General features: G+C 45.1%; 4 protein-coding genes across 17 annotated transcripts in view; 2 read left to right on the top strand and 2 right to left on the bottom strand.

Moving 5' to 3' along the window:
• Positions 1-3673: 3673 nt before the first annotated feature.
• LOC116271235 (olfactory receptor 2C1-like) lies at positions 3674-5414 on the top strand. Its single transcript, XM_031657960.1, has one exon. The coding sequence runs from the start codon at positions 3897-3899 to the stop codon at positions 4824-4826; it is 930 nt and encodes a 309-aa protein (XP_031513820.1). The 5' UTR covers positions 3674-3896; the 3' UTR covers positions 4827-5414.
• Positions 5415-12441: 7027 nt separating this feature from the next.
• On the top strand, positions 12442-50266 carry ZNF174 (zinc finger protein 174). Of its 7 annotated transcripts, none has more exons than XR_004179671.1 (4): positions 12442-12775; positions 15332-15458; positions 21293-21381; positions 49225-49321. XR_004179671.1 is itself a non-coding variant. In XM_031657958.1 (4 exons), the coding sequence occupies exons 2-4, from the start codon at positions 43297-43299 to the stop codon at positions 49821-49823; spliced, it is 1224 nt and encodes a 407-aa protein (XP_031513818.1). In that variant the 5' UTR covers positions 42450-42562; positions 43025-43296; the 3' UTR covers positions 49824-50266. The 7 variants fall into 7 exon arrangements, 2 of the variants coding, with proteins under 2 accessions (XP_031513818.1, XP_031513819.1); XR_004179670.1 differs by lacking the exon at positions 49225-49321 and adding an exon at positions 31973-32121 and having other exon boundaries at positions 12443-12775; XR_004179669.1 differs by lacking the exon at positions 49225-49321 and adding an exon at positions 28105-28944 and having other exon boundaries at positions 12445-12775.
• ZSCAN32 (zinc finger and SCAN domain containing 32) lies at positions 24963-42354 on the bottom strand. Of its 8 annotated transcripts, none has more exons than XM_031657950.1 (7): positions 42239-42354; positions 38325-38878; positions 34786-34951; positions 31424-31518; positions 31018-31141; positions 26804-27286; positions 24963-26059 (listed from the first exon to the last, which is right to left on the bottom strand). In XM_031657950.1, the coding sequence occupies exons 2-7, from the start codon at positions 38688-38690 to the stop codon at positions 25200-25202; spliced, it is 2094 nt and encodes a 697-aa protein (XP_031513810.1). In that variant the 5' UTR covers positions 38691-38878; positions 42239-42354; the 3' UTR covers positions 24963-25199. The 8 variants fall into 8 exon arrangements, with proteins under 8 accessions (XP_031513810.1, XP_031513811.1, XP_031513809.1 ...); XM_031657951.1 differs by lacking the exon at positions 42239-42354 and adding an exon at positions 41682-42167; XM_031657949.1 differs by lacking the exon at positions 42239-42354 and having other exon boundaries at positions 38325-40124.
• Positions 50267-69541: 19275 nt separating the features above from the next.
• Positions 69542-70362, bottom strand: part of ZNF597 (zinc finger protein 597) — an 11440-nt gene continuing 10619 nt past the window's right edge. The window contains exon 4 of the mRNA XM_031657957.1: positions 69542-70362. This exon is cut by the window's right edge and continues 4292 nt beyond it. The gene's annotated coding sequence lies outside the window, so the exon portion shown is untranslated.

Genomic DNA, 70362 nt, shown 5'->3' with positions numbered 1-70362 from the left:
TAAGGCCACCTGCCTTCCACACCCCCCACATCGTATAGTGTTTTAGGAACTAAGTTTGATAATGTCACAACACCTTGAAAAGAATAAAATCATATAATTAGCAATTATTTAAGAAATACTGTCATTTTTATTACTAGTTCAATTACTAATCTGTGTTTGGGGAGGGAGTTCAGGTGAAAGACTGAGTCGATTCTTCAGGGACAGCTTTTTCCTGTGTTCTGGCCACACTGGCGCTTTGTGCTAATTGCTTCTGCAGGGGTGGAGATCTACCCTTGGGCTCTACAGAGTTAGCCAGAGCAAGCCAGGCTTCCAAATGCGACCCAATGTTTCTCCAGGGCCAGAAGAGCCCCGAGGTTAAAAGCTGTGGCCCCAGTTCGCGGGCAGGAGGAGCGCAGCACAGCCTCCTTCTTGGTCCCATGCCTGCCCTCTCTCCTTGATTCACTAAGCATGGAGACAGCGGATGGATGTGGGGGAATCTCGAGGCCAAAGGTACATTTCCATAAACAATCCCTAGACTGATTATTAGAGAATCCAGGATATAGGAGAGAGAGGCAAAGGGGGAAAAAAAGATGGGAAAAGGAAAATAGCAGATAGAGAAGGAGAGAGAAAACGGACAGTGTTAAATAGCTTTTTAAAGGCACTGATTTTGGGAGCCAGGTGTGGTGGTGCATGCCTGTAATCCCAGCTACTAGGGAGGCTGAGGCAGGAGAATAGCTTGAACCCAGCAGGTGGAGGTCACAGTGAGCCAAGACATCTTATTACTGTGATGTCTCTTAGCAGTAATAATTTCCATAAATTTACTATTAACTATGTATTTTTCTTTTCTTTTTTTTTTTTTTTTTTTTGAGACGGAGTCTCGCTCTGCCGCCCAGGCTGGAGTGCAGTGGCCGGATCTCAGCTCACTGCAAGCTCCGCCTCCCGGGTTCACGCCATTCTCCTGCCTCAGCCTCCTGAGTAGTTGGGACTACAGGCGCCCGCCACCGCGCCCGGCTAGTTTTTTGTATTTTTTAGTAGAGACGGGGTTTCACCGTGTTAGCCAGGATGGTCTCGATCTCCTGACCTCGTGATCCGCCCGTCTCGGCCTCCCAAAGTGCTGGGATTACAGGCTTGAGCCACCGCGCCCGGCCTTAACTATGTATTTTTTTCTTTCATTCATCGTTAATTGACTTAAGATTCAAACTCCCCCATTTCTTATTCTTGAGTTCTAAGATTTGGGGAGGAGGAAAATCCCTGTTCACTTTGTCTAATACCAGCTCCCCCCCAGACCAAACAACTTTGGAAGAAGATGAGCACTGTCTTTCTGTCTGTTTCTCTTTCTTTCTTTTTTTTTTTTTTCTTTTCTGAGGTGGAGTTTCACTCTCGTCGCCCAGGCTGGAGTGCAATGGCGTGATCTCAGCTGACTGCAACCTCTGCCTCCTGGGTTCAAGTGATTCTCCTGCCTCAGCCTCCTGAGTAGCTGGGATTTCCATCATGTACTACCCCGCCCAGATAATTTTTGTATTTTTAGTAGAGACGGGTTTCACCATGTTGGCCAGGTTGGTCTCGAACTCCCAACCTCAAGTGATCTGCCTGCCTTGGCCTCCCAAAGTGCTGGGATTACAGGTGTGAGCCACTGTGCCCAGCCCTGTCTGTTTCTTTTCCCTAAAGGGACACAAGGGAATGAGCACTTGAACTGGCAGGAAGTAGTCGAATGGATTTCAGGAAGAACTTCTGAAAAGAAAGATAAGCTGATTATTAGGTTAGTAACTCAGTTCCTCAGCTCTCTTAAGTCCTAGATGAAAAGAATAAGTAGGCCTGGCTCAGGGAGGCAGAGGTTGCAGTGAGCTGAGATTGCACCACTACACTCCAGCCTGGGCAACAGAGCTAGACTCTGTCTAAAAAAATTAAAAAGAAAAGAAAAAGAAAGACTGTACCTGGTCTCATGAGATGTTAAGAATTATTTGATGATTGGCCGGGCGCAGTGGCTCACACCTGAAATCCCAGCACTTTGGGAGGCCAAGGCGGGTGGATCATGAGGTCAGGAGATCGAGACCACCCTGGCTAACACGGTGAAACCCCGTCTCTACTAAAAATACAAAAAAATTAGACGGGCATGGTGGCGGGCGCCTGTAGTCCCAGCTACTCGGGAGGCTGAGGCAGGAGAATGGCATGAACCCAGGAGGCAGAGCTTGCTGTGAGCCGAGATCGCACCACTGCACTCCAGCCTGGGTGACAGAAGGAGACTCCATCTCAAAAAAAAAAAAAGAGTTATTTGATGAGTTAGAGGTGGGCATAGTAGTTATATACCTGAAAAGATAGGGATCTCCTCTGTAAATCTTGTAATTTCCCTTACTAATTACCCATTAACTAATTTAACCCCTTTTTGCATAACCTCTGTTTGTATATTTTGCCTTTTCCACCTAAACTTATTTAAGCTTAAGCGAAGTTTTGTTTGCTCTACATTGACCTCCTCTTAAATTGTATATTCCCAGCTTCTATATTTGGAGCATAAGTCAATATTTAATCTTTCCATTATTTCTGCGATTTTATAGATTCATCATGTTATTCCTCAAACGTCATCTTTCTAGATCTAGCACTGAGGTAAAACTCAGAGGGGAGGGATGTAGAAGAGAGCAGAGGAAATTTAACAGAGATTTCTGGGGAGCTTTTCCAAATGCAATGTGTCTGCCTCCCCCTTCCCTGAGCGTATGAAAACCTTGGCTGGCGAAATGTGTTGTTGCTGTTGTTTTCAAGAGATAGGGTCTCCCTCTGTCACTCAGGCATTGGAGTACAGTGGCTCACTGCAGCCTTGAACACTGGAGCTCAAGCGATCCTCCCACCTCAGCCTCTGAAAATGCTGGGATTACAGGTGTGAGCCACCATGCCTGACTGAAATTTGTCTTTTGAGAATTTTCACATCTAATTCTAATGGTCAACTCTCTCTATCCTGTCATAGCCATTGTTCTCAACTGAAGAGCCCCTCAGTTCTTGGGGTCTTTTGGTTCTGTCATCATGAGGTATTTCCTTCATTTCCATGTTAGCTCATGCCTGACATTCTGATAGAATCAACTTTTCCATTCGTTGTGTAACCAACATTAGATGGGGATTACAACAAAAGTTTGCAATCTAGGCCAGGCACAGTGGCTCACACCTGTAATCCCAGCACTTTGGGAGGCTGAGGTGGGCAGATCACAAGGTCAGGAGTTCAAGACCACCCTGGGCAACATGGTGAAACCCTGTCGCTACTAAAAGTACAAAAATTAGCCAGGCATGGTGGCTCATGCCTGTAGTCCCAGCTACTCAGGAGGCTGAGGCAGGAGAATTGCTTGCACCCGGGAGGTGGAAGTTGCAATGAGCCGAGATTGCACTCCAGCTTGGGTAACAGAGTGAGACTCTGTCTCAAAAAAAAAAAAAAAAAAAAAAAAAAGAAAAGAAAAAAAGAAAAAAAAGCTTGCTATCTTAAAAAGTAAGTTGGAGTCCAGGTGCAGTGGTTCACGGCTGTAATCCCAGCACTTTCGGAGGCTGAGGCAGATGGATCACTTGAGCCCAAGAGTTGGAGACAAGCCTGGACAACATGGCAAAACCCCATCTCTACAAAAGATACAAAAATTTTCTGGATGTGGTGGCACACACCTGTGGTCACAGTTACTTGGGAGGCTGAGACAAGAGGATTGCTTGAGCCAGGAAGATGGAGGTTGCAGTGAGCTGAGATTGTGCCACTGCACTCCAACCTAGGTGACAGAGAGAGACTCTGTCTCAAAAAACAAAAAATAGGTTGTTACTTAACTATGGATCCCAGATAACTATTAGACCATTCCTGATGCAAATCCACCTCAGCCAACAGCTTCTTCTTGACTTGCTTTTCTCCCAGCAGTTTGCTCTGAATGAATTTGTCAAGTGACTGAAGGCAACCAGTGATGGACGGGGCCAATGACAGCTCCTTGAAGGGCTTTGTTCTGATGGGCATATCTGACCATCCCCAGCTGGAGATGATCTTTTTCATAGCCATCGTTTTCTCCTATTTGCTGACCCTACTTGGGAACTCAATCATCATCTTGCTTTCCTGCCTGGATGCCTGGCTCCACACACCCATGTACTTCTTCCTCAGCAACCTCTCCTCCTTGGACCTTGCTTTCACTACTAGCTCAGTCCCCCAAATGCTGATCAATTTATGGGGACCAGACAAGACCATCAGCTATGGTGGCTGTGTGACCCAGCTCTATGTCTTCCTTTGGCTGGGGGCCACCGAGTGCATCCTGCTCGTGGTGATGGCATTTGACCACTATGTGGCAGTGTGTCGGCCCCTCCGCTACACCACCATCATGAACCCCCAGCTCTGCTGGCTGCTGGCTGTGATTGCCTGGCTGGGTGGCTTGGACAACTCTGTGATCCAGTCAACATTCACTCTGCAGCTCCCATTGTGTGGGCACTGGAGGGTGGAGAGCTTCCTCTGTGAGGTGCCTGCCATGATCAAACTGGCCTGTGGCGACACGAGCCTCAACGAGGCTGTGCTCAATGGTGTCTGCACCTTCTTCACTGCAGTCCCACTAAGCATCATCCTGATCTCCTACTGCCTCACTGCTCAGGCAGTGCTGAAAATCCACTCTGCAGAGGGGAGGCGAAAGGCCTTCAATACATGCCTCTCCCACCTGCTGGTGGTGTTCCTCTTCTATGGCTCAGCCAGCTATGGCTATCTGCTTCGGGACAAGAACAGCAACCAGTACCAGAGCAAGTTCATTTCCCTGTTCTACTCAGTGGTCACGCCCATGGTGAATCCTCTCATCTACATGCTGCGGAACGTGGAAGTGAAGGGCGCACTGAGAAGGTTGCTGGGGAAAGGAAGATAAGTTGGCTGAGAGAACACTCCTTCGTTATTTATTGCCTCTTCATCTCTACATGCGTTTCTCATTAACTCTCTCTGGCCAGGTGAACATGAAGAATACTAATTCCGGTAAAACCAAGGCATGTTCCTGACAACCCTAAGCTGACGGCCCTAAGCTGTCAGGAACATGGTTAGTGTTATTTGTAATGTTCTACACTTATTCACCAAAAATCCTACTGTGGACTACCAATAGCAGGGCAGACATGTTGTTGAGGGCTCAGAGGTTACTGACCTGTTACAGACCTGTCTCACTGTCTCTGTCTCTGTTGCCCACATGTTATTTATTATGCCTTATATTTCTGCAGAATTCTGTACTTTTCTAAGCAAAGTACCCCCACTTGCAGTATCTTATATAATGTTACTATCATTCCATAAAATCAAGCGATGTACTATTAACTTCATATGAAGACCCAAACAATTCATCTTTTTACCCTATTTGTCATCATCTTTGCCTATCTCTCTTTATCTCTTCTTCACTTTTTTTAAGAGTTGGAGTCTTGCTCTGTTGCCCAGGCTGAAGTAGAGTGGCATGATCATAGCTCACTGCAGGCTTCAACTCCTAGGCTCAAGCAATCCTTCCATCTCCTGAGTAGCTGGGACTATAGGCACATGCTACCACACCTAACTAATTTTTATTTTTATTTTTGTAGAGATGGGGTCTCACTATGTTAACAGCCCAGGCTGGTCTAGAATTCTTGGCCTCAAGTAATCTTCCTGCCTTAGCCTCCCAAAGTGCTGGGCTTATGGGTGTGATCTACCTCACCTGGCCTGTCTCTTCTTAATAATGCAGTATACCACCGGGTGCGGTGGCTCACACCTGTAATCCCAGCACTTTGGGAGGCCAAGGTGGGCGGATCACCTGAGGTCAGGAGTTCAGGACCAGCCTGACCAACACGGAGAAACACTGTCTCCACTAAAAATACAAAATTAGCTGGGCATGGTGGCACATGCCTATAATCCCAGCTACTTGGGAGGCTGAGGCAGGAGAATCACTTGAACTTGGGAGGCACAGGTTGTGGTGAGCTGAGATCGTGCCATTGCACTCCAGCCTGGGCGACAAGAGTGAAACTGCATCTCAATAATGATAACAACAATAATAATAACAATAATGCAGTATATCTCTCCATGCTTTCCATCCATATATCTCTCCATCATCTTGTTTACCCTCTCCCTTATGCCTACATTCCAATTTCTCTTCTACTAATCTATTATTTAATAAGAAAAGATTAAGCCAGGCATGGTGGCTCACGCCTGTAATCCCAGCAGTTTGGGAGGTCGAGGCAGGTGGATCACGAGGTCAGCAGTTCGAGACCAGCCTGACCAACACGGTGAAACCCTGTCTTTACTAAAAATACAAAAAAATTAGCTGGGCATGGTGGCGGGTGCCTGTAATCCCAGCAACTTGGGAGGCTGAGGCAGGAGAATCACTTGAAACTGGAAAGTGGAGGTTGCCGTGAGCCAAGATTGCGCCACTGCACTCTAGCCTGGGCAATAAGAGCAAAACTCCATCTCAAAAACAAACAAACAAACAAAACCAAAAGAAAAGATTAAAAAGGTCATTTGCAGCTGGGCACAGTGGCTCATGCCTGTCATCTCAGCACTTTGGGAGGCTGAGGTGGGCGGATCACCTGAGGTCAGGAGTTTGAGACCAGCCTGGCCAACATGGTGAAACCCCATTTCTACCAAAAATACAAAAATTAGCCGGGTATGATGGCACACACCTGCAGTCCCAGCTATTCAGGAGGCTAAGGCAGGAGACTTGCTTGAACCTGGGAGGTGGAGGTTGCAGTGAGCAGAGGTTGCAGTGAGCTGAGCTTGCACCAGTGCACTTCAGCTTGGGTGATAAGAGCAAGACTCCATCTCCAAAAACAAAAACAAAACAAAATAAAAAGGTCATTTGCCTTTTGATTCTAGCCAAAGAGGGTCCTTTGCTACTGTCTTATTGAAATCATCCCACCCAAAAGTCCCAGCCATCAGATGTCCTACCAGCATTTGGGTATGCTAGTCTGGTCAGTGGATAATGGAATGTCCTAAGATTCTTTATGCAAATTTAAGACCCCAGGAAAGATCATCCATCTATAAAGTATGTTCTCTGCCTCAAGATCTAGTCTTGCAACCCTGCAGTTCCTAAAATTCAGCGATCAGTTCAGCATACAATAACTCATCTTTCAGGAACTCACATGTTGGGATCAGAATGCCAATATGTGATTCTGCACATTCCTACAATTGCCAAAGGGATCCCCACCTGCTACCACAGTTCATTTACTATTTTCCCAGACAGAGAAACCAGGTTAATATAAGAAAGTTGCATGACAACTACGTTACCATAGAAAAGGAAATCAATAGGTTTTAGAACTAGTTCAAAAGGGCCTTTGGCTTTGTGTCCCCATAATTTCAAAACACATGTCTTATACATAGTAGATACTCAATAAATGTTTAGCAAATATAATTAATAAGCTCATGAGTCCTCCTTTATCTTGCTAAGAACTAAATTTGTCAAATGGACTGTTTTCATGTTTTCCACTTTGGGGTCATCCCATCCCTTGGACAGCATTGAACAAACAATGATAAATGTTCCCTTTTCCACATTCCCATAATTCCTTCCAAAGACATCTAATCATACTGTCCTGTCGTGAATTTGTTTTTCCAATAGCAGATCAAAGCCATTGTGTCAGTTCCTCATACAGCAATACTCAAATACATCTCCAGAAGTAGACAACTGCTAACATTATCTTGGTGAATTTATTAAAGTCCAGAGTCTTGCAGACTCAACACTACTTTTTTTTCTTTCTTTCTTTCTTTTTTTTTTTTTTTGAGACAGAGCCTTGCTTGGTTGCCCAGGCTGGAGTGCAGTGGCAAGCTCAGCTCACTGCAACTTCTGCCTCCTGGATTCAAGCAATTCTTGTGCCTTAGCCTCCTGAGTACCTGGGATTACAGGTGTACGCCACCATGCCAAGCCAATTTTTTTTTCTTTTTGGTGGAGGCAGGGTTTCACCATGTTGGCTAGGCTTGTCTCAAACCCCTGGCCTCACGCAATCCACCATCCTCAGCCTCCCAAAGTGCTGAGATTACAGGTGTGAGTCATTGCACATGGCCAGGCTCAACATTTTCATTGATCAGTACACTCAGATTAGGTCAAATTCTCAGGAGGTAGGTTCACAATGACCAAGCTCCTAAAGCTGTTATGTAAACCAAAATGCCAGCTGATTAATTTATGAGAACAGTACCAAGAGACTGAACAGTCATATCCTCCAGTCAATTCATTTAAGTTGTGAAATAACTTGGGGGGAAATAGGAAGAAAATGGACAGGTATTCCTGAGACATTTTGGAGTGCCACAGAGCCTCTATATGGAAAAAATTGGACATTTTATAACTAACACGGAGTTCTGGGTGTGGTAAGACACAGGGAATTAGAGGGAGACGAACAAGCTAACTGGCTATGATGAGGAAATGAATACATCACAGGGACCACATATAACTTCATCAACACACATACGCTTATGTTCCATTCTCAATGGTGTACATGAAACAAGGTCAAAATTTGGGAGGAAAAGAAGCAAATATGAAGCAAGCTCCTTGTTATTAAGAGTTTGGAGTTCTATTTCTAGGTGTCCAGGAAAAAAAAATGTTTGGTGTCTTGTTCAATTGGAAATTCAGGAAATGACAGATAAAACCACCACCAAGGGGCTGGGCATGGTGGCTCACGCCTGTAATCCTAGCACTTTGGGAGGCTGAGGTGGGCGGATCACAAGGTCAGGAGATCAAGACCATCCTGTAAATGATGAAACCCCGTCTCTACTAAAAAAACCAAAAAACCAAAAAATTAGTCAGGCGTGGTGGCGGGCACCTGTAGTCTCAGCTACTAGGGAGGCTGAGGCAGGAGAATGGCGTGAACCCGGGAGGCAGAGCTTGCAGTGAGATAGCGCCACTGCACTCTAGCCTGGGCGACAGAGCGAGACTCTATCTCAAAACAAAACAAAACAAACAACAACAACAACAACAAAAACTGCCAAGGGGCCGGGCGCGGTGTCTTACGCCTGTAATCCCAGCACTTTGGGAGAATGAGGTGGGCAGATCACTTGACGTCAGGAGTTCAAGACCAGCCTGGCCAACATGAGACTCTGTCTAAAAAAAACCAAACAACCGCAACAACAAACCACTAAAACCACCAAGACCTATGAAAGGTTCACCAACCTTAGCAAAATAGAAATGAAAAGCATTTGAATATGCTCATCTGCTCAGTGGATTTAAGTGAGTTTGAGAGCCCATCTCATAGAGCCCTTCTCAGAGTCTGTCTGGATCCCATACCTTTCCCTTTAAGGTATCAAAGGCTGCCTGAATACCTCAAATGAGCAAATTCTGAAGCTGCCAATGAAGACAGTCAATCCTTTTCCATTATTCTCAGCCTTCAGGCTCAAGTCCAGGAAAGATTAGGAAAGATTAGAATCAAGGAAATGGAAGGAATAGAAATTGAAAAGTGACTTTGGCTTGATACATATACGCTCTAGTATGCGAGCTCTGAATTAGGGACTAAGGTAGGATGCAGTGGCTCACACACCTGTAATCCCAGCACTTTGGGAGCCCGAGGAGGGAGGATCACTTGAACCCAGGAGTTTAATACCAGCCTGGGCAACATTGTGAGATCCTATCTCTACTAAAAAATTTTAAAATTAGCTGAGTGTAGCGTTGCTTGCCTATACCCCCAGCTACTCAGGATGGTGAGGCAGGAGGAACGTTTGAGCCCAGAAGTTCAAGACTACAGCGAGCTGTGACTGCATCACTGCACTTCAGCCTGGGTGACACAGTGAGATTCTGTCTCATATAGATACATAATTAAATAAATAATAGACTAATTTGGAAGCTCTATTAATGACTTTGCAAAAAGGTCTAGTCTATTTGACCAACGGTGGCTAAGTGTACTGAGTGCTCGCCATGTGCTAGATGAGGATCTAAACTCTACACACTTCCACTCATTCAATCCTCACAACCCATGGGCCATGTGCTATTATGCTTGTCCTCATTTTTTTTTTTTTTTTTTCTGAGACAGAGTCTCACTCTGTCGCCCAGGCTGGAGTGCAGTGGCGGGATCTCGGCTTACTGCATATGCTTGTCCTCATTTTAAGATGAGGGCACTGCAGCACAAAAGGAAACTTGCCCAAGATTATGCTGTGTTAGGGCAGGGAATCAAAGCATAATCGTCTTGACTCTAAAGCTGTGCATACTCTTTTTTTGTAAAAAAAAAAAAAAAAAAAAAAAAAATCACAAATTTAGAGAAAAGTTGGAAGCATGAAACAAAGACTTCCCCTGACCTCCATTCGAGAGTAAGTTAGCAACCCGATACCCTGTCTTCCCCAAATATCTTGGGGTGTATTTTCAACAAACAAGGACATTATCCTACAGAACCACAATATAACCATCAAAATTAGAAAAATGGGCCAGGTGCAGTGGCTCACGCCTGTAACCCTAGCACTTTGGGAGGCTGAGGTGGGCAGATCACCTGAGGTCAGGGTTCGAGACAAGCCTGGCCAAAACAGTGAAACCCCATCTCTACTAAAAATACAAAAATTAGCTGGGCATGGTGGCACGTGCCTATAATCCCAGCTACCCAGGAGGCTGAGGCAAGAGAATCTCTTGAACCCGGGAGGTGGAGGCTGCAGTGAGCCAAGATAGCGCTACTGCACTCCAGCCTGGGCAACAGAGCGAGACTCCCATCTCAAAAAAATTTTTTTTCAATGAACATTAATACATTACATTATCTAATCTGCAGACCCCGTTCAATGTTTGCCAACTGTCCCAAGGATGCCTTTCATAGCAAAATAATTTTCTTCACAATCATACATTGCATTTAGTTGTCATGTCTCTAGTCTTTGTCAGTCTGAGATGGTTCTTCAGTCTTTTCTTGACTTTCATGATTCTCACACTATAAAGGATTGTTAGCCAGTTATTTGGTAGACAATGTCTCCATTTGGGTTTGATGTTTCTTCACACATAGACTCAGGTTAGCATCTCATTGTGTCCTATCAGGGGGTGTATATTTCAGTTGTTTTCATTTCTAATGGTGTTACTTGGATCACTAAATGAAGGTTGTGTTGACCAGCTTTCCCATTGTTTCCCTCTTTGTAATTAATAAGTGTCTTATGGGGAAGTACTTTGAAACTATGTAAATATCCTGCTACTAATTCAACTCAATTTATTCATTTATTTGGTTCTATCTTATGCAATTAAAGTTTTCTGTTTTATTCAATGGTTTATAACAAGGGTCTCCAACCGCCAGGCCACAGAAAGAGAAATACATATGTGCATATATATATGTATATACATATATCTGACATGCAAAGCAGTGCTCTGCCCTTGCTTTTTCCCACACTCAGGCTCTGCTTTCTCTTTCTCTCTCTCTTTTCTGTCCATTTAGTCATCTACTACCCTGCCCTCCAAATACAAAGGCAGCAAGGTGCCCCAGAAAGTTCAATGCTCTGGGAGTCAAGAGCTTGAGTATTTGGGTGCACTCTGCAACTAATTAGTTAGGGCAGTCAGTGGCTCTCTATAGCACTCTGTTTCATCATCTGTAAAATGACTATAATAGGTGGCAGGAACATTGCAGGAATCAAAAGAGATAATCTACATAAGAAATGTATGTGTTTGGAAAACTCCTCCATGGTTATTCTTAATCAAAGAGGGCATACATTTCTTGGAAGTGTCATCAACCTGTTTCACATCCCACTCCCTGTATTTATATCCTGATGAGGTACTACTCCTTTGTGCTACAAGGGCCTTCATAAATGATGGACGAAAGAAGGGGTGCAAGACTGAAGGCAGAAAGACTACATAGAAGCCTTAGTATGATCCTCCACTCTTCCTTCTCTCACACTCCACATCTCAATCCAGTAGCTCCCTCTTCAAAATATATCCAGAATACCCAATCCAGAATAACACACACGTGAAAAGTAGAAAAGTATTTGCATGTCCACCAAAAGAGGAATGGTGGATTATATATATTGTGGTGGGGGCAGGTGGGGAGGAGCATGGAAAAACACTGGCATGGAGACTTCAGTTTTAAGTGAGAATGTTTTGCAGTACTTAAGAAATAAAAACACCTTAGAGTGGGGGGAAAAAAACACTGGATTAGAAACGGCCGAGGCGGGTGGATCACGAGGTCAGGAGATCGAGACAATCCTGGCTAATACAGTGAGACCCTATCTCTACTAAAAATACAAAAAAATTAGCCGGGCATGGTGACGGGCGCCTGTAGTCCCAGCTACTCGGGAGGATGAGGCAGGAGAATGGCGTGAGCCCAGGAGGTGGAGCTTGCAGTGAGCCCAGATCGCGCCACTGCACCCCAGCGTGGGCAACAGAGCGAGACTCCATCTCAAAAAAAAAAACAAAAACAAAAACAAAAAACGAGTTCTAGTCCTTAAAGAAAGTCACTTAAACTGTTTTGGCTTCCTCGTCTGGAAGATGAAAATGGTAATATAATTGACTTAGTAGGGTTGCTGTAAGTATGAGTTAGTGTGTAAATGTTTACAATTACGCATGGCACACAGCAACCGCCACCTTTTCTATCAGGGCTGTTCTCACCTAACTGTAAAACAGGAAGGCGCACCCAGCTGGATCCGGGCCCTGGGTTCTCAGGCATTGTGATTGGTCCCAGCATATGACTCAAGGCGGGTTTCATTGATGGAATTGCTGTCAATTAGCGAAAGGCGGAAACCATGCGGAGAGGGCGGTCCTTTATTGCCACACTTGCGCGACTCGCTCCTTTCTTTTCAGGCTTAGCTACTGCGCATGCGTCTGACCCTCTTGAGGTTCCCGGCGTGCCCCGCAACGGCTTCCGGCGTGCTCCGCAACGGCTTCCGGCATGACGCAGTAGAGAAGATGGCGTGGTAGGCGCGTCGCGCCCCTGAGGGCCTTTTCTGGTGAGGCGGGGCTTAAGGGTTGCGGCTCCGCTCTCTGTCCTGAGGCTCTCAGATTGCACTCTGGGTTCCTGGCTGCGTGATGCAGAGTGAACTGGGTCCTCTGGGGACGCGTGGGGAACGAGGCAGCCCGGAGTGCCTGCCTTGTTGCCCTTCGGACCTCCAGTCCATTCGGATTCCCCAGTGAGGCCTCCTTTAAAGGGCTCGGTGACTCTTGCCCTTCACGCTAAGAAAACACTCGTTTCCTAAAGCTCGACTGCGCCCTTGTGCTGAGCGGTGGGGACACGAAGACAGCACAGAAACACTGTTTACCCTCAGCGAGCTCCCAAACTGTTGGAGTGGATAAACCCACCAGAAACAAATTACAGCGTTAGGCGGGTTAAGATGGAGCACCCTGAGAAACGTTACAGACAGGACCGGAGAGTTCAGAGGATCAGGATGCTTCAAGAAGATGGGGGTTGGCCGGGCGCGGTGGCTCAAGCCTGTAATCCCAGCACTTTGGGAGGCCGAGACGGGCGGATCACGAGGTCAGGAGATCGAGACCATCCTGGCTAACACGGTGAAACCCCGTCTCTACTAAAAAAACACAAAAAACTAGCTGGGCGAGGTGGCGGCGCCTGTAGTCCCAGCTGCTCGGGAGGCTGAGGCAGGAGAATGGCGTGAACCCGGGAGGCGGAGCTTGCAGTGAGCTGAGATCCGGCCACTGCACTCCAGCCCGGGCGACAGAGCGAGACTCCATCTCAAAAAAAAAAAGAAGATGGGGGTAGTAGTGTCATCAGTGCTCATCCTGGGGTTTTTGTCTTTGATGGTGCACTCCTTGAGGACATTAAATTTTTCTTCGACGTTTCCAATACCTAGGCTCAGGGGCCCTTCCCTGATTGGGAGGGGTAGAGACCAGCTGTCTCTCGTGTTTATTATCTATGGAAAGGATGAATTAGGTCTTGGCGACTTAAGGAGGGAAAATTTTGGTGAGCAAAGGCACTTATATGTCCCTAGACCAGGGGTTCTCAACCAGCGCCCCCCTCCCAGGGCACAATTGATACTGTGTGAAGACAATTTTGTTATCACTACCGAGTGGTGCTACTGACATCTAGTGGGTGGAGACCAGGGATGCAGCTAAACATTCTACAAGGTTCACAGGGTTCCTATCCCACTCCCCACCCCCAAGAACTCAAAAAAACGATCTGGCTCAAAATGTCAGTGTGCTGAGGTTCTGAAACCCTACCCTAGTATGACAGCGGAAATGGAGAGAGCAGATGTTGGAGACATCTCAGCCGGAGACCATATTGAGTTTTGTCTCTCTTTTTTTTTTTTTTTTTTTTTTTTTGAGAGTGTGTCTCGCTCTGTCGCCCAGGCTGGAGTGCAGTGGCGCGCAATCTCGGCTCACGGCAAGCTCCGCCTCCCGGGTTCACGCCATTCTCCCGCCTCAGCCCCCGGAGTAAGTGGGACTACAGGCGCCCGCCACCATGCCCGGCTAATTTTTCTATTTTTAGTAGAGACGGTGTTTCACCGTCCTAGCCAGAATGGTCTCGATCTTCTTACCTCGTGATCGGCCCGCCTCGGCCTCCCAAAGTGCTGAGATTACAGGCGTAGGCCACCGCGCCTGGCCTCATTTTGTGTTCTTTATAATGCTTAAGTATTTGATGCGCAGTTGGTTAATCAGGTGTGATGAGCCCAGTCTTCCTTTTATTTTTTCACCTATTCATTCGTTTGCCAGATACCTATTTAGCACTAAACACTATTCAAGATGCTAGGATTCCGCATTGAGCTGAAAAACCTTACGTTCTTGGGCGGGGGACTTGACAGACATTAAAACTTATATGTCAAATAGTAATATATGCTATGAAGTTCCTGCAAGATGGAGTTTCTCTTCCTACCACCACATACCATTTATTTACTTCCTTCTGAGTGCCAAGCACTGGCCTGGATACTTTACTGATATCTCTACTCTTTTCCTGTATCCTGCAAGATGGATATTATTTATTTATTATTTATTTTTTTGAGAGGGAGTCTTGCTCTGTCCCCCAGGCTGAACTGCAGTGGCGCAATCTGGGCTCACTGCAACCTCGGCTTCCCGGGTTCAAGCGATTCTCCTGCCTCATTCTCCCTGTGATTACAGGCACCCGCCACCACGCCCTGCTAATCTTTTTTGTATTTTTAGTAGAGACGGGAGTGTCACCATGTTGGCCAGGCTGGAGGCTGGTCTCGAACTCCTGACCTCAAGTGATCATCCCCTCAGCCCCCCCCCCCCCCCCCCCGGCCTCGGCCTCCCAAAGTGCTGGGATAACACATGTGAGCCATCACGCCCAGCCCTGCAAGGTGGGTGTTATTATCCTCAGATGATGAAAAGTGGGTCATAGGAGTTGAATAATTTGCCCCAAATCAGCTTGGACTCAAACCAGATTCACCTGAAGGATAAAGTCTGCGTTATTTCCACTAGTTAACATTGTGTCCCATATGCACAGCTGACTTGAATGGCATGAGAAATCTATACCTTCTTTGCTAGAGTTAAGAAAGTGAAGTAGAAACGAACTCACACTGACCTCTTTCTGTTTCCAGAGTGGAGTTTTTATCAGAACTAGCAGGAGGTGATTCTTCAGAGTTGCAGCAACTGAATTAGGACAATAATTATAAGAGTGTCGTCATGGAAAGTGAGCAGTTCTTCTTGAAGGCCTAACTGAACTGGGTGAGCCAGTAAGACATACAGGGTTTATCCTGTATCTTAACTTTGACAAAGTTATGTGATGATTTTACTAATATCGAGAAGGTCATACAGGTTATGGGATTGACTTGAAATCAGTTTCTGGAGGTTCGATTCCTTTTTCGTCTAGGTTGTCACGTCGATTGGCTCTTCGAATGTGTGGTAAGGTGGTGGACAGCCGTAAAGTCACTCTAAATTAGTGGATGCTTGTTCAATTGTTAGAACTTTTCGTTTTGAAGCAAAGGCTTCTCAGATTATGAAAATTATTAGTGTGACTGCTGTTAATGATATCGATGAGCCTACTGATTAGATGACATTTAATGTGGTATACACATTGGGTTAATTGGAGTAATGTTGAGGCACACTGATAGGCTGAGGAAGTGCTGTGGGAAAAAGGTTAAATTAACGCCTATAAATATAATGATGAAGTGGATTTTAGCGTAGGTCTGATTAGGTATATAACCTGAAAATAGGGGGAATCAGTGGACAACGCCTCCTATGATGGCAAATACTGCTCCTATTGATAGAACATAGTGGGAATGGGCTACAACATAATATGTATCTTGTAAAATAATGTCTAATGATGAATTAGCTAGTATAATGCCAGTTAAACCTCTTACTGTTAATAGGAAAATGAATCCTAGGGGCTCAGAATATTGTGGGAGATCATTTGATATTACTACCGTGCAGTGTAGCTAATCAGCTAAAGACCTTGACTCCAGTAGGGATAGCAATAATTATAGTAATGGAGGTGAAGTATGCTCGTGTGTCTACGTCCATTCCTACATAGGAATATAAATATATGGTGAGGCCATACGATAAATCCTAAGAAGCCAATTGATATTATGGCTCATGCTATGCCCATATGCCCAAATGGTTCCTTTTTTCCAGAGTAATATGTTACGATATGACAGATTATCCCGAAGCCTGGAAGGATAAGAATATAGACTTCAGGATGACCAAAGAATCAGAATAAATGTTGATACAAGATAGGGTCGCCCCTGCCAGCAGAGTCAAAAAAAGTAGTATTGAGGTTACGATCAGTTAATAGTATGGTAATGCTGGCGGCTAGGACTGGGAGAGAAAGGAGGAGAAGGACTGCCATAATGAGGACTGATCACATGAAAAGGGGTGTTTGATATTGGGACAAGGCTGGGGGTTTTATGTTAATAACTGTCATAAAGTTAATGGCCGCTAAAATAGAAGAAACACCTGCCAAGTGGAGTGAGAAGATGGTTAGATCCATAGAGGCTCCTGCTAGGTGTCCTGCTAAAAAAGTGTCCAACCGGTTCCAGCGCCGGCTTCTACTACTGAAGATGCAAGTAGGAGTAGAAAAGATCGGGGGAGAAGTCCGAAGCTCATATTATTTATCTGGGGGAGTGCCGTATCAGGTGCACCAATCAGAGGGACTAGCCAGTTGCCAAAACCCCCAAATATGACTTGTATGACCATAAAGAAAATTATGACTAATGCATGGGTGGAAACAGTAACATTGTAAATCTGATCTTCTCCTGGCAGAGTTCCTGGTTGGCCTAATTCTGCTCGAATTAGAAGGCTTAGGGCGGTGCCCACTATTCCTGCTCATGTGCCGAATAGTAAATATAGTGTTCTGATGTCTTTGTGGTTAGTTGAAAACAATCAATGATTAATGAACATAAGTGGGAAAAGGGTAAAATGGCTGAGTAAGCATTAGACTGTAAATTTTTTTTTTTTTTTTTTGAGACGGAGTCTTGCTCTGTCCTCAGGCTGGAGTGCAGTGGCTCAATTTTGGCTCACTGCAACCTCTGCCTCCCAGGTTCAAGCGATTCTCCTGCCTCAGCCTCCTGAGTAGCTGGGACTACGGTCATGCGCCACCACACCCAACTAATTTTTGTATTTTTAATAGAGACGGGGTTTCACCATGTTGACCAGGATGGTCTCGATCTCTTGACCTCGTCATCCACGCACCTTGACCTCCCAAAGTGCTGGGATTACAGGCATGAGCCACCGTGCCTGGCTGGATTTATCTTTTTAATTAAGATTGGAATAAGAGCTATAATGTTCATTTCTAGGCCGGTTCAGATGAGAAATCAATGTGAGCCTAGCATTGTGATAAGAGTTCCTGTGAAAATAGTAAGGGAAATAATAAGTTGAGCTAATGGGTTAATTAGTACGGGAAGGGTATAACTAACATTTTTGGGGTATGGGCCCGATAGCTTATTTAGCCAACCTTACTTTAGGACTTGATGTAATGGGTAGCACAGAGAATTTTGGATTCTCAGGGGTAGCTTCAATTCCTTAGTTCTAGAAATCAGAGGATTTAAACCTTTATTGTTTACTCTATCAAAGTAATTCTTTTGTCAGACATATTTCCTATATTTGGGGTGGGATGCTGGAAATTAGAATAGGCATTGAGATACATCATATGCAGAGTGCTGGTATAAGCGGTAGGACATTTTTTCATAGAAGATATATAAGTTGGTCATAGCAGAATCGGAGGTATGCTGTTCGAGTTCATAAAAACGGTGGTTAAAGAATGGTCTTGGGGCCGGGCGCGGTGGCTCAAGCCTGTAATCCCAGCACTTTGGGAGGCCGAGACGGGCGGATCACGAGGTCAGGAGATCGAAACCATCCCAACATGGGCTAACATGGTGAAACCCCGTCTCCACTAAAAAATACAAAAAACTAGCCGGGCGAGGTGGCGGGCGCCTGTAGTCCCAGCTACTCGGGAGGCTGAGGCAGGAGAATGGCGTGAACCCGGGAGGCGGAGCTTGCAGTGAGCTGAGATCCGGCCACTGCACTCCAGCCTGGGCGACAGAGCGAGACTCTGTCTCAAAAAAAAAAAAAAAAAAAAAAAAGAATGGTCTTGGTAATGAAATTTGTGGTATAGAGTTCTGGTGACTATACAGTGTGTAGTGCTCCTCGAAAAATGGTAGTAGTTATTTATTATGATAATATTCATATATTCTGCTATAAGAAGTGGGCAAATAAACCTGCGGCATATTCGATGTTTAAGCCTGAGACTGACTCTGATTCTCCTTCTGTTAGTTCAAAAGGGGCTTGGTTAGTTTCTGCTAGTGTGGAGATAAATCATATTATGGCTAGGGGTTATGATGGTAGAAGCAGTGAGAGGAATTCTTGCATTGTGATGATAAGTGCATGTAAGTTAAATGAGCCACTTATTAGTAGAACTGATAAAAGGACAATGACTAGAGTGACTTCATATGAAATTGTCTGGGCTACAGATTGTAATGTGACGATTAGTGCATAATTTGAATTAGATGCTCATCCTGATCATAGGATAGACGGCTAAGCTTGATGTGGCTAGTATAAATAGGAGGCCTATATTAAAATTAGAGCATCTGGTATGCGGAGGGGAGTTCACAAGAGGAGAGTGATCAGAACAGCTAGGGTTGGAGCAGTAGCATAAAGGGTAATAGTAGACATTGAGAGATGTAAAGCTTCTTTGATGAAAAGTTTTATTGCATTGGCGAATGGTTGAAGCAGTCTGTAGGGACCTACAGTGTTAGGACCTACAGTGTTAGGTAATTGTATGTAGCCTAAGATTTTTCATTCAATGGGTATAAGGAATGCTATAGCGATTAAAGTGGTAATAATAAGTAGGAGAAGATTGATTATAGGCATATCATTAAGAAAAGGAGTTGAACCTCTGATTTTAAAGTTTTAAGTTTTATGCAATTGCTGGGTTCTGCCATCTTAAACGCTGTTCTTGGGTAGGGTGTGTGATGATTTGTTAGATTGAGACAGCATCATTTATGTGGGCAAGGGTGCTTTGTGGAGTGGGCCCTGTTTCTCTTGTCCTTTTGTACTAAGGAGAAATGTTAAATAGATAGAAACCAACCTGGATTACTCTGATCTGAACTGAGATCACATAGGACTTTAATCACTGAACAAACGAAGCCTTAACAGCGGCTACACCATTAGGATGTCCTGATCCAGCATCGAAGCTGTAAACCCTATTGTTGATATGGACTCTAGAATAGGATTGCATTGTTATCCCTAGGGTAACTTATTCCGTTGATCAAATTATTGGGTCAATGTGTGCTAACTCGCTTAGACTAGTGCGGTCTTAGTTTAGGTTGTTTGGAGGTTGAATTATGCTCCGAGGTCACCGCAACCACATTTTAAATTTCTTTTATTTTTTGTTGTTTATTTATTTTTTTATTTTTTAAGACAGAGTGTGGCTCTGTTGCCAGTCTGGAGTACAGTGGCACGATCTTGGCTCTCTGCCTCCCGGGTTCAAGCCATTCTCCTGCCTTAGCCTCCTGAGTAGCTGGGATTACAGGTGCATACCAGTACACCCAGCTAGCTAATTTTTGTATTTTTAGTAGAGACAGGGTTTCAGCATGTTGGCCAGAATGGTCTCCATCTCCTGACCTCGTGATCTGCCCGCCTCAGCCACCCAAAGTGCTGGGATTACAGGCATGAGCCACTGCGCCCGGCACCCCAACCAAAATTTTTAATGCAGAGATAGTAGGCTAGGGCCTGTAGCCTTTTTTTGAGTTTCTGTTTGCATTAATGAATGAAATCTCCATAGGGTCTTCTCATCTTATTTGTTTATACTGTCTCTTCACGGATAGATCAGTTTCACTGATTGAAAGTAAGAGACAGCTGAACCCTCGTGTGGCCATTCATACAAGACCCTATTTAGGGAATAAATGATTATGCCACCTTTGCACTGTCAGGATCCCGCAGCTGTTGAACATATGTCACTGGGCAGGCAGTGCCTCTAATACTGGTAATGCTAGAGGTGATGTTTTTGGTAAACAGGTGGGGTAAGATTTTCCGAGTTCCTTATACTTTTTGTAATCTTTCCTTAGAGCATACCTGTGTTGGATTAATAGTATAAATGGGGTATTTATTATTTGTTAATATTAGGCTGTTAACTATCAGTGGATTATTCTGGTTTGATGGAAGCTTATATAATGGAGAATATCTTCATGTTACTTATATTAACATTATTGCTTCTATTAAGTAATACATTAGTGTAATGTAATGTTAGGAGTTCAATAGAGTGATTAGGATTTAAAATAATTGATGTTGAGCTTTAAAGCTTTCTTTTTTTCTTTTTTTTTTTTTTTTTTTGAGACGGAGTCTCACTCTGTCGCCCAGGCTGGAGTGCAGTGGCTGGATCTCAGCTCACTGCAAGCTCTAACTCCCGGGTTTACGCCATTCTCCTGCCTCAGCCTCCCGAGTAGCTGGGACTACAGGCGCCCGCCACCACGCCCGGCTAGTTTTTTGTATTTTTTAGTAGAGACGGGGTTTCACCATTTTAGCCAGGTTGGTCTCGATCTCCTGACCTCGTGATCTGCCCGTATCGGCCTCCCAAAGTGCTGGGATTACAGGTCTTTTTTTCTTCTTTCTTTTTTTTGAGATGGAGTTTCGCTTTTGTTGCCTAGGCTGGAGTGCAATGGCGCAATCTTGGCTCACTGCAACCTCTGCCTCCTGGTTCAAGTGATTCTCCTGCCTCAGCCTCTCGAGTAGCTGGGATCACAGGCATGTACCACCACAGCCAGCTAATTTTGTATTTTTAGTAGAGACGGAGTTTCTCCATGTTGGTCAGGCTGGTCTCAATCTCCCGACCTCAGGTGATCTACCCACCTCGGCCTCCCAAAGTGCTGGGATTACAGGCGTGAGCCACCGTGCCTGGCCTTAAATGCTTTCCTAATTGGTGGCTGCTTTTGGGCCAACTATGGTGGTAATATTTTTTACTCTTTGGAGCAAAGTTATTTCCTAGGGTCTAAAAGCTGTTCCAAAGAGGGACAATGTTAAGGATGGGAGGTTTGTCTCCTGTAAAATGCATCCTTTCTCCTCTGCAGGTTATGTTCACCTGGTCCTGCTCTGAATGAGAATATCCTGGTTCCTGAAAGGCCTGCTCTGTGATGGAGGGATTGCATTGCCTAGCAAGGTGTGGGTGCTTTAGATAAGTCCTCAGTGTCTGAGTCACACCTCTCCCCCAAACAGATCAATACAACTGGCTTTCTGCCCAAGAGATGACCGAAGGCCAGGCACAGTGACTCACTCCTGTAATCCCAGCACTTTGGGAGGCCCAAGCGGGCGGATCACGAGGTCAGGAGTTTGAGACCAGCCTGACCAACATGGTGAAACCGCGTCTCTACTGAAAATACAAAAATCAGTTGGGTGTGGTGGCATGCGCCTGTAATCCCAGCTACTCAGGAGGCTGAGGCAGGAGAATGGCTTGAACCCAGGAGGCAGAGGTTGCAGTGAGCCGAGATCACGCCATTGTACTCTAGCCTGGGCAACAGAGTGAGACTCCGTCTCAAAAAAAAAAAAAAAAAAAAAAAACGAGAAGGGGGAGTAAAGTGGGGTTGGGTACTATGCAGCACGGTGTGACAGAGCTGTGGATCTGGGGTGGAAGGGTCCACAGACCTTCCTGCACTGCCCTAAGCCAACAGGACCGTGATGTGCTCTATGTCCCTGTGGTGCTAAGGCCTTGACCACTCTTTTATTTTTTCCTCTTTCCAGCTTTTATTTGAGGTTCGGGGGTAAATGTGCAGGTTTGTTACACAGGTAAATTCCATGTCGAGGGAGTTTGGTATACAGATTATTTTGTCACCCAGGTAATGAGCATAGTACCCAATAGGTAGTTTTCCAGTCCTCACTGTCCTCCCACTCTCTACCCTCTAGTAGGCCCCAGTGTCTGTTGTTCCCCTCTTTGTATCCATGTGTACTTGTAAGCTCCTGGTTACAAGCGAGAACACATGGTATTTGGGTTTCTCTTCCAGGGTTAATTCGCTTAAAATAATGGCCTCCAGCTCCATCCATGTTGCTGCAAAGGACATGATTTAATTCTTTTTTATGGCTGTGTAGTATCCCATGGTGTATATGTACCACATTTTCTCTATCTGCATCACTATTGTGGGCATCTAGATTGATTCCATGACTTTGCTATTGTGAATAGTGCTGCACTGAGCATATGTGTGCCTGTGTCTTTTTGGTAGGATGATCATTCCTTTGGCTATATGCCCAGTAATGGGATTGCTGGGTTGAATGGTAACTCTGAGTTCTTTGAGAAATCTCCAAACTGCTTTCCACAGTGGCTGAACTAATTTACATTCCCACCAGCAGTGTATAAACATTCCCTTTTCTCTGCAACTCACCAGCATCTGTTATTTTTTGACATTTTAGTAATAGCCATTCTGACTGCTGTGAGATAGTATCTCATTGGGGTTTTGATTTGCAATTCTCTTCTGATTAGTGATGAGCATTTTTTCATGTGCTTCTTGGCCACATGAATGTCTGACTGCTTTTCTAATTCTGTTCTGCTCAGCTGCACCTGCCCCGCCTGATGATGGGTGAGGGCAGAGTTCTTAGTGAAGCCTCTCTCAGAGTGAGAACACCTGTAAGACTGTTCACCAGTGTGGGTTTTTCAGTGGGCACTGAAGTGGGAGCTATTGTTGAAGCTTTTCCTACACTCTGCACACTTGTATGGCATTGATTTTCAATGTGAAAACAAAATATAAAAACTATTATTGGAGTTATTTCTAAACAGAACTAACATTACAATAGCCTGAATCATCAGCATTGTCTTTCAGAAAAATCAGATTCATCAAATAGATCTTTGGCCTACAACTGTTAGAGAATTATGTTAACATCATATGTAAGAATGCTACATTTTCTAGGATTTGACATTTTCAGTGATCGAGAATTACTGTATTTTGTAAAAGGAAATACCACTACTAAATGCTGTAAATAGAATGATGTCCTTTGCTTCCAAATTTGATATACTAGAGCAGTGTGAAAATAATAAAAGCAAGATGACCAGGAGTAGTGGCTCACACCTCTAATCCCAGCACTTTGAGAGGCTGAGGCAGGAGGATCACTTGAGGCCAGTTCAAGACCAGCCTGGTCAACATGGCAAACCCCGTTAGTCGGTCATGGTGGTGCAGGCCTGTAGTCATAGCTACTTGGGAGGCTGAGGCATGAGAATTGCTTGAACCTGGGATGCAGAGGTCGCAGTGACCTGAGATTGCACCACTGCACTCCAGCCTGGGCGAAGAGAGAGACCCTGTCTCAAATAAATAAATAAATAAATAAAATAATAAAAGCAAGATATTTTGTGGCAAAGTTATCTCAGGGTAAACACTGCAGCTGCAAGCACTGCTGGCAAGTATTCTTGGGGCAAATGCTTAACTTTTCAAAAAGCTCAAGAGACCATGATGGTTTTCACCATACCTTAGACAACGTCCTGCTACCTTGTGTGCACCAGCCAACAACCATAGACAAATGTACCTGTCTTCTACCAGTTTTTATCCATGGCGATTTCATAAAAGTTTAAGTATCTGTGACTCATCATAGATGAATTTTAACTTTGGTTCCTAGTGCATCTCGTTCCCATCCTTCCTTTCATCTACCATTCTCATCTACCAAACTCTTCAGGAGTCAGAATCTCCTGATGAACCTTGTTTTTCCCTTGCTTCTGTGATCTTCACTCTCATGATGGCACAAACCCTTTCCAACCCAATTCATTTCCTCTTTTCCCTATTTCCTACCCCATTCCTTCTCTGCATGTCCTACTTCCCTGAAGCAGACTCTACACTTACATATATGTCATTTTCAAGACCCTGCAGGCTTCTGCATGAGTATAGTTTCTAATGGAGAAAATTACAACCAAAGGCCAAGGAAGTGGAGGGAGAAACAACTTTATTTTCATCAGAAATTAGTAATGTTTATAAATTTGTTTAGTTTGTAAATTATTATCAGAAATAGTAATGTCTATAAACCACTTTAAGAGACAATCAGGAACTATGATGAGAGCGATAATAAAAGAATAAGTCTTATAAAAAATTAACCTGGATGTTACGCTTGCTCTAAGGTTAAGTCACTTAGGGAAACAGATTCAGTATTATCCAATGGCTTAACCCTCCTTCTTTTTGTTCCCTTTTTGGTGGTGGCTGGGTTACAAAGAGTAGTGTCTTCTTCCCTGAAGTTAGTACTAGTATGGCAGGTGCGTAGAGGTCAATTATTGGTTTAGAAGAGATTCAGGCTCTTAATTTCTACATGTGCTTCCCAGGAAAGGGCACACTTTCTTTCTCAGCCCTGTGTGAGGACTACGTTAGCCCAGAATGTGTTCTGAGATCACTGGGTGCCCATTCTCAGTTCTAGGAACAGGAAGACCCTGGTTTCCTGGCAGAATTTATGGACCCTACAGCTTTCTCTCCATCAAACTTTAAGTCACAGTAAGATAGGACTCTGGAGTCACAGGCACACCCAGGAGAGGTCAGCATCCTTATGCTGATTCCTGGTCCTAGACATGGGTCTTTTTTTTTTTTTTTTTTTTTTTGAGACGGAGTCTCGCTCTGTTGCCCGGGCTGGAGTGCAGTGGCCGGATCTCAGCTCACTGCAAGCTCCGCCTCCCGGGTTTACGCCATTCTCCTGCCTCAGCCTCCCAAGTAGCTGGGACTACAGGCGCCTGCCACCTCGCCCGGCTAGTTTTTTGTATTTTTTAGTAGAGACGGGGTTTCACGGTGTTAGCCAGGATGGTCTCGATCTCCTGACCTCGTGATCCGCCTGTCTCGGCCTCCCAAAGTGCTGGGATTACAGGCTTGAGCCACCGCGCCCGGCCTGACATGGGTCTTAAGATCCAGTAGTCAGTAGGTCTGTTGCCAAGTCACGGACTGGCTAGATCTCTCCATAACAGAAGAAAGCCCTAAGGAACGCATACATGCTGACCTGAGGAACTAATCTGACAGTTTTCCTACACACTCATAACACATCTCTTCCTTCCTGTGATGAGAGTAGTACTTTCGAGTGTACTGTCTGATGACGGGTGAGGGCAGAGTTCTTACTGAAGCCTCTCTCACAGTGAGAACACCTGTAAGGCTTTTCACCAGTGTGGGTTTTTCGGTGGGCACTGAAGTGGGAGCTATTGTTGAAGCTTTTCCCACACTCTGCACACTTGTATGGGCTCTCCCCAGTGTGGATGCGCCGGTGAGCACTGAACTGGGAACTGTTGTTGAATCTCTTTCCACAGACAATGCACTGGTAAGGCTTCTCCCCAGTATGGGTCCTCTGGTGGACAATGAGGCTGGAGCTCTGGTTGAAGCTTTTCCCACACTGTCCACACTGGTAGGGCCTCTCCCCTGTGTGAGTTCGTAGGTGGGCAGTGAGGTTGGAGCGTTCACTAAAGCCTTTCCCACACTCACTGCACTTGTGAGGCTTCTCGCCTGTGTGGATTCTCTGATGCCGAACAAGATAAGAACTTCGGCTAAAGGTTTTCCCACATTCTGGACATTGAGATGCTTTTTCCAGTTCGAGTGCTGGCTTGTGGGGAGAATGCACACTCTGAGAGCAGTTTTTCCCACAGAGGATATGTGTACAGGCTTTGTCCCTGGCACAAAAACTCTGGTGACTCATCTTCTCCTGGGATGGGGTTTTCTCCTCACTCTCCCCTGGAGAATTTCTACATTGCCTTCTTGATGTTGGCTCACTCTCCAAGCCTTTTTGTAGCTCAGCGTGCCAAAAAACTCCTCTGGACTTTCTCTGTAAAGCCTTGTGTATTTCTCCTTCCTCTGAATCATCCCATTTCAGATTTTCTTTTTTAATCTCATTCTTGATCTCAAAATCTGGAAAAAAAACCCACAGAAATACAATGGACTATAGAGAAGGAAAACAATGGAATGCAAAGTTATAACTATACTATGTAGAAGAAATATCTAATTGAAATTCTTCATGTGATTAAGTCTCCTGCTAATTAACAGCTTTTTATTTTCTAATTGTAATATTTTTGAGCTCCAAATTATTACAGAAAAATTAGGCCCTAAACTCCAACTTTTCTCCTATCTTTTTCCGGATGTTCTGACATAATGACAGACTGAGGCAAGACGTCAAGCTCTATTTCATCTGCCAGTCTGTTTATAGGTGTACCCTCAATTCTTGAATGTTCTAACTTCTGGCAGCAGAACAACAAAAGGCAACCCTGGTCTTGGCCAGCTCAAACAGGAAGAAAGCAAAGTGCTAAGTACCCAGCTCAGGCTGTGAAAGGTAAGGCCATGCTAGAGGAGGAGAGAGAAGATAGACCTGGTCCGGAGGCCTAACCAACAGTCTGACAATGCAAAGTAGTGAAACTCCATGGGAAAAGATGACATGAACTTAGTGAAAGAGGTTGGCAAATGCAAAATCAGGGCTCTAAAATGCAAGAGGAATAATCTTTAAACTCCATGAAAACCAAAACTCCTGGCTTGGATAGGGTGAGACATCAAGATGATGATAATGCCAGGATCAGTGACAGCTCCCACTCAACTGCTAGACTAATGGCCTCTAAAGTGGACTTTGCCATCCTTTGACTATCAGAGCCAAGGGAGTCTTACCAAGTCTGTTTGGGAACAGCACTGACAGGTCAACTATCCTGACTTCCTGGCCAGGATTCCTGAATTCCTTTTCATCCCTGTCTGCACCATCCACAGTGCCATCTTCTACCTCCGTGGGCTCCCCGTTCTGGTGATTCAGCTCTCCCGCCTCAATATCACTTCCTTCTTGGCCAGGAACAGCATCACTTGCCATAGGAGGTGCAGAGGCCCAGGAGCTTGAAAGAGCATCCATTTCCTCGTAAAAGATACAAGGCTCAGGCACACAGCCTCTCCTCACTTTGCGGTAACTCAACTGTAGGCTTTTGAACTTGGTGCGACACTGTTCTGGGGTCCGCAGAAAACCCCGATCCCAGAGTTGTTCCGCCATGGCCCTGTAGATCTGGCTGTTCTGCTGACAGGTCTGGAGTTTTCCATAAAATTGAGAACTACTAAGAATAGCCAGGAGCGTCTTGGTCTCTTCATAGCCCCAGGGCACACCTGTTGCTGGGAGACAAAGAATAGCTCAATCAGATCTGTCAGTTAGATCATGGAGGACTGTACATACTGCAGTGTGAGGTTTTAGCAGCTTAAAAAGTTACATCCTAGGCTGGGTGCGGTGGCTCACACCTGTAATCTCTGCACTTTGGGAGGCCAAGGTGGGCAGATCACAAGGTCAAGAGATCGAGACCATCCTGGCCAACATGGTGAAACCCCGTCTCTACTAAAAATACAAAAAAAATTAGCTGGGTGTGGTGCCGTGTGCCTGTAGTCCCAGCTACTCAGGAGGCTGAGGAAGAAGAATCACCTGAACCCAGGAAGTAGAGGTTACAGTGAGCTGCGATTGTGCCACTGCACTCCAGCCTGACGACACAGCAAGACTCCATCTCAAAAAAAAAAAAAAAAGTTACATCCTGGTTTCTCAAACTGTGCCACAACTGGCTATTGTTATTTCTAGGAAGAAATCTCACTGTGGCCATTTGTCTAAAACATGAAAACTTTTAGTATAATACAAAAGACATTCCCTCCACTGAGAAGGACTTGTAGGGTTATTTACTCAAGCTGCCTTTTAAATTTGTCTTTAATTATCCTCAATCCTACTCATTTCTCCTGGAGAGATGGCTGGCAATAAGGGTAGTGTCTTGTCTGCCTTGACAGTTGTGGGACTTCCTGAGGGTGGCCACATAAGAGGACACAGCGAACAGGTGACGCTTGAGTAAAGCAAAGATTCAGGGGACAGAGGAGCTGGTTGTAAGGATATAGCTGCCTGTTACCTCCTCACCTGGCCCATCTCTATCTGTTTATATTTCCTGTCATCCTTGTAGATACAAGAAAATGACAGCAGTTAACACACCAAGGTAAGAATAAGCAGTAAACATCTGAGAAGAGCAGTTCAGGATGACTGGCTACTCAAGAACCCTCACCACACACTCCTGCTGCCCATCTGGGCCAGTTGATGAGGACTGATTTGACTAGAGCTGTCCCAGCAAGTGCACTCCAACATCTGGTTGTGATATTCTGAAGGGCACCAGCCTCTTCTTGTCACCCCCTCTGCTCCACACTGAGCCACCGTCACCTCATGCCTGGATCACTGCCATAGCCTATCTGGTCTTCTTGCTTCCACTCTGGACCTTTTACAGTCAACTTTCAACCCAGCAGCCAGAGGGAGTCCTCCTTTGTTATTCAATTTAACTAACAGTGCCTACAATGCCAGTTTCTAAGAAATATAAATATTACATGAACTCTGCCTTCAAGGAGGTCACAGTCCTGTAGAAGTCTCTCTAGCAAAAAGAGACATGAATAAATGTTTACATAGAGTTAAGTGCCAAATAAAGTGAAATACTCAAAGTGGTCCTTTTAAAACTATTACTCCTCTGCCCAGAACCACACAAGACTCCCCCATTTCACTCAGAATAAAAAAGTCCTTCATGTAGGGCCTGACGATCCTGTATTAGTACTTCTCAAATTATCTATGAAGGACGGGAGTCTTGTGCTTATTTCTTTTGTAAAATACAATAAAAATACAACTGAAAAGTGCAGCAATGTTAAATTGTTATAAAAGTTTCTAATTGCAGGCCGGGCGCGGTGGCTCAAGCCTGTAATCCCAGCACTTTGGGAGGCCGAGGCGGGTGGATCACGAGGTCAGGAGATCGAGACCATCCTGGCTAACATGGTGAAACCCCGTCTCTACTAAAAATACAAAAAACTAGCCGGGCGTGGTGGCGGGCGCCTGTAGTCCCAGCTACTCGGAGGCTGAGGCAGGAGAATGGCGTGAACCTGGGAGGCGGAGCTTGCAGTGAGCCGAGATCGCGCCACTGCACTCCAGCCTGGGTGACACAGCGCGAGACTCCGTCTCAAAAAAAAAAAAGTTTCTAATTGCTCCCTCTCAGCCTCAGCTGACAGCACTCATTTGAGCTGGCTTTCTGAGCTCGTTTTCTCATTACTCATGGGTGCACTCTGTGCCAGTGAACTGGCATGCCCACCTCGCTCCAAGCTGTCATTGCGTCTGTCTTACACTCTTCCTCCATGTGGGATATGGCTGCATGGCTCATCCCTCCTCCTTCGGTAAGTCTTTTCAAATGTCATTTTCTCAGTGAGAGTGACCCTGAGGACCCAAACTGAAAACTGAAAACCAACCTCTGTCCTGGCACTCCCATCACTCTGCTCTGCTGTTTCTCTCCCATCGTGCTTATCGCCCTCTAACATCATCTGCTGCTTACTGATTATGCTATAGTCTGTCTCTTCCCACAGGGCAGGAATCTTTATCTGTTTGTTCACTGTTGTATACCTAACGACCTAGAAGTAGGTCTGAGATACTATAGGCACTAAGTTAATATTTGTGGAAAGAATGACTTGTCCTCCCACATTCTGTCTCAACTCTTACCTCTAATTTTAAAGGATCCTGAATGGTTGACAAGAAACCAAAAGTGTGTGGGGAATACAAGCCTTCATTTGATAAGCCTAATGTTGTAGAAATTAAAATTACAGGTACCATTACATGAAATATTCAGAATAGTGCAATCCATAGAGACAGAATGAAGACTGGTGTCTGCCAGGGGCTTGCAGGGGGAGGACGGGGAGAAAGTGCTGGATGGTTGTGGGATCATACTTTGGAGTAGCAGTATCATACTTTGGAGTGATGGAAAGGTTCTGGAACTGGACATAGTGGTAATTACACAACACTCTGAATGTGCTCGATGCCAAAGAATTGTTCACTTTACAGTGGTTAATTTTATGTCATGTGAATTTCAGCTAATAAGTTAAAAATCACAAATACAAAAATATTTATATCTCACCTTACTGTATTATCCATATATATTTAGTAATACAAAGCTCAAAAAGACACTATACTCTCCTGCAACTGGACAAAGATAAGGTGCAGGAGAAGCCTGAAGAAGCAGCAAGAAATGGCATATGCTGAAGCCAGGAAACTGGGAGTTCCTGGCAAAGGAGGGGAGGGATGGCAGGGGCAGAGCAGGGAAAAACCACACACCACTGGGGAGGACAACATTGTAGAGTGGGGCAGGGGCAGTGTCACAGGGCCTGTGTTCACGGCCTTGTGTAGTCCTTCCCACCCTGGGCTTGGCCAGGAGAACCCTGCATGTGAAGCAGCAGACGAGACATCTAGGCCCAGTGAGCTGCAGAGTGTCTGTCTCTGAATCTGGATGGTCAGGGAGGCTGCTCTGAGGAGGAGGCATTTGGCCCAGATGGGACAGAACTGATTTGAGAAAGGCAAGAGAGCGGTCTGTTTGGCAGAACCTTCCCCAAGTGTCCTGAGATGCTGGGAAAGGGCCTGGAAGGCCTGGGCATAGTAGACTGTCCTAGTTGGGTGGTTTTATTTGTTAATCTCCTGTGCCACTGGAGAAACTCGGGAGTGACTACTGCTACCTGTGTGCATGAGCACACGTTCAGCATGAGCACATCTGTGCTCTTGTTGGCTACCTGTCTGGCTCCAGCTCCGGCCTGCTTGTTCTGACTCTGTCTCACTATCACTTTTTGCTTCTCCACCCCCTCACCCTTCATCTCCCATGTTCTTGACTGCCTGTCACACATGCTACCCCTTTCTTTTGATTTCTGCCTGTGTCTCTCTTGCCTGCTCTGGTTCCCCATTTACTTCCTCCTTTCCCTCCACCCAACAGTCTCCCCACTCCCTCTGTCTCCCTTCCTCTCACGTCCTTTCAGCTTCTCTGAACAACTGAACACATCCACCTGGACCTGGAGGGAAGATGGATCCTTACCCAGCGAGATGTGTCTGTTCTTCCTCTGCGTGGCACCCCTGTAGAGGGCCTTTCGTGCAGGGCCTGGGCACATCCATTCTTGCTGACAGAGGGATACAGCTCTGTTGTCACAAGTGGCTGGTCCCTGTAACAACACTGGAGCTGGCTACCGGTAAAATAGCACCACTCTAGCCTGGGGTGGGGGCAGAGACAGGATCACAGTTGTCAGATCAGGGGCAAGGCAAAGGCAGGGGAGGTCAGCCCCCAGGGACAGGTTCTGAGCCGTGTGATGATGTCAGAGTGGACAGAATCAAAATAACCCGAGAAGCCCCGTGGACCACACAGAATCCTTCTCATGTCTCTGGAAATGAGGGTTTTGGGGTGAGAGTGGGTAATCAGGAGACAGAACGCATCAACCACAGCTCACCTGGGACCCAGCTGTCCAGACCACAGCACCTGTCTCCTGGTCGTGGAGACCTGTGTTTTGGGGCAGGTTCCTGGGAGCCTGAGGAGCAAACCAGGCTGGGGGAAAAAACAGCCGCTATTAGAGGGCGGCTTCCACACAACAGCACAAAGCAGAAGCTCTCAAAGTGGGCTCCTGGGCCAGCTGCACCAGCAGCCCCTGGCAACCCATCAGAAATACAAATCCTGGGGCCCCACCTCAGATCTTCTAAATCAGAAATTCTGAAGGTGGGGCCTGGGACTCTTCCACCCTGGATGAGTCTGAGGCAAACTCAAGTTTGAGAACCATTGCCAGAGCACACGGCCTCTGTGAGTTGAGAAGTTCCTTTCGTGAGATTCCTCTTGGCATAAGAGCTTTAATTTTTTTTTTTCATTTTAAAGAAAAATATACATGTCAGGGAAAAAAAGAGAATCATAGTGGGAAAACAAAAATATCTCCATAGCCCTGCCACCCAAAGATAACCACAGTACTCTTTAAAATACCACAGTAACAGAAACCTTTTATATTTTTCAGACCAAGATAATATATTTTTTCTCAAGTCTCCAACTTCAAGAATTGTACAAATATGACTTTGACATTGCTTAAAAATATAGGAAAAATTTTTTAAAAATTGTACAATCCCAGCACTTTGGGAGGCCGAGGCAGGCAGATCACGAGGTCAGGAGATCGAGACCATCCTAGTTAACAAGGTGAAACCCCATCTTTACTAAAAATACAAAAAATTAGCTGGGTGTGGTGGCAGGTGCCTGTGGTCCCAGCTACTTGGGAGGCTGAGACAGGAGAATGGCATGAACCCGGGACGCGGAGCTTGCAGTGAGTCGAGATCGCGCCACTGCGCTCCAGCCTGAGCAACAGAGCGAGACTCCGTGTCAAAAAAAAAAAAAAAATTGTACCAATAAAATGAATCATGTTTACTACTTATTAATGAAACTTCAGTGGCAACTCAGAGGTATGTGACCCCTGGAGAGGTAACAACATTCCAGATCTGTGAGTGGCCCATGGGCCTGGGAAGCAGAGGGAGCCTAGCCTGGAAGGCAGCGAGTCCTGCTTTTTACTCACAGCCCCTGCTGTCCCAAAGCCTTGGAAATCACACACAGAGAACACAGGGGTTCCCAAGGATTAAAAGGAAATAAATGCTAAGTGGCAAAGTTTATAAAGATGTTAACAAGAGTATTACTTTGCTTAAAAAAAACTTAAATCAGCTGGGCACAGTGGCTCACGCCAGTAATCCCAGCACTTTGGGAGGCTGAGGTGGGCAGATCACCTGAGGTCAGGAGATTGAGACCAGCCTGTCCAACATAGCGAAACCCTCTCTCTACTAAAAATACAAAAAATTAGCCGGGCATCGTGGCAGGAGTAGGTAATCCCAGCTACTCGGGAGGCTGAGGCAAGAGAATCACTTGAACCCCGGAGGCAGAGGTTGCAGTGAGCTGAGATCATGCCATTACACTCCAGCCTGGGTGACAAGAGCGAAACTGCATCTCAAAAAAAAAAAAATCTGAGACAATTTTCTACTTTATCAACACAGTTTGCCAACTTAAACATCATCAAGACACAGTGTTTTTCAGGCTGGGTGTGGTGGCACATGTCTGTTTTCCAGCACTTTGGGAGGCTGAGGCAGGAGGACTGCTTGAACCCAGCAGTTTGAGGCAACAGTGAACTATGATGGCACCACTGCACTCCAGCCTGGGTGACAGTGCAAGACCCTGTCTCTTAAAAAAACTTACCTAGCAACCTGTAATGGCAGCTTTCAATTAAACAGAAAAGGCAGCAAGTATATAGCCAAATTACTTCATGGAAAAAGACTTATAAAAATATAGACCCTTGGTATATCCACGCAATGGAATATTATTCAGCCATCAAAAGAAACAAAGTACTGACATGCTCAAAACATGGAAAGTGACAAGAAGGCAGACACAAAAGGTCACATAATACATGTGATTCGACATATGAAATGTCCAGAACACGTAAATCCATGGAGACAGAATGGGGAGCAACTGTTTAATGGGTACAGGGTTTCCTTTTCGGCATGATAAAAATGTTTTGACACTAGATAGAGGTGATGGCTGCATAACACTGTGAATGTACTAAGCATAACTGAATTGTTCACTTTGAAATGGTTAATTTTATGTTATGTGACATTCCCTCAATTAAAACAATTTTTTTTTTTGGTAGAGACAGGATCTTGTTATGTTGCCCAGGCTGGTCTTGAACTCCTAGGCTTAAGCTGCCTCCTGCTCCAGCCTCCCAAAGTGCTGAGGTTACAGGCATGAGCCATCCCACCCAGCTAAGATAATTTTTTTAGTTAAAGTTTTCTAAGGCCGGGCGTGGTGGCTCATGCCTGTAATCCCAGCACTTTGGGAAGCTGAGGGAGGTGGATCACGAGGTCAGGATATCAAGACCATCCTGGCTAACACAATGAAACCCTGACTCTACTAAAAATACAAAAAATTAGCCGGGCATGGTGGCGGGCGCCTGTAGTCCCAGCTACTCTGGAGGCTGAGGCAGGAGAATGGGGTGAACCTGGGAGGCGGAGCTTGCAGTGAGCCGAGATCGTGGCACCGCACTCCAGCCTGGGCAATGGAGCAAGACTCCGTCTCAAAAAACAAAAAAAGTTTTCTAAAAAAATTAAGACAAGTAAAAACAAAAAATAGAGCTCTGGAAGAAAGGCAAAAATAATACAAATATATTCTGGAAAAGATTAAGTTGGATGGGGAAGGGGATTTAATGTCTTCAAGTATATGAAGAACTGCTGTGCAGAAGGTGAAGGTAACACGTTCACCTTTAAGGACGCCTGATTCTTTAGTAACAGAATTGTAATAAAAAAGAATTATGCTAACACATAAAGAATCTCTGTTCCTACTTTAAGTGCTATTACCTTCAACTGAAATTTGTAATCTTGCTTTTGGATATGGATATATTTCTCTTTTATTTATTTTTTTTTTTTGAGGCAGCCCAGGCTGGAATACCAATGGCGTGATCTTGGCTCAGTGCAACCTCCATCTCCTGGGTTCAAGCGATTCTCCTGCCTCAGCCTTCCAAGTAGCTGGGATTACCATGCCCAGCTAATTTTTTGTATTTTTAGTAGAAACTGGGTTTCACAGTGTTAGCAAGACTGGTCTCGAACTCCTGACCTCAGGTGATCCACCTGTCTGGTCTTCCAAGGTGCTGGGTTTACAGACATGAGCCACCACGCCTGGCCGGTTTTTGGATATATTTCAAAGGCATTTAATCTGGAACCCTTGAGTGGACCCAGTTCAGACCTTTGTTTCCAGTAAATGATTGTTCCTCACCTGCGTCAGGTGAGGACAGAGGTTTCTGCTTACCTTCCGACTGTTCCCCTGGTCTTTGGTGTGAGCTCTGTGATCCCTTTAAAGTCAGCTTCTCTGGCTGAATCTCCTGTTTCCATTGGGATCTCAGTGATTCTCTGGTTGTTCCCAAAGGGGCCATCTCCTCCATGAGTATTTTCAAGTCCTTCTCAGAATCTGGGACCTGAGAACAGACCCCATCATCCATCACTACAAATTCCTGCCTAAGCTGGACTTTACAACTCCTAAGAGTGGCATTAAAAAATAATGTGTAACATAAGGAAGCAGAAGAGAAACATCTAGGAGCCACTGTATTGCTGCTGTAATAAAATAAAAATTAATAGAATTAGGTCTTTGAGGGTGCAGTGGTTCACGCCTGTAATCCCAGCACTTTAGGAGGCCGAGACAGGTGGATCATGTGAGGTCAGGAGTACAAGACCAGCCTGGCAACATGGTGAAACCCCATCTCTACTAAAAATACAAACATTAGCTGGTGTAGTGGTGTGAGCCTGTAACCCCAGCTACTTGGGAGGCTGAGGCAGGAGAATCACTTGAACCCAGGAGGCAGAGGTTGCAGTGATCCAAGATCACGCCACTGCTCTCCGGCGTGGACAACACAGCAAGACTCTGTCTCAAAAAAAAAAAAAAGTCTTTGAAGTGGTTAAGATTATTTATATGACAGCACCTAGCATAGAGCCTGACACACCAGGACTGTTAAAAACTGGTATATATTTGTTAGAAGAGAGAATGTCAGCTTTCACTTTAGCATGCCCCCATGACTTCCACACTAGGCCATTTCCTCTGTGCCCCCACCCCAAATCCAATATCAGTTCTGTCTTCAAAAGAGACCTCCTTTGGTCCTCTCCACCTCCCAGCTCCATCAGGGTCCAGGACACGATCTGCTGTCTGTATCCTCTCTACTGCTGAACCCTCCAATCCATTCTCTGTACGTGGAATTCAGTGTGATCTTTTTAAAATCTAGACTCCTATCCCTCCATAGTAACAACACTCTTCAGTGGCTTCCCACTGCACACAGAATAAAATCCAAACTCCTCTTCGCAGCCTAAAAGGCCCAGCATGATTCTGCCCTGCCTCCTCCCTTTCTCTCACAGCACTCTTCCCCAGTCTCTGAGCTCCAGCCACAAGCCCTCCCTTCCTCTCAAACCTGCCCAGTCCTTTACCACCTTAGGCTCTTGGTATGTGCTGTGCCCTCTGTCTGGAGTACTCTCCCCCCAACTCTTGGGACAACTGGTTCCTTCTCCTCCTTCAGTGTCACCTCAGAGAGGCCCTGCCTCACCACCTATCTCCCAACACTCCAGTTATCACATCACTGTGCTCATTTCCTTCCAAGTACTCATCTGAAACGATCTTTATGGTTTACTTTTGATTTATGATTGTCTGTTTCCCCCATGGACTGCGGGCTCCAGCAGGCCAGGGGCCATGCCTGTCCTGTTCACTGTAAAATCCCCAATATCACAGTCACTTAAAATCAACTTTTGTCTTTCAGAGCCATCTTCATTCCTTAAGTCCCATGCTTATAACAGACACCCTTAAAGGGAATGAGGAGAGGTACTGAGAGGCAAGTGGGGTCCTAAGAAATTATGCCAACCTCTATTACTACTACCCACCTCCACTTCTTGCTCTCTCCTTCACTTTCATGATAGGTGATATGGTTTTGCTGTGTCCCCACCCAAATCTCATCTTCAATTGTAGTTCCCATAATCCCTATGTGTCATTGGAGGGACCCAGTGAGAGGTAATTGAATCATGGGGGCAGTTTCCCCCATGCTACTCTAGTGATAGTAAGTTCTCACAAGATCTGATGGTTTCATAAAGGACTTTCCCCTTCACTCAGTTCTCATTCTTCTCTTTCCTGCTGCCATGTGAAGAAGGATGTGTTTGCTTCCCCTTCTGCCATGATTGTTTCCTGAGGCCTCCCTAGCCATGCAGAACTGTGAGTCAGTTAAACTTCTTCTCTTTATAAATTATCCAGTCTCAGGTATGTCCTTATAGCAGTGTGAGAATGGACTAATACAATAGGTTTCAAATAGGTGTTTAACCTATACACTCCTGCACTGTTTTATATTAAGAGTGTGGGCCGGGCACAGTGGCTCACACCTGTATTCCCAACACTTTAGGAGCCTGAGCTCAGAAGGTCAAGACCAGCCTGAGCAACATGGCAAAACCTCATCTGTAATAAAAAACAAAAATTAGTTGGGCATGGTGGTGTGCACCTGTAGTCCCAGCTACTTGGGGGGCTGATGCAAGAGGATCACTTGAACCCAGGAGGTTGAGGCTGCAGTGAGCCACATTCATGCCACTGCACTCCAGCCTAAATGACAGACCAAGACCCTATCAAAAATAAAATAAAGTAAAATAAAATAAAATTAAGTGTGATTCCGAGATGGTTAAGGATAAGAAAAGGAGAGAGTATCAAACAGAGTGATGGAAGGGGACCTGGGCTAGGATGACTGTTGGCATGCTGGGATTCCCACTCTATTTATAATAGTTCAGTTCTCCAAGCTCTACCTTCTTACAAGTGCTACTGCACCTCTCCATTCAATCTTACTTATGAGTAAGAGTCCCAGTCCCACAGACTTCAGACTAATTTCCTCAACTTTTTCCCTGATGCATCACCACCAAGCTGTTCTTCCCGTCTCTAAATTAAGTCAAAAGTACTAACTCCTCAATCCTACCAAATTTCATCTACATCCCCCTTCACCCATTCCTCTTCCCACAGGCCGTGCACATCCCTACCTCCTCACTGGGAAACACAAGCATATCTGCTGCCTAGGTCCTTCCCATTCCAGCTATGCAGACTCTGGCACCTAGCAAGCTGCTTCCTGCTCTGATCACAGACCCACTCAGGCTGACCAACGTTCCTCTGACCTGTGCCCTCCATTACTCTAGGCCTCTTCCAGACTTACCCGATTTCAGTTGCCTTCCTCCTACCAACTCCTCCACAACCAAAGCTGGCGTGTTACTTTTCTCTTCCTGTGCCTTTCCCACCTCCCTGCTCCCAGAAGATATAAGCTGGTTACACTGATCAGATCTCACACCTAGTCCTGAGAATAAGAGGATATTTTATAAATCCATCAGTGTCCCATACTGAACACTTAATCCCGGCAGCAAGAACCAGGGCAAGGCTTGGCTCTAACTTAATTTTGTTGAGTGTATGACACATGGCACTCTGCCCTCAAAGAAGCTCCTAGCAAGAAACTAGATTTTCGTTCACCAGCATCTCTACTTTTCCTCCATCCCCTGAGTGAAGGATAGTTGTCCTTTCCCTGGCCTTGTTTTGGAGAATTTTTCTGAGTGTTTTTACCACTTTAATTAAGGACTTCAAACATTACTAAATATATGAATGTCTAACAGCTGTATCCACAGATGAGAAATTCTTCCCGTACTATAAGGGCATAGGACCAACCCGAGATAGCCAAGACCTTCTGTGGGCAGCAAAGGGCTACTGTGTGTTTCTCAACCAAGCACCCCTCCAGTAACTGGATTCCCCAACTTCTTCATAACCCAAACCACAGAGTTCCGACTTTCTTTTCTCACCTGTTGTCCAGGAGCTCTCTGTACATCCTCAACCAGAGCCACAGCTTCCTCCCCATTTTCTGGATGCTGCTCCCTCACCCAGGTCTGGATCTCCTCTGGCAAGATAGTCAGAAACTGCTCCAAAACCAGCAGCTCCAGGATTTCCTCTTTCGAGTGCGTCTTCGGCTTCAGCCACTGACAACAGAGTTCCCAGAGTTTGCTAAAAGCTTCATGGGGGCCAGTTACTTCCTGGTAGCAAAACTGCCTGAAGCGCTGACGGGAGGCCTCGGAGTCAGGACTGTTACCCTGGAGGGCTGATTGCTGGCCCTGTGTGGGATCCTTGTTTGAGGATGGGTGTGCCTCGGGACTCTTTGCTGCAGCCATCATTTGCTTCAACGAACTGGCTTACTCTGGTTGCCACTTCTACCCTGGAGATCAGAGTCCATCTCTTCCCACATCACTGGGAAACCATGTTCTCCTGCAAGGAATGTCTTTCTCTAATCCGTGAGACATGAGAGTGTCAGACATGTATAGAGACTCACAGCTGAAAATAAGGGCTCAACTTTGAAGGATGTCTGAAGAGGATGGAAAAAGACAATATAAACCTATCACATTCCTTCACTCTGCTTCTTGTGATTTACTTTCTATCCTTTTCCTCCCTCCACAAATCTACACCAATGATCCAAAACACTAGAAATATTTAAACTGTCTTTGCAAAAACTGTTAACAGTGAGAAGATTATGACACTAAAAGAGATAGGATCTAACCAACTCCATCTTGCTTTTAACCTCCAAACTGCCCTTGGTCATTCCTGGGCATGAGGCAAGCTAGCTTTGGGTGAAATTTAGTTTATAGTTTGAATGATAATAACCCTTCCCAAAACTAAACTCCTTTGTGAAACTAATTAAAGACCACCAGGTTAGGAGGATGAGAGGGGCCTGAATTCTGCTAAGATGTAGGCATAATGAAATGATTATCCAGAGGTCACAAGACTTGCAACTTCCCCAATTAAATAACATCACCATTGTAGAACCCAAGATTGGCCTTTTGAGATGTCTTTTCAGGCCTCTGCTTTCTGACAACCAGATGGCCCCACCCAGACTAGGGACTCCTCTGTGGCTCCCACCCAAAATCGCACTCAGCACACAAGAGCCATTTTCCACAGCCCTGTGAGTGCATCCCCAACCAGTCAGCATTCCCCGTTCCCTACCCAACTGCCTGTCAAAGCCCTAGCCTCTGAATTTCTGGGGAGGCTGACTTGAGTAATAAAACTTGTCTCCCATTTAGCTGGTTCTATGCGTATTAAATTCTTTATTGCAATTCGCCTGTCTTGACAAATTGGCTTTATCTAGGCAGTGGGCAAGATGAACCCACTGGGCAGTTACAGTAGCAAAAAATAGTTTTCTCCCAGCCAAGATTCTGTGTCTGCTAACAAGTTACTCAAACTGTTCCTGACGATGTAGTTCACCTGTTCCTTCCCTTCTTCCCTCACGTACCTAAGTCTTTTTCTTGTCCTTCCCTATCCTCAAGAAGCCTGGACTCATGTTCCCAATCGCTACCCTCTCCTCAGGAGAGTACTAGTGTGTGTGCACTTCTTAATTAACTTCGTCATCACTATTATTCCACACACACACAACGTGGATAAGTGACTGTTTGGGTTTGCTGTATGTTTTTCTTTTCCCGCATTCCTTTCCCACTTCTAATAGCAGCATCTTCTTCCTTTGTGAAAAAGTCCCTCTCAACTGGGTGTGGTGGCTCATACCTGTAATCCCAACACTTTGAGAGACTGAGGTGGGTGGCTCACAAGGTCAGGAGATCTAGACCATCCTGGCTAACAAGATGAAATTCCATCTCTACTAAAAAGACAAAAAAATTAGGCGGGCATGGTGGCACACGCCTGTAGTCCCAGCTACTCAGGAGGCTGAGGCAGGAGAAGTGCTTGAACCCAGGAGGCAGAGGTTGCAGTGAGCTGAGATCTCGCCATTGCACTCCAGCCTGGGCAACAAGAGTGAGACTGTCTCAAAAATAAAGAAAGGAAGGAAGGAGGGAGGGAGGGAGGGAGGGAGAGGGGGAGAGGGGGAGAGGGGGAGGGGGGGGAGAGAGAGAGAGAGAGAGAGAGAAAGAAAGAAAAAAAGAAGAAGGAAGGAAGGAAAGAAAGGAAAGAAAGAAAGAAAAGAAAGAAAGAAAGAAAGAAAAAGAAAGAAAGAAAGAAAGATTGATTGATTGGTTCTGGTGGGGATATTAATTACAATACCTGCCTCCCCAGAAGTGGGCATATGACACACAGCTAGGCCTATTAAAATTCTTTTCTCAAATTTTACGTGAGAAGTAGGGAAAGCTCTTAATTTTCTGGGAATTGCTAAATTGGCCAAATGTAAGACCAGAGTTGTCTGCAACTATGTCCCACTCTCTACTCCACTCTTCCGTCACAGGAGCCTGTTCACAAGAGGACAATATACTCGAGTCCTGAAAACATGTTTGGATCTCCAAGGCCAGTTTATGCAAGGCAATATTTTATTTTTTTGAGAGTTAATTTTAAAAATAGTTTATATAATTTAAAATTAAACAATAAATAACTTTTAAAAATAATTTTATGTTTTTTTTTTTTTTTTTTTTTTAATCTTTAGAGATGGAATCTCACTCTGTTGCCCAGGCTGGTCTCAAACTCCTGAACTCAAGCAATCCTCCCACCTCAACCTCCCAAAGCGTTAGGATTAAAAGCATAAGCCACCATGCCCGACCTTAAAATAATTTTAAATAGAGGCTAACTTTTGTATTTTTTGTAGAGATAGAGTTTCACTATGTTGCCCAGGCTGGTCTCAAACTCCTGTGCTCAAATGATCCTCCCACCTTGGCCTCCCAAAGTGCTGGGATTACAGGTGTGAGCCACTGCACCAGTGAAGGCAGTCTTTTTTTCATTAGTTTGTGTTGGTTTTTAACTACTTAAAACACAGATTAAAGCAGATCATAATTTACATTTTCTACAGGAGCTGATACACCCTCACCACGTGGTATTAAAATGGATCCAGCATGCACAACAATATGAATATACTCAGGACTACTGAGCTGTACACTTAAAAATGGTTAAGATGGTAAATGTTTTTTAAAAAAGAAAATTTTTTATATTTTAAAAATGGATTTGGGTTCCCTTTTCTCAAAGAAGTTGAACTGCCTTCACTTAAATTCTCTTTACATTTCGGTGCTTCTAGAGATAGAGAAATCAAGGGCATTATTATTGTTAGTACTGCTTTTTAGCCAAAAAGAAACTGAGAGCGATGAAGTATCTTGCCTAAAGCATCACACAGCAGAGCTCTAGGCAGCAAGGCCAGGACTAGAACCTGCACCCCTTGCCTTCATTATGTTCATCCTGTACCTTACCTGGCTGAAGAATAATTTAATAAATGCTCTTCTAACTTCATGCAGAAGGCGGAACCTGCACCCCTCTGGACCCTTTTTGACCCCTTACATCCCACTCATCGTTAAATTTTAAAATGCTGTTCTCTGAAAATTTTACTTCACTCTAGCGATGGCCCAAACCCTGGGAAAAAAATGCAGCATGAGAATGGGGAGCCAAGTGGATAGGTTTTTCACTTAGTAACTACTTATTGAGTACTCAGAACGCACTCGGTGCCAGAGTCAGGCACTGTGGATGAGTAGGGAGTGGACGAGACAGGGACGAGATAAGCAGGGTCAAGGCCAGGGGGTCCCGGGACGCCGGCGCTTAGGCTCGGGGTGATCCGCGCGGTGGGAGCGGGGCACGGTGACCGCGGCGCGTCTGGGGAAGCCCGGCCTGAGGGAGGCCGCCTGTCCCACGGAGACGCCCATCGGAGTCGGACCCAAACGCCTCCGAGAAGGCTCTCAGCGGGGAGGGACTCCTCGGCTGTTGCAGGGCCCAGCCGCTAGTCCCGCAGGCCGCAAGGAAGCGGAGGACTCACCGGATACCAGTACTCGGGACTCCACAAACTCCCTCAGCCTCCGGGCCGGAAGTCAGGGGCGCGATTCGCTCTGCCCACTACGCACGCCCCTGCGCAGGCCCGCAAGTCGAGCTGCTGGACTGCAGCTCCCGGGATGCACTGCGACGATATTGACAGAGGCAGCAGCCAATAGACGGTAGAGGATGCTCTTGCCAGGAGGCGGGCCCTCTCGGTAGTTCCTCAGCAGCCAGTGGGCGTCTCCGCGGCGAGTGGAATCGACCCCGCCCCCAGCCCGTGCTCGCAGGTGCCGGGTCCCAAGTCCCGCGGTCCCGGGTTCCCAGAGAGGTGAGTCGGCTGCAGGTGGGTGCGGGGCGCCGGGCTGCTCGGGGTAGCGGTGTCGCAGTCGCCAGTCCGAGCTCGCACCGGCCGTGGAGTTCAGCTGCGCACCGTGTTGCGGCAGCTTCGCCAGGCCTGGGGCTGGCTGGGCCGCGGGGCCGCCCTGGAGGCCGGAGCCACCGGGCCTGCGACGCCTGGGCAGGGAGCAGCCGCTTCGCTCGCGTGCAGGAGGCTGTTCGCTACCTCACACCCCCGGCTGGCGCTGTGGCCTTGCTCAACTCTACCGTTTAACACCCGGTGACATGCGCCAGGTCGGTTGCTGCCGTCATGCGGGAGAGTTGGGGCAAGCTACCTGTGACAGCTTGAACTTTTCCTAGGGATTCCGCTCCACCCGCCAGTTAGAGCGTATTGCTCATTAAACCCGAGACCTGTGTGCTTGCTACTGAAATAAAAGAAATATTTTTTCCCCAGAGTCCTTTTAGGACGTTATGACTTTTCTCCTTTGCAAGACTTCAAAAAACTGACAGGAAGACAAAACTCTTCCCACTCCCAGGGACCGCGTTGTCTTGAGTTTGGCTAGTAAAGGCTAGCAAGTGAGGCCTTGTCTCTGCATCCCGTTCTCCCTAACATCCTCAGAGAACCTTCGTTTTTGGAGTCTTTCTAGTATTCAGAGACTTCTCCAAGGTCATGATCCCAAAGGCTTAACACGTTTACAAGGAGAGAGTTGTCTCCTGACGCTCAAAATGGCAGCTAAAATGGAGATAACTTTAAGCTCCAACACTGAAGCTTCCTCCAAGCAAGAGAGACACATAATAGCCAAACTAGAAGAGAAACGGGGGCCTACTCTGCAAAAAAACTGCCCCGATCCTGAGCTCTGCCGCCAGAGCTTCAGACGCTTTTGTTATCAAGAGGTGTCTGGACCCCAAGAGGCACTCTCCCAGCTCCGACAGCTCTGCCGTCAGTGGCTGCAACCCGAGCTGCACACCAAGGAGCAGATTTTGGAGCTTCTGGTGATGGAGCAGTTCCTGACCATCCTGCCCCCAGAGATCCAGGCTCGGGTCAGGCATCGATGTCCAACGAACAGCAAGGACATTGTGACCCTCGTGGAAGATTTTCACAGAGCATCCAAGAAACCAAAGCAGTGGGTAAGGAGGGTCCTCTCCCATCATCCTGGGGATTTCTTTTTCATCTAGGTAATGTTTGGTATCTGGATCTCTCCCTATTTAAGGACTGAGTCTCAGAAGTGGACTGGATGGCTTCAGAAGTTGCTTCCAGCCTCTGTCTGGGAACCTATCCCGAGTTGTTAACAGGTTTTTAGAAAATCTAACTACTGATACCCAGTGAGGCAACAGAGGACCAACGTTCTTGCCATTCCTTTATGCACCTTATGTCACCAGAAGTAAAAATTGTAAGGTTCTTGAATCCCTTCTGTCAGCTCTTCCCACACCATCTTAGTTTTCCTACAAGCAGAATTCTTAGCAGGCAGGGTCACCCTGTTTAGTAGCAGTTGGACTTTGAGGAACTTCATTTCATTGGAAGTTCTAGCTTATTGTTTTGTTTTTGTTTTTGTTTTGTTTTTTGAGATGGAGTCTTGCTGTGTTGCCCTGGCTGGAGTGCAGTGGTGCCATCTCAGCCCACTGCAACCTCTGCCCCCCGGTTCAAGTGATTCTCAGGTCTCTGACTCCTGAGTAGCTGGGATTACAGGCACCTGCCACCATGCCTAGCTAATTTTTGTATTTTTTAGTGAGAGGGTTTTCACCATGTTGGCCAGGCTAGTCTCGAACTCCTGACCTCAAGTGATCCACCCGCCTTGGCCTGTCAAAGTGCTGGGATTACAGGTGTGAACCACCACACCTGGCCTAGCTTATTGTCTTTGATTTTTTTTTTTTTTGAGACTGGGTCTCACTGTGTTGCTGAGGCTGGAGTGCAGTGGTGCAATCTCTGCTTGCTGCAGCCTCCACGTCCAGCTCAAGTGTTCCTCACACCTCAGCCTCTCAAGTAGTTGGGACTGCAGGTACATGCCACCATGCATGGCTAATTTTTGTACTTTTGTAGAGACAGGGTTTCTCCACATTGCCCAGGCTCTTGGGCTCAGGTAATCCACCTGTCTTGACCTCCCAAAGTGCTGGGATTACAGGAGTGAGCCCCACAGTGCCTGACTAGCTTGTTGTCTTTGGATCAGGAAGTTACAGTTTAACTGGCCAGTGTTGCCATTGCTGGCCACTCCCCTCCCCGAAGTCAGACCCCAGTCAGGACCTAGGCAAGAAGCAAACAGCAGGTACTTCCGAAAATAGAACTTGTTAGGGAATGAGGGTAGGGTAGTCCTCTTAGACCCCTACTACTACTGGAATCTCCTTACCAGGAAAGTCTTTGGCAGAACAATGTATTAGATAAGAAGAGTTTGTAACAGCCTCTCACCATACTGCTTCCTGTTCCTACAGGGCCTATTTCCAGCAGAAGTAGGTTGGGGCGGGGGGCGTGGTGTGTAGAGTGGGCATCTGATGGTCCAGTGTCGTGACTGACTCTGATATTTGTGCCAGCAGCTACCCTGATAACTTTGACTCTGGCCCTTGAGAAAGGCCCAAGCTTTAGGGGAAGCCACTCGGCTGACTTGTAGCATCCTCATTCCTGTCATTCTTCACATCCTTCCCTTTACTTCCTTTGACGGTTTCAGTGGTTTCTATGAAAGTTGACCTCTAGATGGTTATCAGCAATTCCCAAGGTAAACAGGTCATTATACAACAGTGAGAGATCAAGCTTCCCTCAGTCCTGATGGATGGAATTAATGGGGCTTGTTCCTAGGTGGCCGTTTGTATGCAGGGGCAAAAGGTGCTCTTGGAGAAAACTGGATCTCAGCTTGGAGAACAGGAACTGCCAGACTTTCAACCGCAGACTCCTAGGAGAGATCTCAGGGAGAGCTCTCCAGCAGAACCTTCCCAGGCGGGAGCTTATGACCGGCTGAGCCCCCATCATTGGGAGAAATCCCCACTCCTCCAAGAACCAACCCCCAAATTGGCTGGGACAGGTAAACACTCTGCCTTTTCTCTCCCTCTCATCAGCCCTTTATCTCCATCAGTGTATCTCATGGTTCTGCAAAGGCATAGACCACATGTGTGTGTTTTTTAAAATGTTGTATATAATAGTAGATGATTACTCACTAAACAAATTTCACTAATTAGAATGGTGGTGATACTACAAATAAGTATGTTTTGTCATTTTCTGTTAATGAATATTTGACAATCCACTGCATGACAGGGTTGTACCTACTTTTCTGTCCCTTTCAGAACTTCTTATAGAAAAGACAGATCCAAATATGGCCACAGATGAACTTCCATGCAAGCTATGGCTGAGTTTCATTGCTTAAAATGCTCCTCTGTTTAGAAGGGGCCTGGTAGAAAAAAAAAACCTCACCCTATATCATATATCTTTGTCCTCCTCCATGATGTTGCTTATACTTTAAATCCTCAAATCTATTTCCCTTTCTCTGGTGTGATATTTGTGTAACTGCTGGCCTTGTTCTACACAGTCCTGTGATCTCTAAGCCTGAATGACAGTGACATTTTGGCCAAGCCTGGTGATGTGAATACAAGATACAATCAGCACATTAGAGAGGAGAGTTACAAGAAGACAAAAATCCTTATTTTCTTAACATTTGCTACATTCAATGAGGTACTTTGTGTTTTAGGCTGTTCAGGCTGCTAATATAGAATGCTAGAGACTAGGTAGTTTATAAACAACAGGAGTTTATTTGTTATAGTTCTAGAGGCTGGGAAGTCTGAGTTCAAGGTGCCAGCATGGTTAGGTTCCAGTGAGGCTCCTCTTCCAGGTCACAGACTGCCTACTTCTCAGTCCTCATGTGGCAGAAGGGGAAGACAGGCTCCTGTGGGGCTCTTTCATGAAGGCATTAATCCCATTCCAGTGAGGGCAACACCCTCGTGACCTAATCACCTCCCAAAGGCCCCACGTCCTAACACTATTACCTTGGGAGTTAGAATTTCATATGAATTTGGGGGAACATAAACATTCAGCCCCTGGCAACCACAGTCTACTTTTGTCTCTAGACTTGCTTATTCTGAACATTGTATATAAATGGAATCACACAGGCCGGGCACAGTGGCTCACGCCTGTAATCCCAGCACTTTGGGAGGCCGAGGCAGGCGGATCGCTTAGGCTCAGGAGTTCGAGACCAGCCTGGGCAACATGGCGAAATCCTATCTCTACAAAAAAATACAAAAATTAGGGGGGCATGGTGCTGCACACCTGTAATCCCAGCTTCTTGGGGGAGCTGAGGCAGGAGGATCACTTGAACCTGGGAGGTCGAGGCTGCAGTGAACTGAGATCGTGCCACTGCACTCCAGCCTGTGTGACAAAGTAAGACCCTGTCTCAAAAATAAATAAATAAATAAATAAATTGAATCACACAATATGTGGTCTTTCGTGTGTGGCTTCTTTCACTGAGCATGTTTTCAAGTTTTATCCATGCTGTAGCATGAGTCAGTGCTTCATTCCTTTTCTGTGGCTGAATAATAGGCATTGTATGGATATATTACATGCTGGTTTTTTGTTCATGTTGGTTCATCTGTTCATAGACTTTTGGGTTGTCTCCACTTTTTGGTTATTATGAAGAATGCTGCTATAAATGCGTGTGTTTTTGTGTAGACATGTTTTCATTTCTCTTGAGTATATACCTAGGAGTGGAATTACCATATGCTAGGTCATATGGTAATTCTATCTTTGACTTATGAGGAACTACCAGACTGTTTTCCAAAGCAGCTGTACCATTTTACATCCCCACCAATACTGTGTGAGGATTCCGATTTCTCCACATTCTTGCTAGCACTTGTTATTGTCTTCTATCCATCCTATTAGGTTGAGAAATTTTGATTTGAGGTTTTGATTTACATTTCCCTGGTGACTAATGGTGTCGAACATCTTTTCATGTGCTTATTATCCAATTACATATCTTGTTTGGAAAAATGTTCAGATCCTTTGCTCATTTTTAAATCGGGTTATTTGTTTTCATTTTTTATAAGAGTCCTTTATATGTTCTAGACACTAGACCCTTATTATGTGTAATTTGCAAATCTTTTCTCTCATTCTGTGGGTTGTCTCACTTTCTTGATAGTGTCCTTTGAAGCACACGTTTTTCATTTTGCTACAGTGTAATTTATCTATTTTTTAATTTCTTTATGCTTTGGTGTCATGTGTAAAATACCACTGCCTAATCCAAGGGCACAAATATGTACAGCTATGTTTTCTTCAAAGAGACATAGATTTAGCTCTTACTTTTAGGTATTTGGTCCATTTAAAGTTAAATTTTCCTCCATACATAAAGAAACAAGTCAATTTTTATATAGGATTTGAGGTAGGGGTCTGTCTTAATCTGATCAGGCTGTTATAACAAATTGCCTTAGACTAGGTAATTTATAAACAACAGAAATTTATTGCTCACAGTTCCTGGATGCTGGGAAGTTCAAGATCGAGGTGCCAGCAGATTTGGTATCTGGCGAGGTCCCATTCCTCATAAATGGTAGTCTCTTGAGTTTCTTTTATAAGGACACTAATCCCATTTATGAAGACCGCACCCTCATAACCTAATCACCTCCCAGATGCCCCACCTCCCAAGACCACTGCACGGAGGACTGTCAATGTATGTGTGTCAGGGAACAGGGGGGAATAAATATTCAGACCATAGTAGGGTCCAACTTCATTCTCTTGTATGTGGAAATCCAGCAGTCCTAGTATCATTTATGAAAAAGACTATTCTTTTCCCATTGAATTGTCTTGTCAAAAAGCAATTGACCCTGATTGTATAGGCTGATTATTTACATTTGAATTTAAATGAATTAAAATTAAATAAAATTTAAAATTAGGTTCCTTACTCACAGTAGTCACATTTCAAGTACCCAGTAGCCACACAGTCACATGTGGCTAGTGGCTGCCATATTGAACAGCATGCATGTGCCTGTGCATGCACATGCACACACATGCATTTTCCACATCACAAGGGATCCTTCTCCAGATCCTGTGACTTCCCACAGGCTATTCCAGCTCATCTCCATCCAGACTGTCAGTCCTTCTGTAATTAGGATACATGGCTAAGCCCATATTCCAGTTTCTGAACTCATATACTTCAAATTTGTAATGAAAGAAAACATCACAGTCTCTGAACTTACTATCTTTTGAAGAGAAGGTGGTTGTCAGTTAGTGTTTACGAAGTGAGGGGTATTTGTTGAAATAGCTCAGGCACCAGACTACAGCAGTAAAATTTACAATGTTGAGATTTCACCTCTCTTCCTTCTTTCATTCATTGGTCGATACCCAGTTCTGATGGGTTTGCTTTTCCCTGTTCTTCCTTTCCTAAACCTTTCCCTAAACGGAGAAAGGAGGAAGGAGGTTGGAGAACTTGGTTCCTAAATTTAATATAAATCACAATCACCCCAGGAGCCTGCTAACTGTGCAGATTATCAGGCCCAACCCCCAGAGATTCTGACCCAGCAGCTTTGGGGGAAGGGTGAAGAGCCTGTTTGTTTAACAAATGCCCCAGATGATTCTAATGCAAGTTGCCAATGGAGGGCCACCCTTTGAGAAACTTTCAGAGTATTTCATAACTCTTGCTGAAGTTATTTCTTCCAAGTGCAGAAAATGAAGCATTTTCTTTCTAATTATAGAGGCCCCCAGAATGAGAAGTGACAACAAGGAAAATCCACAACAGGAAGGGGCTAAAGGAGCAAAGCCATGTGCAGTGTCAGCTGGCAGATCCAAAGGGAATGGTCTGCAGAGTCCTGAACCAAGAGGGGCAAATATGAGTGAACCTCGGTTGTCACGGAGGCAGGTCAGCCCCCCAAATGCTCAAAAGCCATTTGCTCACTACCAGAGACATTGCAGGGTGGAATACATCAGCAGCCCCCTAAAAAGCCACCCACTGAGAGAGCTGAAGAAAAGCAAAGGAGGTAAACGGAGCCTGAGCAACCGTTTGCAACATCTTGGTCACCAGCCCACCCGCTCAGCAAAGAAACCCTACAAATGCGATGACTGTGGGAAAAGCTTCACGTGGAATTCAGAGCTGAAGAGACACAAGAGAGTCCACACAGGAGAGAGACCGTACACGTGCGGAGAGTGTGGAAACTGCTTTGGGCGGCAGTCAACCCTGAAGCTGCACCAGAGGATCCACACTGGAGAGAAGCCATACCAGTGTGGCCAGTGTGGGAAAAGCTTTCGCCAGAGCTCAAACCTTCACCAGCATCACAGGCTCCACCATGGGGATTGAAAGGAGCACTCCATGCTTTAGATTCACAAGGAAGGTGTTTGTGTTTCTCCTCCCCCTTACTTGCATGTAAATCACAAAGACTGTGTGACTTACAAGGAAAGCAAGAGGCCTATGAGGAATGATGATGCACATTCTGCTGTGAGGAGGCCCAGAAAAGGCCAACCAGGGCCCAACTGTGCATGATGACATGGTGAAGAGATGGCAGTTCTAGGTATTGGGGCAAAGAGAACTTAAGTCTCTGCAGAGAGCAAGGAGTAACTCCTGAGAGAGAATTAGGACAATCCTGCAGGTGGCCCGCTTATTGTTAAATCGTCCCTCTGTTGCTTTATCCTCTAAAATATGTTAAGGGATAAATTCTATATATAGTTATGCATTTGCTGTCATACCAGACAATTTTTTATCATGCACACGCTTCTTTAATAAAGATGAGTGATCTACCAGAATTTCAAGGCAAAGTTCATTGGAAAATAGATCCCTCATATTCTTTCTGTAATTACTAGCTGTTTATAGCAAAGGATGAATTAAATGAGAATATGCACATTTGTGTGAGAAGAGTTTCCAAGTAATTAGATGCTGCTTTTACAAAAAGAAAAGAAAATTACATTTGAGGGATCTTTTTTGTATCAAAGCATCTTTTATTTTTATTTTTTGAGACAGGGTCTCGCTATGTTGCCCAGGCTGGTCTCGAACTCCTGGACTCAAGCAATTCTCCTGCCTTGGCATCCCAAAGTGCTGGGATTACAAGTGTGAACCACCATGCCTGTTCTCAAAGCACCTTTGAGGGGAAAACAAAAAACAAAAAACAAAAAACAAAACAAAAAACATCTATACAGTTACTGCAACCCCAGCCTAACACATAAGAAAAAGCTACAGTGAGAAGAAAGTAGTGGATGAAGAATACTAAGGAGATATAAGAGGGAATTCTTCCTACTCTCCTTTCTCACTTAGCCCATTAGCTTTAAGAATAACAAAATGCTGTGAGGGTACAGTGGCTCACACATGTAATCCTAACACTTTGAGAGGTTGAGGCGGATGACTGAGCCCAGGAGTTTGAGACCAGGCTGGGCAATGTAGCTAAGCCCTGATCTACAAAAAATACAAAAATAAGCCAGGCATGATGGTGCATGTCTATAATCCCAGCTACTCTGAAGGCTGAGGCAAAAGTATCGTTTGAGCCCAGGAGTTAGAGGCTGCAGTGAGCTATGACTGCACCACTCCACTCTAGCCTGGATGACAGAGTGAGACTCTGTCTCAGGAAAATTTAAAAAAATAGCAAAAGGATTGGGGTAATGAAAATATTCTAAGACTGGATTACGGTAATGGTTGCACAAGTCAGTAAATTTACTAAAATCACTGAAATGGGCTAATTTTATGATACATAAATTGTACCTCAACAGCATATTTTTAAGTGACAAAATATATTTATATAAAATGAATCCTGGAACTAAGCCTGAGAGATCGGCTAATGCCACCTCCTTGTTTTCTCAAAGTGGAAATTAAAATGCAAATCAGTATATAATTCCTAGCTCATTGCTCAGTTTAGAGAAAAAGTTTGGCAGATTAGTGCATTCCTGATGCGGCAAATAGAACCAGGTAGCTTTTTTTTTTTTTTTTGAAACAGGGTCTCACTCTGTTACTCAGGCTAGAGTGCAGTGGCGTGATCACGGCTTACTATAGCTTCAATCTTCTGGGCTCAAGCAATCCTCCCGCCTCAGCCTCCCGAGCAGCTGGGACTACAGGAATGCACCACCATGCCTGGCTAGTTTTTCTATTTTTTTTGTAGAGACAGAGTCTCACTGTGTTGCCCAGTCTATCTTCGAACTCCTGGGCTCAAGCCATCCTCTCACCTTAGACTCCCAAAGTGCTGGGATTACAGGTGTACGCTCAGCAAGGTAGCATTCTTCCCAAAACATCAGTATCATCAAGTGATTACCAGTCACCTCAGGGCTGTGGGCTGAGCTCTTCTGTCCCCCACAAGGAATCTCTTGTCCCTCCTAACTGCTGAGGGACATGTGCACACCTACAAGTCCTCTTTGGGGTCTTGCACACAATTGTTTCCTTTGCCTTTAGTTCCTGATGTTTCTCATTCCTTCCTGCCTCCTCCCTCTCACAAGAGTTTCCTTCTCTCAAAGGCTTCACTGAGGAGCCCTAGGCAGACTTCTGTTAAAATTGGGGTCCAGTCTCTCTACTAGACCCTATACACCAGGGCTGCTAAACAGGGAACCCCCCAGGGGATGTCGGACAATGTCCAAAGACACTTTTGGTTGTTATGACTGAGGGAGGGAGGGTTGTTGCTGGCCTCCAGTGGGTCCTACTGCACCTCCTGCAGTGCTGGGACAGCCAGCCCCCACAGCAATGACCTGGCCAAAAAATCAGTATCGCCAAGGCTGGGAAACTACCATGCACTATAAAAGCTCTTTCAAAACAAGAACATTGTTTTTCCATAACTTTAGCTTTGCCAATGTGCAGCCAAGAGAAACAGATGTTCAATATTTAAAACAGTTGAGAATCCCCGCTGTATCCAAGGGCCCATTTCTGCCTAAATTCAGAGATCCTCGTCACAATCTGTTGAATGCACAAGTGAGCTTCTGTCTCTTGGGCAGAGGCTTATTGAAGGCCCAGCGGCCTTCCTTATAGCTTTTATGGTCCTTCAGGTACTTTAGGCCCAGATCCCATTCCCATCTGTTATGTTAAATAACGAAGAATTTAGCTTCTGTATCCGACCTGCCCCATACCTGGATCCATCCTGATACCTCTCCCTGGTCAAGCCCTCTTTCTTCCTCATTGTGTTTCCACCTCACCCTGCTGAAACCAGGCTGATTTCACTGTTGTCCCTTAATCTCCAAGTCATAGTCACATCTGTATTAGGTACCTATTGGTGTGGTAACAGATGACCACAAACTTAATGGTTTAAAACAACACAAACTGGGGCCTGGCATAGTGGCTCACACCTGTAATCACAGCACTTTGGGAGGCCAAGGTTGTCAGAAGTTCACCTGAGGTCAGAAGTTCAAGATCAGCGTGGCCAATATGGTGAAACTCCATCTCTACTAAAAATATAAAAATTAACCGGGTGTGGTGGTGCATGCCTATAATCCCAGCTACTAGGGAGGCTGAGGCAGGAGAATCACTTGAACATGGGAGGCAGAGGCTGCAGTGGGCTGAGATTGTGCCACTGCACTGCAGCCTGGGAAAAAACAGTGAAACTCGGACTCAAAAAAAAAAAAAAAAGAAGAAATACAAAACAACAAAAAAACTCCCACAACCTTATCGTTCTAGAAGTCACAAATCCGAAATTAATCTCACTCAGCCAAAATCAAGCTGTCGGCAAGGCTGGTTCCTCTGGAGGCTCTGAGGTGTCAATGTCTTGCCTTGACTTTTTCAGCTTCTAGCAGCCACCCACATCCTTTGGCCTCTATCTTCAAAATGCATCACTCCAATCTGATTCCACCACCTTCTCCTCTATGACTTTCCTGCTTCCCTTGTATAAGGACCGTTATGATGTTGGGCCCACCAGGATAATCCAGAATAATCTCCCCATCTCAAGATCCTTCCCCTTTTGCCATATAAGGTAAACTTCATGGGTTCCAGGGATTAGGATGTGGAAACATTTGGGGTGCCATGACTCAACCCACCACATATACCCATCCTGAATCAAGTTAGACAAAGAGCATCTGTCCTAAAAGAGAAGGAACATAGATTTCTACTTAATTATAAGGCTTGGGGCCAGGCGCAGTGACTCACACCTGTAATCCCAGGACTTTGGGAGGCCGAGGGAGGTGGATCGCTTGAGGCCAGGAGTTCAAGACCAGCCTGGCCAACATGGTGAAATCCCGTCTCTACCAAAAAAAAAATTAGCCAGCTGCATCACCATGCCCAGCTAATTTTTGTATTTTTAGTAGAGATGGGGTTATTTTATGGCTTATTTTATAAAACAATTTTTTTTGTACACATGGGGTCTCACTATGTTACCCAGGTTGGTCTCAAACACCTGGGCTCAAGAAATCCACCCACCTTGGCCTCCCAAAGTGCTCGGATTACAGGGGTAAGCCACTGCACCTGGCACATAGATCTCCTTTTTAAGGCTGAATAATGTTCCACTGTGTGTGCGCGCGCGTGTGTGTGTGTGTGTGTGTGTGTGTGTATATCCATTTATCCACCAGTAGCCACTTAGGTTGCTTTCAAGTCTTGGCTACTGTAAATAATGTACCTTAGGTATACACAGTATCCTCATAGATATTGCAGTTTTGATTCCAGACCCCTACAATAAAGTGAATGTCCCAATAAAATGAGTCACACAAATGTTTTGATTTCCTGGTGAATATAAAACCTATAGTTACACTATACTGTAGCCTATTAAGTGCGGAAAAGTATTACATCAGATAAAGGTAATGCTGATAAGGGTGGTGGCTGCACAGGGTTGGGGTGGCCGTGACAATTTCTTAAAATAAGATAACAATGAAGTTTGCCAAATCAGTTGACTCTTCCTTTCACAGAAGATTTCTTCAGGGCATGTTATAATGGGTGATAGCATTTTGGCCATAGTAAAACTTTCAAAATCTTCTCAAATCCTGCTGCTGCTTCATTAACTAAGTTTATGTAATATTCTAAATCCTGCTGTCATTTCAACAACATTCACAGCATCTTTACCAAGAGTAGATTCCATCTCAAAAAAACACTTTTAGGCTGGGCAAGTGGCTCATGTCTGTAATCCCAGCAATTTGGGAGACCAAGGTGGGAGGACTGCTCTGTGAGCTCAGGAGTTAACACAGGGAAGACCCCATTTCTACAAAAAAAAATTTAAAATTAGCTGGGCATGGTGGTGCACACCTGTAGTCCCAGCTACTTGGGAGCCTGAGGTGGGAGGTTCACTTGAGCCTGGGAGGCTGAGGCTGCAGTGAGTCGTGACTGTGCCACTTGTACTTCAGCCAGAGTGACAGAGCAAGACCCTGTCTCAGAAACAAAATGGTTGGGTGCCATGGCTTATACCTGTCATTCCAGCACTTTGGGAGGCTGAGGCACCCAGATCACTTGAGGTCAGGAGTTCCAGAAAAGCCTGGCCAACGTGGCGAAACCCATCTCCACAAAAACAGAAAAATTAGCTGGGTGTGGTGGCATGCTCCCGTACTCCCTGCTACTCAGGAGGCTGAGGCAGGAGAATCGCTTGAACCCAGGATATGGAGGTTGCAGTGAGCTGAGATCACGCCACTGCACTCCAGCCTGAGCAACACAGTGAGACTCTGTCTCAAAAAACAAAAACAAAAGCAAAAACAAAACAAAACAAAACACTTTTGGCTGGGGGCGGTATCTCATGCCTGTAATCCCGGCACTTTGGGAGGCTGAGGCGGGAGGATCACTTGAGCCCAGGAGTTCAAGACCAGCTTGGGCAACATATCCAGACCCCATCGCTACAGAAAAAAAATTTTTTTGAGACAGTCTTGCTCTGTTGCCAGGCTGGAGTGCAGTGGCAATATCTTGGCTCACAGCAATCTCCACCTCCCCGGCTCAAGCAATTATTCTGCCTCAGCCTCCTGAGTAGCTGGGACTACAGGCACGTGCCACCATGCCCGGCTAATTTTTTGTAGTTTTAGCAAAGACAGGGTTTCACCGTGTTAGCCAGGATGGTCTTGATCTCCTGACCTCGTGGTCTGCCTGCCTTAGCCTCCCAAAGTGCTGGTATTACAGGCGTGAGCCACCGCACCCAGCCTACAGAAAAATTTTAAAAATTGAGCAAATGAGACATATTGTAGTCTCAGCTACTTGGGAGGCCAAGGCAGGAGGATTACTTGAGCCCAGCAGCTAGGCTGCAATGAATTATGATCGTACCACTGCAGTCTAGTCTGGGGGAGTGAGAGCCCATCTCAAAAAAAAAAAAGAAAATAAAGAGAAAGATGAAATTACTCTTTGATCCATGGGCTGCAGAATAAATGTTGTGTCAGCAGGCACGAAAACATTAACTCCCTTGTATATCTCCACCAGAGCTCTTGGTTGTCCAGGTGCATTGTAATAAACTGTAATATTTGGAAAGGAATCTTTTTTTTTTTTTTTTTTTCTGAGCAGTAGGTCTCAACAGTGGGCTTAAAATATTCAGAAAACCATGTTGTAAACACATAGGTTGTCATCCAGTCTTTGTTGTTCAATTGATAGAGCACAGGCAGAATAAACATAATTCTTAAGGGCCTCAGGATTTTCAGAATGGTAAATGAGAACTGGCTTCACCAACTGCATTCGCCCCTAACAAGAAAACCAGCCTGCCCTTTAAAGCTTTGAAGCCAGACATTGACTTCTCCTCTCTAGCTAGGAACGTCTTAGATGGCGTCTTTCCCCAGTAGCAGGCTGTTTTGTCTACATTGAAAATCTATTCTTATTGTAGCCACTTTCATCAATGATCTTAGCGAGATCTTCTGGATAACATGCTGCAGTTTCTCCATCAGCACTTGAAGCTTCACCTTGCACTTTTATGTTATGGAGATGGCTTTTCTCCTTGAACCTCAGGAACCAACCTTTGTTAGTTTCCAACATTTCTTCTGCACTTCTTCACATCTCTCAGCTTTCACAGAACTGAAGAGAGTTTGGGCCTTGATCTGGATTAGGCTTTAGTTTAAGGGAATGTTGTAGCTGGTTTGATCTTCTATCCACACCATTCAAACTTTCCTCATATCAGCAAAAAGACTGTTTCACTTTTTTATCATTCTTGTGTTCACTGGAGTAGCAATTCAAATTTCCTTCAAGAACTTTTCCTTTGAATTCACAATTTGGTGAAACATTTGGCACAGAAAACCTAGCTTTTGGCCTGTCTCAGGTTTTGACATGCCTTTCTCAATAAGCTTAATCATTTCTACCTTTTGATTTAAAGTGAGAGATGGGCTGAGTGGTGGCTCATGCCTGTAATCTCAGCACTTTGGGAGGCCAGGGTGGGCAGATCACGAGGTCAAGAGTTGGAGACCAACCTGGCCAACACGGTGAAACCCCATCTCTACTAATACAAAAATTAGCCAGGCGTGGTGGTGCGCACCTGTAGTCCTAACTACTCGGGAGGCTAAGGCAGGAGAATCACTTGAACCCGGGAGGCGGAGGATGCAGTGAGCCAAGATCATGCTACTGTGCTCCAGCCTGGGCGACAGAGCAAGACTCCATCTCCAAAAATAAAGTGAGAGATGTGACTCTTCCTTTCACTTGAACACTTAGACGTCATCGTAGAGTTCTTAAGCGGCCTAATGTCAATATTTTTGTGTCTTAGGGAAAAGGAAGGCCCAAGGACAGGAAGACAGATGGAAATATGGCTGGTCAGTGGAATAGTACTGAAAGTTCCATGCAGGCCAGGTGTGGTGACTCACGCCTGTAATCCCAGCACTTTGGGAGGCCGAGGTGGGCAGATCATGAGGTCAGGAGTTCAAGACCAGCCTGGACAGTATGACAAAACCCCGTCTCTACTGAAAATACAAAAATCAGCCGGGCATGGTGGCATGCACCTATAGTCCCAGCTACTCGGGAGGCTGAGGCAGGAGAATCGTTTGAACCCAGGAGGCAGAGGTTGCAGTGAACTGAGATCCTGCCACTGCACTGCAGCTGGGTTGACAGAGCGAGACTCCATCTAAAAAAACACCAAAAAAAAAAAAAAAAAAGAAAAAGAAAGAAAGTTCCGTGCAGTATTTTCTGGCCTCCAGCTCCATCGATATTCCTGCAAAAAACATGATCTCATTCTTTTTTATGGCTGCATAGTATTTCATGGTGTATATGTATGTTTTCTTTATCCAATCTGTCACTGATGGGCCTTTAAGTTGATTCCGTATCTTCGTTACTGTGAATGGTGCTGCTGGAAACATTCATGTGCATGTGTCTTTACAGGAGAATGATTTATATTTCTCTGGGTATATACCCAGTAATGGGATTGTTGGATCAAACTGTAGTTCTATTTTTAGCTCTCTGAGGACTCACCATATTGCTCTTCACAATGGTTGGGCTAAATTTATACTCCCACTAACAGTGTATAAGTGTTCCCTTTTCTCTGCAATCTTGCCAGCATATTTTTTGACTTTTTAATAATAGACATTCTCCCTGGTGTGAGATGGTATCTCATTATGGTTTTTTATTTGCATTTCTTTAATGATTAGTGATACTGAGCTTTTTTTCTTATGATTGTTTGTTGCATGTACGTCTTCTTTTGAAAATTGTTCATGTCTTTTGCCTACTTTTTAACGGGGTTGTTTTTCTCTTGCAAATTTGTTTACATTCCTTATAGATGCTGGATATTAGACCTTTGTCAGATGCATATTTGTAAATATTTTCTTCCATTCTGGAGGTTGTCTGTTTCCTCTGTTGATAGTTTCTTTTGCTGTGCAGAGGAAGCTCTTTAGTTCAATTAAGTCCCATGTCTCAATTTTTGCTTTTGTTGCAATTGCTTTTGGAGTCTTTGTCATGAAATAGTTTCTGATCTTATGTCCAAGACGGTATTGCCTAGGTTGTCTTCTAGGGTTTTTATAGCTTTGGAGTTTACATTTAAGTCTTTAATCCATCTTGAGTTGATTTTTGTATATGGTGTAAGGAAGGGGTCCAGTTTCAATCTTCGGCATATAGCTAGCCAATTATCCCAGCACCATTTATTGAATAGGGATTTTTTCCCCCTCATTGCTTGTTTTTGTCAGCTTTGTTGACGTTCAGCTGATCTTAGGAGTGTGGCCTTATTTCTGAGCTCTCTATTCTGCTCCATTGGCCTATGTGCCTGTTTTTGTACCAGTACCATGCTGTTTTGGTTACTGTAGCCCTGTAGCACAGTTTGAAGTCAGGTAATGTGATGCCTCCAGCTTTGTTCTTTTTGCTAGGATTGCCTTGGCTATTCAGGCTCTTTTTGGTTCCAATTTTTTTTTTTTTTTTTTGGAGCCAGAGTCTTGCTCTGTTGCCCAGGCTGGAGTGCAGTGGTGCCATCTCAGCTCACTGCAAGCTCCGCCTCCCAGGTTCACGCTATTCTCCTGCCTCAGCCTCTCGAGTAGCTGGAACTACAGGCGCCCGCCACCACGCCCAACTAATTTTTTTGTATTTTTAGTAGAGATGGGGTTTCACTGTGTTAGCCAGGATGGTCTCGATGTCCTGATCTCATGATCCGCCCATCTCGGCCTCCCAAAGTGCTGGAATTACAGGTGTGAGCCACCGCACTGGGCTGGTTCCATGTGAATTTTAAAATAGCTTTTTATAATTCTGTGAAGAATGTCATTGGTAGTTTGATAGGAATAGCATTGAATCTACAAAATGCTTTGGGCAATATGTCCCTTTTAATGATATTTATTCTTGCTATCCATGAGCATGGGATGTTTTTCCATTTGTGTCATCTCTGATTTCTTTCAGCTGTGTGTTGTAATTCTCATTGTAGGGATCTTTCACCTCCCTAATTAGCTGTATTCCTAGGGATTTTATTCTTTCTTTCTTTTTTTTTTTAGATGGAATCTTGCTGGGATTACAGGCATGAGCCACTAAGCCCAGCTCGGTATTTTATTCTTTTTGTGGCAGTTGTGAACGGGATTGCCTTCCTGATTTGACTCTCGGCTTGGCTGTTGTAGGTACATAGGAATGCTAGTAATTTTTGTGCATTGACTTTGTATCCTGAAACTTTGCTGAAGTTGTTTATCAGCTGAAGGAACTTTTGGGCTGAGACAATGGGGTTTTCCAGATAGAAACATGTCATCTGCAAACAGGGATAGTCTGACTTCTTTTATTCCTATTTGGATGCCTTTTATTTCTTTCTCTTGCCTCATTACTCTGGCCAGGACTTCCAATACTATGTTGAATAAAAGTGGTGAGAGAGGGCATTACTGACTTGTGCCAGTTTTCAAAGGGAATGCATCCTGCTTTTCCTCACTCAATATGTTGGTTATTTTATGTTTTCTTTAGAAAAGTGTCCATTCAAGTTCATTGTCCATTTTTGAATCGGGTTATTTGGTTAATTTGTTATTGAGTTGTGTGATTTCCTCATATATTTGATAACTTTATCAGGTATATTATTTGCAGGTATTTTCTTTTAATCCATAGTCTACCTTTTCATTTTGTTGACTGCCTCTTTTGCTTTGCAGCAGTTTTATAGCTTCATGTATTCCTACTTGTTTCTTGTGTCTTGCTTTGTTTTTTTTTTTTTGCCTGAGCTTTTCGTGTGATATTCAAAAAACTATTGTTGGCTGAGTGCAGTGGCTCACATTTGCAATCCCAGCACTTTGGGAGGCTGAGGCGGGCGGATCACCTGAGGTCAGGAGTTAGAGACCAGCCTGGCCTACACGGCCAAACCCCGTCTCTACTAAAAGTACAAAAATTAGCTGGGTATGGTGGCACACACCTGTAATTCCAGCTACTTGGTAGGCTGGGGCAGGAGAACTGCTTGAGCCCAGGAGGTGCAGGTTGCAGTTAGCCAAGATAGCACCACTGCACTCCAGCCTGGGTGAGACAGAGCAAGACTCTGTCTCAAAAACAAAACAAAACAAAACAAAAACAAACAAAAAATAAAAAATAAGGAAATATTTACTATTGACATTTTATTAACTATTTTCTGTTAGTCTTATAGTCCTTCTGTCCCTCTTTTTTCTCTGTCTTCTTTTGTATTTCACTGTTTTTTGTTTTGTTTTGTTTTTTGAAACGGAGTCTCGCTCTGTCACCTAGGCTGGAGGGCAGTGGCACGATCTCAGCTCACTGCAACCTTCGCCTCCTGGGTTCAAGCAATTCTCCTGCCTCAGCTCTCTGAGTAGCTGGGATTACAAGTGTGCACCACCACACCTGGCTAATTTTTGTATTTTTAGTAGAGATGGGGTTTTGCCATGTTGGACAGGCTGGTCTCGAATTCCTGGCCTCAAGCAATCTGCCCGCCCCAGCCTCCCAAAGTGCTGGGACTACAGGCGTGGGCCACTGCACCTGGCCATATTTCATTGCTTTTGTATTTATGTTTTCATTCTTTTCTCTTTTTCTTTAATTCTATAGACATTTTCTTTGTAGTTACCAAGTGTTTACATAAAATCTCTTATGACAGTCTACTTTAAGCTGATAACTTACCTTGAGAACTTTGCTTTTCTCTTTCCTCCTCTGGCTTATATGCTATTGATATCACAATTAACACCTATTTATATTGTACCAATTAACATAATATAGTTGTTTTACTACTTTTGTCTTTTAACTTTTATAAGAAAACTAAAATTGATTTACCCACTACTATTATAGTAATACAATATTAGTTTTGACTATATATTTACCTTTGCCAATGAGTTTCATACTTTGTGTGCTCATGTTGCTGTTTTCCATACTTCTGTTTTAACCTTAAGAACTCTCTTTAGCATTTCTTGTAAGGCAGGTATAGTGGTGATAATCTTCCTCAGCTTTTGTTTGAGAAAGTCTTTATTTCCCTCTCATTTTTGAAGGATGGGTTTGTTGGATATAGCATTCTTGACTGGAACTTTTTTTCTTTCAGCACTTTGAATCTGTCGTTCCACTCCATTCTGGCCCACAAGGTTTATGCTGGAAACTCTGTTGATAGTTTTATTGGGGGTCCCTTGTACTCAGAATTTGCTTTTCCCTTGGTTGCTTTCAAAATTCTGTTTCTGACTTTTGACAATTCGATTGTAATGTATGTCAGTGTGGGTCTCTTTGGATTCATCTTATTGTTTTTTTTTTGTTGTTGTTGTTGTTGTTTTGAGACAGTCTCGCTCTGTCGACCAGGCTGGAGTGCAGTGGCACGATCTAGGCTCACTGCAACCTCCATCTCCCAGGTTCAAGCCATTCTCCTGCCTCAGCCTCCTGAGTAGCTGGGATTACAGGCACATGCCACCATGCCTGCCTAATTTTTGTATTTTTAGTAGAGACGGGGGTTTCACCATGTTGGCCAGGCTGGTCTCGAACTCCTGACCTCAAGTGATCCACCTGCCTCAGCCTCCCAAAGTGCTGGGATTACAGGCATGAGCCTCCACACCTGGCTGGATTCATCTTATTTCATGTTCCTTGGGCTTCTTGGGTCTCGACTTCTATTTAATTCCCCAATTTTGGAAGGTTTTCAGCCATTGTTTGTTTGAACATGCTTTCTGTCCATTTTGCTCTCTCTCTTTGCCTTCTGAAAATCCAGTAATGCATACATTAGTCTACTCGATGGTGTCCCTGAAGTCCCTTAAGCTATTCTCTTTTTCTCATTTTTTGCCCCTCTGATTGGATGATTTCCAATGACTGGTCTTCAAATTCACTGACCCTTTCTTCTGCTTGATCTAGTCTGTGGGTGAAACCCTCTAGATAATTTTTCAGATGAGTTATTACATACTTCAGATCTACAACTTCTGTTTGGTATGTTTTTATATTTTCTCTCTTTTCTGAGACAGGGTCTTACTTGGTCACCCAGGCTGGAGTGCAGTGGTGTGATAACAGCTCACTGCAGCCTTGACATCCCAGGTTCAAGTCATCCTCCCACCTCAGGCTCTAGAGGAGCTGGAACCACAGGTGTATGCCACCATACCTGGCTAATTTTTAATTTTTTGTAGAGATGGGGTCTTACTATGTAACCCAGGCTGGTCTTGAACTCCTAAGCTCAAGCAATCCTTCCACCTTGGCCTCCCAAAGTGCTGGGATGACAGTGTGAGCCACCGTGTCAACGCTGTTTTTGTATTTTCTCTTTGTTGAAAGTCTCGGTTTGTTCATACATTACACTCCTGACATCAGTGAGCATATTTATGATTATTTTTAATTCTTTTTAGTTTTTTTTTTTTTTTTTTGAGAGGAAGTTTTTCTCTGTTGCCCAGGCTGGAGTGCAATGACACGATCTCAGTTCACTGCAACCTCCGCCTCCCAGGTTCAAGCAATTCTCCTGTCTTAGCCTTCCGAGTAGCTGGGATTACAGGTGCCTGCCACCATGCCTGGCTGATTTTTGTATTTTTAGTAGAGATGAGGTTTCGCCACGTTGGCCAGGCTGGTCTCTAACATGTAACCTCAGGTGATCCGCCCGCCTCGGCCTCCCAAAGTGCTAGGATTACAGGCATAAGCCACCGCACCCGGCCTATTTTTAATTCTCTAATAGGTAAAATCACTAATCTACATTTCATTGGAATTGGTTTCTGGAGATTTATCTTATTATTTTGTTTGAAACGTATTTTCTGTTTCTTGATTTTTTTGTTGACTGTGTTGATTTTCATGCATTAAATAAGACAACTCTCTTTCCAAGTCTTAATATCTGATTTTTTGTAGGAGATGAACCTCACCAATCAACCCAACCAGAGATTCTAGGTGCCTCTCAAACTTTTGTGCTTGTACAAACTGCTGTCTTTGTTCTTAGTAGCTGCAAGAGATTGGCGTGCACCAAATGCCATCAGTGCCCCAATACTGGTGATATTGAGGACAGTTTCTGAAATTTAGCTAGAAAAGTTGGGGTGTTATATGTGTTCCAGTTCCTTCTATCCTCAAGGAGAAGCTGGGAACTGTTGTTGATCTCCCACTTGCCCTGTACTAAGCTGGGGAGATAATATGTAGCAAATGCATGCATTCTCATTCAGACCGCACACTCTTTCAACCCATTGCCTAATGTGTTGTTACCCCCAGGGGCCTAGTGAATAGTAGCTCCTATCTGCTGTCAGGGACAGATGGATTGTTCAGAGGCTTGGCTCCATCTCTAGAGTGAGCCTGCAAAAGGAATTGCAGAAAGCGACTGCATGTCCATTCAGGCTCCCAGAGGACTACTTATTGCCTGCCCAGTCAGTGCCCAGATATAGGCTAGAAGATATAGGCTAGAGGCCTGACTCGTGGACAGCGGCTGGGAAAGTTGGGACGTTAGGTGTGCAGTCAAACCCCTTCCTGGGGGTAAACTGGGAGCTGGGTGTTTTTGTCTGCCCACTTTGTACTCAGGGGAAACGGATGCTAGAACTGCTCAAACACCCTTTTAAAATCACTTTTCTTCTCTGTAGTCTAAGGGGACTTGTGAATGCAGTCTCATTAATTTCCAGAGACAGATGATTTAGGAGCTTAGGAGCTGGTCCCTTGGGTGGAAGCTGTAAAAGTTGGGGTACACCATCCAGGAAGAAGCTAGAAGCCTAGTTTTTTTACTTTTGTTGCTTTATTTTTGAGACAGAGTCTCACTCTGTCACCCAGGCAGGAGTACAGTGGTGCAATCTCAGCTCACTGCCACCTCTGCCTCTCGAGTTCAAGCTATTCTCCTGCCTCAGCCCCCAGCATAGCTGGGACTACAGGCACACCTCCCCGACACCCCCCAGCCATGCCCAGGTAATTTTTTGCATTTTTTTTTTTAGCAGAGACAGGGTTTCACTATGTTGCCCAGGCTCATCTTGAACTCCTGACCTCAAATGATCCACCCGCCTCGGCCTCCCAAAGTTCTGGGATTACAAGGGTGAGCCACCATGCCTGGCCCCTAGTTTTATCTCTGAATGGAGCAGTGGCAGAGGGGAGAACGCCAGTGAAGTTCCCACGTGCCTGTTCATGCTCCTGGAGGTCTATTGTTTACCAGCCCTATCAGCTACTAGATGTAGGCTACTTAGAAGCCTAATGTTGAGGCAGCAGTTGGGGAAAATGTGTAGACAAATCCCTTTTAGGAAGACTATGAAACCGTTTTTTTTTTTTTTTTAATTCTTTTTTTTTAATCTTATTTTCTTTTTTTTTCAGAGACAAGGTCTCAGTCTGCCACCTAGGCTGTAATGCAGTGGCTCCATCATAGCTCACCGCAACCCTCAATCTTGGACTCAAACAATCATCCTGCCTCAGCATCCTGAGTAGCTAGGACTATAGGTATATGTCACCACACCTGGCTAATTAAAAAAAAAACAAAAAAACTGTCCCCCACGCTGTTTTCAAACTCCTGGCCTCAAGTGATCCTCCCGCCTCAGCCTCTCAAAGCACTGGGATTACAGGCATGAGCCATGGTGCCCAGCCAGAACGGTGCCTTTCTGCCTGCTTGCTCTGCATTGACCCTGGGGGACAGCCACTGAAAGTGCTCACATACCTGTTTAAAATGTCCTCTTATGGCTGGGCATGGTGGCTCACACCTATAATCCCAGCACTCTGGGAGGCTGAGGTGGGTGGATCACAAGGTCAGAAGATCGAGACCATCCTGACTGACACTATGAAATCCCATCTCTACTAAAAATACAAAAAATTAGCCAGGCATGGTGGCATGTGCCTGTAGTCCCATCTACTCGGGAGGTTGAGGCAGGAGAATCGCTTGAACCCAGGAGGCAGAGGTTGCAGTGAGCTGAGATTGCGCCACTGTACTCCAGCCTGGGCGACAGAGCAAGACCCCGTCTCAAAAAAAAATAAAAATAAAAAAATAGCTGGGTGTAGTGGTGCATACCTGTAATCCTAGCTACTCAGGAGGCTGAGGCAGGAGAATCGCTTGAGCTCGGGAGGCGGAAGTTGCAGTGAACCAAGATTTTGCCACTGCACTACAACCTGGGCGAAAAGAGCGAAACTCTGTCTCTAAATAAATAAATGTCCTCTTTTTTCTCAGGGGACTCACAAATGCTGAACCCTGTCCATTCCCAGAGTAAGACGATTGAGGAGCCAAACTCTCAGGTGGAAACTGTTTAAGTTTGGGAGCAGTATGTCTGGCCTACACCATTCATTCTTCAAAAATCTGGAATTTGGGGATTCCTTCCCAATTGTAAGATACTATGCCCAGGTTTGTGGTTTACATTGTGTCTCAACTTGTTGGTACCCATTTTGATGTGGATATATTCTCAGTTGCCCAGTGTGTAGGAGTCTCAACTAGTTTCTATATTTCTCTCACAGAGAACTGATCCATGTGTAGATATATTCAGTGCATCCATGGAAGGAAGGAAAGTCAGAAGTTTCCCATTCTGTATATTGTTGATGCCCACTCAGTGAAATGAAACTTTTTTTGGGCAGGGAGGAGGTTCTCATTCTTTCAGCCAGGGTGAGTGCAGTGGAAGAATCACAGCTTACTAAGGCCTTCACCCAGGCTCAAGTGATCCTTTCCTGAGTAGGTGGGACTACAGGCATGTGACACCACGCCTGGCTTTTTTTTTTTTTTTGAGACGTAGTCTCCCTCTGTCCCCCCAGGCTGGAGTGCAGTGGTGCGATCTTGGCTCACTGCAACCTCTGCCTCCTGGGTTCAAGCAATTCTCCTGTGTCAGCCTCCCAAGTAGCTGGGACTACAGGTGGGTGCCACCATGCCCAGCTATTTTTTTTTTTTTAGTAGAAATGGGCTTTCACCATGTTGGCCAGGATGGTCTCGACCTTTTGACCTCGTGATCTGCCCACCTCAGCCTCCCAAAGTGCTGGGATTACAGGCGTGAGCCACTGTGCCCGGCCTAATTTTTAAATTTTTGGTAGAGATGGGTCTTATTATGTTGCCCAGGCTGGTCTGGAACTCCTGGCCTCAAGCAATCCTCCTGCCTTGACCTCCCAAAGTGCTGGGATTATAGGCGTGAGCCACTGCACTGGCCATCTTTGCTAAATTATTCCCTCCAAGCCTATAGGGCATCATTATATATTTATCCTGAAAGCTTTCTTCGTTTTTTTCTAAACTCCTTACAGTTTCTTTGTGTACACTGTTACACCTCTTGCCTACTAGTAACTGACAGCACCAGTGTCCTTTTTTTTTTTTGACAAAGTCTCACTCTGTTGCCCAGGCTGGAGTGCAGTGGCACAATCTCAGCTCACTGTGACCTCTACCTCCTGGGTTCAAGCAATTCTCCTGCCTCAGCCTCCTGAGTAGCTGGGACTACAGGTGCACACCACCATGCCTGGCTAATTTTTGTATTTTTTTAGTAGAGATGGGGTTTCACCATATTGGCCAGGCTGGTCTCGAACTCCTGACCTCGTGATCTGCCTGCCTTGGCCTCCCAAAGTGCTGGGATTACAGGTATGAACCACTGCACCCGGCCCTCTGTCAGTCTTTAAGCTGAAACCAACAGTATAAAAGTGACAGCTGTAGTAGTTTCATTCAGTGCATAATTTTAAGCATCTACCATGTTCCTGGTCTCTGCTCCTATAGAGACAATGAAATTTTATTAGTTACATAATTACTATTCGATTACAAGCATATTGCTATAAGGAGGGTAAAACAAAGAATGCAGGAATTGAGAGGGTTGTTCCAAGTAATAGAAAACTTATGTGCACAAAGGAAAAGTAAAGAGCTTGGTATATTTGATGAATTGAGCGAAAGTGTAGCTGGAGAGGGGTAGGAGAAAAAGAACAGCTGGAGTTGATGCTGGCAGGGAAGTAATGACTAGGAAGGTCTTGTTGAAAATTTAAATGACCCTAAGGACAATGGGAAGCCAATGGAAGATGTCAAGTTGGATGATGAGATAATCATAATCATCTGGTACCTGGCCCTCTACTTCTGTGCAGCAAAGACTGGAAAGATCAACATCTAGTGTTGTCTTCCCTCAATAATGCTGGAATTTTCTGCTGAGTTTCAGGGAGCAAGCAATTTTATAATACTTCTTTTTTTTTTTTTTTTTTTGAGACGGAGTCTCGCTGTGCTCCCAGGCTGGAGTACAGTGGCCTGATCTCGGCTCACTGCAAGCTCCGCCTCCCGGGTTCACGCCATTCTCCCGCCTCAGCCTCCCAAGTAGCTGAGACTACAGGCGCCCGCCACCACGCCCGGCTAGTTTTTTGTATTTTCAGTAGAGACGGGGTTTCACCATGTTAGCCAGGATGGTCTCGATCTCCTGACCTCGTGATCCACCCGCCTCGGCCTCCCAAAGTGCTGGGATTACAGGCTTGAGCCACCGCGCCCGGCCAATACTTCTTTTATTACATGGCAGTGTGTTAGCTGTGTTGACAGAGAACAAGAGTGATATGAAAGTCATCAGCAGGCTATTTCAGGTAACCCAGCTGAGTATCGTTGGACAGGATGGGGACAGTGGAGACAGAAACATTCAGGTTTTGGTGATACTTTTGAGGTAGAATCCATGAGACTTGATGATTGAGTGGATATGATGTCTTAGTCTGTTCTGGCTGCTATAAAAAATTACCGTCAACTGGGTAGCTTATAAACAACAAAACTTTTTTTCTCATAGTTCTAGAGGCTAGGAAGCCCAGATCAAGGCACTGGCAGATTCAGTGTCTGGTGAGGGCCATTTCCATGATGGCACCTTCTTGCTGGGTCCTCACAGGCTCAAGCACAGTGGCCCAATCACAGTTCACTGTAACCTCGACTTCCTGGACTCAAGCAATCCTCCTGCCTCAGCCTCCCAAGTAGCTAGGACTACAAGCACCAGCCACCACACCAGGCTACATAAATGTTTTGTAAAGACGGGGTGCCATTATGTTTCCCAAGCTGGTCTTGAACTCCTGGCTTTAACCAATCCTCCCACCTTGGCCTCTCAAAGAACTGGGATTACAGACATAAGCCACCACACCCGGCCTGCAGTCTCTTTTATGAAGACACTAATCCCAATCATGAGGGGTCTACCAAAGTCCCCACCTCCTAATAACATCAATTAAAGTGTTAGAATTCGAACACATGAATTTTTAGGGTACACAAATATTCAAGCCATAGCAAGAGGAAAGAGGAGGTGTTTGTTGATATCATGAGCAATTGTGTGGATGTGGCCCCACATACTGGAGGCAAACAGATGAGGCGCTAAAAGCATGAGTTAAGGGCATGTGTTTTGATGCCTGAGAGACATCCAAAGGACGATCTCCTGTAGGTACTTGAAAGTAGGAATCTGGAGTACATAGAAGAGAAGTTGGAGTTTGACCTAAAGTGAGGTCTTTGTAGCCATGGAAGTGGCTAAGCTCACCTGGGGAAGATACCATTTACCAAAGGTAAGCCGAGGGTACAGTTCAGCTAACCAGAAGCATGTTAGAATTTGGCTGCAGAGCATACCAAAAGCCTGAGATTGGTACTGGTCCTAAAGAAAAGACACTCTATCCAGCACAAGTGAGATGCACAAAGTATCCAATTCAACAAGCCAGAGACACACATGCTAGACAGGCCCACAGCTCTGCATTGCCTAAGTGGGACTAGAGCTGGGACGGTGGCGCACAGCTTCTTCTCCAGTCCTAACACTTAGAATCATGGGATGGAGATTCATGTTAGTGCCCGACAGTCACACCCGTGTTACCCTCCTGCTGATGTGGAGGAAGAGACCTGAGGAGTTCCTCCGCAAACGCTTTTACCCATATTGCTAGATTTACATGGAGATCACCTAGCGATATGCAGTAGACATGGCCAGGCACACGGCCAAACCCCACTGATGGATCTCCACCGTTCACCACATCCCACTTGCCCAGGAATGCGCAGGCGCTGCCGGAACCGGGCACCGGAAGTGGCTCGTGGCTTCCGGTTCCTCACCAGTGTGCCGCTGTAGCGCAAGTCATCTCGTTGGCACTTCCGCTGACCCGTGCGGTTGGTGGCCAAGCGGAGACCCAGGATCTCCCTGAGGCCGCGCGAGGTCTTCTGGGAGTCCTACTCACCACATCCGCTACTCGGACTCCAAGCTTTAAGTGGCGACCCGCGCCAAGCAGTAGCTGCTCCGTGAAGACGGAGGTCATTGCCCCTGTACATCTGTGTACAGCAAAGACGAAAGGAAATTGAGGTCTAGCGCTAGCTTCCCAGAATGACGCCGGAATTTTCTGCTGAGTTCCAGGGAGCAAGCGATTTTACTTCCCTTATTAAGCAGCACAAAGTCATTCACTTTCTAAACCACAATCCTAACAGTCTTCAAAATTTACCTCATTGCCACCTAAAACACTTAAGTATTTTTTTTAAAAAGTTCACTTCATTGCCATCATCATAAAATATCATTTATTAGAAGCCAAATTGCACATTAGACGTAATCAATAACTTCAGAGCTTGCAAACTAGAGAGAAGACTGATGAGAATATGTCAAAAACAGTAAAACCAAAACATTAAACAAACACTATATGTGTATACAATAAATATAATTCTGAGGTATCCAAAGGAACTGGGGATTACAGCACATTCTTATGTTTACACAGAAGAATATTTATATTGTATTCTCCCCTACAGACTTAATGCAACGAGGAATGTCAATTTTAAAAGACAAAACACCTGTACTACTTAGATGGGCCTTGGAAAGATGGGTAATGGTCATCTTTGAATCAGATCAATAGCTCTCCTAAATTACAAAACTAAAACACATGAATATATACACTTCTAATGTAATGAACATCATTTTGTTAAACAGATGGTCAAAGCAAAAACACTTTCCTACTAAAATCCCACAGGGATAACAAGTTTAATGAACATTCAAAATAGACTATTCATATAAACTATAACCTGCTATGTCTCCCTTTGTACACATAGGCAGTAAATTGCAGATTACTTTGATCAGACTCTGCAGTTTCAGATTGTATGACATCTTATGCTGCAGTCACTAGAACAGTGCCACTTAATTATATGGAAACTCAGGAGGCAAAGACTCAAAATGGCATTTACTGTGAAATGTCATTAGAGTTTTAACTCCCTGAATTATTGGGTTAGTCATTTTCTATGTTAAATGAGGAGGTGTCAATAGACTACCACCTGTAGCAACAAAGCTCTAAATAAAACTATTTTGAGTCCACCTCATTCAAGAACAACTACATTCCA

This window comes from Papio anubis, chromosome 18 (genome assembly GCF_008728515.1).
Source record: "Papio anubis isolate 15944 chromosome 18, Panubis1.0, whole genome shotgun sequence".
Classification (NCBI taxonomy): Eukaryota; Metazoa; Chordata; class Mammalia; order Primates; family Cercopithecidae; genus Papio; species Papio anubis.
Note: the sequence above shows the minus strand (reverse complement) of the source record. Positions and strands in the feature narration are given on the sequence as shown.

Bases quoted from the DNA above. Each gene is read 5' to 3' on its own strand.
- LOC116271235 (XM_031657960.1), top strand. From the start codon at position 3,897: ATGGACGGGGCCAATGACAGCTCCTTGAAGGGCTTTGTTCTGATGGGC.
- ZSCAN32 (XM_031657950.1), bottom strand. From the start codon at position 38,690: ATGATGGCTGCAGCAAAGAGTCCCGAGGCACACCCATCCTCAAACAAG. The intron at 31,519-34,785 runs GTAAGCAGAAAC...TTTTTCCCCCAG, and splicing joins ACCAGGGGAACAGTCGGAAG to CCTGGTTTGCTCCTCAGGCT. The intron at 26,060-26,803 runs GTAAGACTCCCT...TTTTTTTTCCAG, and splicing joins GCTGTTCCCAAACAGACTTG to ATTTTGAGATCAAGAATGAG.
- ZNF174 (XM_031657958.1), top strand. From the start codon at position 43,297: ATGGCAGCTAAAATGGAGATAACTTTAAGCTCCAACACTGAAGCTTCC. The intron at 43,699-45,355 runs GTAAGGAGGGTC...GCTTGTTCCTAG, and splicing joins CCAAGAAACCAAAGCAGTGG to GTGGCCGTTTGTATGCAGGG. The intron at 45,579-49,224 runs GTAAACACTCTG...TTCTAATTATAG, and splicing joins CCCCAAATTGGCTGGGACAG to AGGCCCCCAGAATGAGAAGT.